This window comes from Oculina patagonica, chromosome 9, assembly GCF_052425735.1.
Source record: "Oculina patagonica isolate OP01 chromosome 9, crgOcupat, whole genome shotgun sequence".
NCBI classification, from domain to species: Eukaryota; Metazoa; Cnidaria; class Anthozoa; order Scleractinia; family Oculinidae; genus Oculina; species Oculina patagonica.
The window spans coordinates 14713853-14783826 of NC_135766.1; the positions used below are offsets into that span (position 1 = coordinate 14713853).

Below are 69974 nucleotides of genomic sequence, written 5' to 3' on the forward strand. Positions count from 1 at the left end.
TTTCTGAGTTAAAAGAAATCGTTATAGGTGAAAATTAATCAGAAGGGTTTTGTAGAGGGACTGTACAGTAAAATTCCGAAAAGAGGCTCTCCCCCCAAAAAAAAAATAAATAAATAAATAAATAAACTTAAATCTCAAACGCAAATCTCCTTTTAAAAGTAAGTCCTCCCGATATAACAATTACGATTTTGGAGCTTGTTATGTATTTTCTGCCGGTATAGAGTATGCTCGTTTGTTTACCGACTGTCTAACTTGATTTGGGTTTAGAGAGTTTGATCACGTGGTATTCTTGTACGCACCAAAAAAACTTCTGTCACAGTATCCTGTCCATCTAGAAACCCAATCCGAACACCACCCTGAAAAACATGTTTTTTTCTTGCACTTCTACAAATAGTTGCATAATCTTGGCTTGTTTTATCATCAGGCTGCGTTCGAATGTATGTACACACTACTAGATACGTCCCTCGACAGGCTGGACATCTTCGAGTTTCTTAGTCACGTGGAAGACGGGCTTAAGGATCATTACGACATCAAGGTTAGTACGATCACGATCACGTGATTGTTTGCAGTGCAAACCAGGATCGAGCAAACTGACTTCTTTATTGGAACCACGCTCTTCCGAGGAGAGTTGCTGCGCCAAAATTCTATAACCCCGTAAAACGACTGGAACGTTGGAAACGCTGTCAGGAGTTTTTTTTTTCTTTTTTCGAATCCCTTTCTCGTCATGTCCGAACTTTCAACAAGCCTTGGCAATAAAGGATTTATTATATGGCATGAACAACTTTTTCTTGTGGGACAAAGCGGGCAATCCCGAGCGGGAAAGATTAGGGAACAGGGATAGCGCAGTGGTGAGAGCACTAGCCTCTTACCAATGTGGCCCGGGTTCGATTCCCGGACCCGGCGTCATATGTCATTGTGGGTTGAGTTTCTTGTTGGTTTGTGTCCTTGCTCCGAGGGTTTTTCTCCGGGTTTTCCGGTTTTCCTACCTCCACAAAAATTAACACTTCTAAATTCCAATTCGATCAGAAATCGGAGGGCCACAGGTTTGTCAGTCGCAAGACTGTTATGTGCAACCCTCCGAAAAGAAAGTTGATTTATTTATTTGCCCGCTCGGGTAGCTAATCACCGCGCATGTTTTTGGTTCATCTTGCTCGCTTGCTAACGTTTTGTCTTGTTCTTTGTTCAGATGTTGACGTTCCTGATGCTTGTGAGGCTTTCGTCTTTGTGTCCTAATGCTATACTACAGCGTAAGTATTCACATTGTTTAGCTTTTTCTTTGTTAAAAATGCTCTCTTTTTTACGTTTTCCATGTTACCTCGGTTATGATTGTTTGATTAGGAAGATGTCTAGTCTTGCTGGGGCGACACGCTTTTGTTGACGTCACTTCCGTTTTCTTTTATTTTCCTCTTTTAGTGCTAGAAAAAACGGTTCTCTTTTTAAAAAAAAAATAAAATTGCCGATTGGGGATGGGATTTTCCCAGAAAATAAGGTCAGTCGGGGCTAAAACTATAGTGAATACTCAGGGAACTGGCCCAATTTATTATCTCCCTGGGTTGCTCACCTAGCTTTATCTGAAGGTGCAGTAGAATCCCGATTTCTCGAACATCCAGGGAAAACGAAAATTGCTTCGAGAAATCGGGGGTTACAATCATTACAGGGAAGTATTAGGGAAACGAAAACTGGTTCGAGAAATTGGAGAAACCGAGAAACCGAGGGTTCGAGAAATTGGGATTCTACTGTAGATGCCTCTAGGAGCTCACCTAATTTTCTAGACTCCATTATTACGATATGTGTATTAACAGTGATTTTTTTTTCTCAAGGCGTAGATATTCTTGTGGAACCGTTACGTGCTACGTTACAAACGAAGGTGAAGGCAAATTCCGTTAAACAAGAATTCGAAAAACAGGACGAGCTTAAAAGATCTGCGCTCAGAGCTGTGGCTGCATTGCTGTCAATTCCGGACAGCGGTAAGTGTTCAAAATAACAAAATTACTCGAAGCTGATTGGCCGAGAAGAGGTGTATTATTTTATTATGTTTTACAGACGTTGACTTATTGTAATTCCCGATTGAGGGTATTCAAACCTTTGGGGGCTTTAATTTAATAGTACATGGGGCTGGGGAGGCAAGATGTGGGGGTGGGGGGCGGCGACGCATGTTATTTTAGGAAGCTAATAGTTGGGGGGGGGGGGAGTTACAGCAAATTATGGGCAAAAATACATGATTAATAAAAAAGGGGGTGGGGGGAATTTCTGGGGATGTGACATTTTTGCCTACCAAGGAAGTCGGGGTTGGGTAATATTTGGAAGCCAGCCACTCCAAGTGATTTGGCTACCTGACCCCCCCCCCCTCCACCCCCATCCCCCCCCAACCATGACTAATAAATGAAACCCCCTTACGAATGCTTCCGAAGGAAGTCTAAAGATGAAATGAAAGCTTTCGAACGCGCCGACGAAGGTTTTCTAAGATGTGCAGGAACGCCTGAAATTACACCGATTTTTTTGGCCACAACCGAAGTCCTGTTATACTTGAAAATCCGACACAGTTACACAAGTTACACAACTGATTTCGACGCGAATGTCGAATACCACTTGTAGTACAAAGCCGTAGTTTTATTTAACACTCACAAGCAATCCTAAGTTAAACTATTTTATTGGATTTATTTCAGATAAAAGTCCATTACTCAGTGAATTCCTCGCGCAGATCAAGTCCAGTCCGGAGCTCTCCTCCATGTTTGATTCCATTCAGAGAGATGCAGGATCCGCCGAGTCAATGGACACAAGTTGAATATCTTCACGTAGTTAAACTATAACGAGAAAAAAACTAAACAAAAACGCTATTCTCCCACAGGGAGACAAAAAACAGTAACAAACGAAGTAACTTTTTCAAACGCCGAGTCGTAGTTTCTTTTCGCGCGAACTAAACGAAAAGAAGGCTTTTGAAGAACGTTGTAATTCGCATGATGGAACTTGAGCAATTTTAAAAGAGCTTTGTTACGTTATGTCATATCAAGTATTTTTTGCGATGCATAAAACCAACTCTAAATCAAGGATGACTTTTAAATATGAGTTTACAAAAAAACACAAGAGGCTAGAATAAACTAGTGTGGAACAAGGAAGGTTCATATAGGCGAAGCTTAAGACGGACTAACGAGCGACGCCTTTTTTGTCTTTCTTGTTTTGGAAGCTGTGCTAGCGCTGTAACGTATAGTTTCCTTAAATCCCCAGCTTTCTTGAGAGTTAACGATTTGATCGTTCACGAATAAACTCTGAGGTAAAGCGAAATTACCCCTAGCAGTTTACAGAAAATACAGGTAAAACTGTTGGGAGAATTTCCATGTAGATCGTGAGGCTTATCAGCTCCAGGTGTTTTCGTAAAGTTTGTTTTGCACCCGTGTTAAAAAAGTGCTTTGGTGGTCAACCTCGTAGGTTCCTTTTAACTTGATATTTTAGTAACGATGACTAGTAACTTATCACGAGTAACTGCCTCGTGGAAGAAGTGTGTTAATACGAGTGTCTCCCTTGATAAGATAATGGAGCACGCAAGGGGGGGGGGGGGGGTGCGCGCGAGGGGTGTGGCTGCGCACGAGGGGTGTGAAAAAGAAATACACCTTCTCTTGGCTTCTTTGAACTCTGAGTTTTCGCTGATACGGGTGCCGAGAGGATATCGAAAAATTTCTCAAGAACACTGTAGAGTTAAGACCTTCCGGAAAACGCCCAATAACTTTTTGAATTAAATAAAACGCATGTATAATTCGTAACATGTTTTCCTTCCAAATGGTAAATTGGGAGAGAATCGAACATTCCTTGTATTATTTGTCCGTAACGTTTCTCTTATTAAAGCTTTGCTTAGGCCTCTTGTTTGGCTTTATTAATGTAGTTAGCTGGTTTATTGGAATATTGGTAGGCGCACTTGCTCGTCTTTTTTTGCTGTCTCTTGTAAGATCACCCTGTACTGTATTTTACATTTCAAAAGCATTAAAACATCCTTAGAACTACTTTTTGGATCTTACAGAAATTTCCGCCTCCGTGTTTGTTCGCTACTGTTCACTAGAGAGTGTAAATTGTGTTGAATGTTTTGTTGTCGGACCTTCCTTTACTGGCCTAATCCCCCCCCCCCCCCCCCTACAAAAGATATTGCGACCATTAAAATTAACAACTAGACGATGAACTGAAGAATAAACTTAAGAAAAATGTTTTGAAGTAATGTATCAAACACCCGAGACAGTGTTTCATCGGGATATCCAAACACCCAGAAGAGGGTTGAAAATACGACGCATGCAGCGGAGTATTTTTGACGAAATTCGAAGTTTTTGGATAGCCGATGAAACGCTGTCTCGAGTGTTTGATATATCTTCTCAATTGAAACAAAAACTACGATGTAGATAGAGAAATAAAATCGTAAAAATCTATGCAAATTAAGACCGGGCATACAAACCTCCTTCACGGTTATAATTTTTAGTTTGAGAAGTTGTTTTATAAATTTCTACGTTTTGGCCAACCTACATAACTAACAGTTTGTCTGAGTCTTGGTGGGGGATGGGGGGGGGGGGGACATATTCTATATAAGACAGGTAAGAGAAGATCGGACCGCCTTTCTCTATTTCTATGTTTTAACCCGCTCTCTTCGGAATTCTCTGCTGGAATTGAGTGATGCATAAATAGCTGATCCTTTTCTTAAAAACAGTAACTTTATATTGCAGCAATTAACTATAAACAGTATTTTACATTTCATTGAATTAAACTTCAAAAATATCTATATACCCGTATTTTCTCAATTAAACACCTGGGGCATTAATTTTAAACTTAGCCTGGTGGACCCGGCATTTATTTGACTCCTGCAGATTATTTGAGCCCGGTGTTATTAAGCAAGGGGTTTTTAATAATTATTTTTGACAAACATGTATCCATCAAATATACCTACAGCTTATTATTACTCAAATAAATACCTGAGGGGTCTATTTTCAACTCCACCTTGGAGATCCGGAATTTATTCGGTACCCAGTGTTTGATTGAGAAAATACGGTTAAAGTGGTAAGTGTTTTATGAAGAAACACCAAGCTACCTTTAACTAGAAGCTTACATGTCTAACATAAATTGGGTATAGCTTTTCTGGAGTTTTCTTCGAAAAATAGATTAAATTATTGCGCTTTTCAAAAATGCAAGGACTGGACATTTAAAATTCAAGCAACGGTTTCGCTTTTTACTGCCGCCAATCTTCGTAGTGTACGTCTCAGAAAACGAAAAAGATGAGTTCAGAAGCGTTAATTGGTCGCCATCATAAAATATTGAATTAAATAATGATTGATGACAGCAAAAGTGAACTTCCTTTTTGTATCAGATCGTGGTTAAAAAAGATCGAAAAAATTGTTTGCAGGAAGGTGTTGTTAGAAAAAAATTGTTTGCAGAGGTGCATGGATAAAAGAAAAAGTTTGCAGAGAGAGATTTTCCACCCCCCCCCCCCCCCTCCAGAAAAATAATGGTCCGTCCCTTACGAGAGTGTCCGTTAAGAGAGCTTCGACTGTATTATCTACAGACTGGTGATAGTCTAATCGGTAATGTTAGAAAACGTTTACACTCTATTTTAAAACAATTCACGAAATTGTAAGGAGTAAGTCCATATTTGGTGTCTTTCAAGTTGTTCCAAGGTTTCTTGTGATCGAGACAGCAGCAAAATTGTAGAAATTTTCAAAAATAATACGACTTTTTTAATTTTCACAAACATGTTTCCACGGTACATCCGTCATCGTCAGTGTGACGGTTATGAAAGTTTACAGTGATTTAAAACGTGCCAGTTACAAATACGTTACATTGCGTTGAAAAGCAATACGCTAGATAAATTTCGAAGTTAACGGAATTAAAAAGAAGCGCGCGCGCGTGCAGCTATAGGGAAAGCGTCAAATTGATGTGTTTGACCTGTTGATTAAGGTCCGGCTTTTCCCACTTGATGTACATAGACTCCTTAAGCTTAACCTGGTACTTAGTAGGCGCAGAGTCTAAGATCTTGAAGCAGTCTAAGTTACAAGAGGTACGGCATGACTCTGAAGCCTGCAAATGCTTGTAAACGTGAGAGTTTCTGTCCGATGACCAGTGCTCGTACACGCGCGTGGTAATTGTGATAATTTAAGGTGGCTTAGTACAGTTTTGAGAGGGAAAATCAGTCCATCTTTTATCTCTCTTTTACAATCGCCAGAAATGTTTTATCCTTTTCGTATTACTGTTTGTTACATCCTATAACCATCATATGCGACATTTGGGAAGTAAAAATGCTAATAAACAGCTAAAATGAACGGCCGAGTGCTTCAGGGGGACTGGCACTAGTAGGTGAAATGGCGTTTTTCTCTAAATCTACCCGTATGACCCTACCTCAAAATTTTAGAAATTAGAAAATGGCTTTGATAAAACATTCATGCAAAATAATATAAAAATCTGTAAGACAGTTTTTTCGCAAAATAGGAAAATGTGATATTTTCCCGATTTTAAAAATAGCTCAAAATCTGTCTTACGGATTTTTTCAAAATTTTGGCTGTGGACGTCGTTCACCCCTTACATTTAATTGTGAAAGTTTCATAATAGGTTGTACGGTAGGTTTTCGAGAAAATTTGGATCAAAATCTGGCTTTCACGACCTCCAAAGCGAATCAAATTGCACGTGCGAGCGCGCGCTAATATGACGCCATGCGTCGCGAGTGATAATGAAAGACAGAATTAGAACTTCTTTGTCGGTTGTTTATTCACCTTTTTTGTCTTATTGTTTTGCGCCCCAGGTTTCAAGACCTATCTGAAAGTATTTTGAAGTTTTCTTTTGTAGACAAATTTGGTAAAGCGCAGTAAAACAAATGGAACTCTTTTTCATTTCTGTTTAGCGTTGCTAGCGCCATTTTAGCCCGCGCGAGCAATAATGACGTCAAGCAGAAAATCGTAGCGCGCGCTTGTGAGCTACGTAAAAACTGTATTCGGCCACCTTAATCTGACGCCAACTGGTTCCATGGCAACTGGGGATTCCCCTTCTCGTGTCCAATAGTAGTTCCAGTCCTTCCCGTCCACTTGGACATGATGAAGTAAACAAGATGGCGGCTGGAGGGGACGAAGATGTTGCGTATTCCTCTTTTACCGATTCATTATCCTCCAATTCGTCATCATTTTCAAGTTTATCTGTTTCCGAATCTACCAGCACCGAGCTTACAAGTAGCTCTGAAGGTAAGGGACTGATTTTATGGATTTAAGTCATAAAAGAATTTGTGCAAAATTCATTCCAAAATTCTTTCGACTTTCATTCACAGGTGATATACAAGCATTTGTAGACGAAGGAATATACGGCTGGATCTATTCTTTAATAGAAGAAGAGAAAGTTGCACGATTTGTCAATCGCTACGATGGTATTTACGAACTTGACTGGCAAGATGTAGTCTGCAAATATTGGTTTGAATGGCGCGCCGCGCGGAGAGATCCAAAAAGTAGTAAAAGCACGAAGTTCAATCAAAGGACTGCAAGCAACAATTTAAGAGCAGCTCTGTTAAATTCCTATAAGGATAAGGGTGCTCAAGAATATCCGGAGAGGAAGGTGATGGATAAGAGAAACAAGACCGTCAAACGCTGTTTCAGAATGCCGTCAACTATAATTGAAAAAGTATCAAAGGTACGGCTTGTATCTAATCATGTAAGTGTATATGTGTATGCTCTGGTACAATTTTACCCTTGGTGCACTTTGGTATATACCTTTCTTCTGGTGTATGGTAATATATAACAATTAATATATAACAGAAGTAAATACACAATTTTTCCATTGGTAAAAATGAACCACAACATGTACATAATGTTTAATAGTGTTTTGTATAGCACAAGATCAAGGGGAACAATGTGTCATGTACTTGAAGAATGTTGTTCCACTTTTTAATGGCTTTTGGTTCAAACGGTTTGTTCTTATAAACAGGAAGCATCCCAGCTTACCTAACTACTCTAATACCGAGTTACTGTATTCACGTGACAGTTTTTCTCATAAAATTATTCATTCCTTCAAAGAAAACTGGCAGTACTGCTGTTGCTCCAAAGACACCAAAGTCACTTTCTGATGAACACGTAAAAGATCAGCGAAATGAAGGTGACTGTTTTACAAATGATATATCTACTGACTTAGCCTATTAAGTTAAGCTTTTATATATTAAAGATGAATTCCAGTCCGTACTGCGCAATCTCGGCTGCAATGTTTATGTGAGCCCACACGAAGGAATGTTTAATGTGACATTGTTACACTGCAATCTTCCCTGGAAAGGCCTCGATCATTAAGTGGGTCCTTACACTTGAAAATTATGCTTATAATAAAAACATAGTGCTAAATTACCTTTATTAAATTGTCATTTTATCTTCCTATATTCATTGCTATAATTATATGCTCTTCTTCTATATATAGATACAATTTTAATTGATTAGTTTGTATAATTTCAACAGGAACTGTTTGCCCTTCAACATTGCCTCCTCTTGCCATGGACTTTAGTTCTCTTAACGTTGACATGGAGGTATGTATTGCGCTTTCTACTAAAGCTGTTGTTTTTAATTTTTGTTAGCTGGTGTATTTCAGGAAAACAGAATTTTTTTACCAAGAGTTTGAAGCTCAAAAGATATGCTGATTTAAATATTAGACACATAGTTTTTAAGGTTGTACTAGCTGGCTGGTAATTAAGAGGGAAGGAAGTCAACATAATGTTTTGTGTGCAGAAATGTGGGGTTTTTGTCAACGCCTTCTCATTTCTTTGAAAAACCATCCTGGAAACCACAATGATATGTAAAGTAACCAAATGGATTATAAATAAGTTAAATTATAACATTTGCCAAATTATTGAAATTTGTAGGAATCAGACAGCCTTGTTTACACGGTCCTTAACGAAGAACATCATTTAGACGATGTAACTTTGTCAAGTGATGATGATGTGATGCCCTCGTCCTCTGATTGGACGACAAGCCGATATGATGCAGGGTCATCAGGATATGAGAGTATGTTTTGGCACTTTTATATATACTTGCATGTGAACATGTCAAGCAGATTTAAATAAGATGCCAGAAGTCATTCTTTAGAACTGTAATCCTGAATGGGTTTATGAAATAATGTGTGGTTTCAGAAAATGTCTATACTCCCCCCCTCCCCCTCCCCCCACACACACACACACACACACACACACACACACACAAAACACACACACACACACACACAGAGGGAAGGGATGGAAATTTTTTGGGGGTGGGACTGGGGCCTCAAAGGCCAAAAACATTAAGGAAATGTATAAAGCTTAATTGGAAATTCCAGAGGGGGGGGGGGTCTTTGGAAAAATGCCTTCCTTGGGGTAGGTATGGATAATTTGTGGAACGTAGACATTATAAAATTTTTATAATATATTTGTGGAAATTAAATATTACTATCAAAGTTCAATATTTGGCTATAATATTTTAAGCATATTTTTGTGAATTGATTAAAAAATATATATTTCCAGGGTTTTCAATAAATTTGAAGTAGGCAGCTAGAAAATAAAAGTACCTGACTTTTCTACGCAAAGTAGCCTTCTCTTTTACAGCTAAATAAATGCTCAGTGTCTTTTTTTTAGGTATACTGACTGATCTGAGTTAACATGATAAAATGTCATGAAATTCAAGTTCAATTGTCATCCTTTTATTTTACTTCAGTCATTTTATAATAAACTTACTTAACTACTTAATTTTATTTAAACATGCACAGGTGCTGAAGAAAACTTGGTGAAAGAGATGGATCCTTGTGAAGGCCCCTATCAGGTTTGCTTAATTTGTGTTTTACTGTCAAAAATGTGGAGAGTAGTTACCCAGTCTCCCAAGCCAGAGGCTCATATTAAAAACGCTTGACTATACTAGCTAAAATTTAACATTAAAAAAAATAATTAAAAATTATCCCTAAATATTAAAAAAAAATTAAATATAAACTAGCCATATTCTTAAACATTCAACTAGTCCTATTATTAGTTATTACATGCCCATTAAAATAGTAATTGTTTTAATTATTATGGTACTATTTTCATGATATACTTAGATGAAACATTTCAACATAAAAATATTAATAATACATTAATAATCTCCTTGCTGATTCTGGTTCATTATCACAGTACGTCATCTTAAGGTGTGATGGACAAATACAGTTTTTGATCTTTTAACACATTTTTCTTGTTTTGATTTTAGGGAGGAAACATGTCATTTATTTTCTTAGAGCAGTCTCTTAATATTCGTTTTCCTGGTGCTGGAAACCGATGTAAAGTGGTGTTCTCTTCACCCAAGCACAGCCTCACACCTCGTGAAGTTACGGCAACTGTGAAAAACTGTTTAACAATTAAAGTTCGTATCCCTCATTGCCCAAGTGAGTTTTGTTAACTATCATGTATAATGTCAATTATATAGGCTGGCCAATTAATTTTGTTTTTCTACTGATGAGCATAATTCGTAGCTTTCAAGTCACAAACTTTAAGTGTTCAGGATTGAGACCCAAAACTTACAAACTTGTAATTTTTCAAAAGAATATTGGTCCCTTGAAGCCCATCGATAGTAACTCCCATAGATTATCTGGGGTCTCCCAGATACAGACAAAATATCTCAGCCTTCCATACAGGTCACCGAATCTTCTGGATATGAGGGCAAGTGCTTGAAATGCGTGTTTTGACACGTAAGGCAAATTCAGGGATCTTTTTAGGTTGGCATTTCTGCTTACCCACAAAAAAATCTATAGGCCATGCCATGCCTTTTAACTATTATATTAACTAAATTTCTGTTGAAATCAGGGCTTTCAGGGAAACAGCTGGCTTGTGGTAAGCTAACTGTTCAAGTTCTAGTAAAGACACTGGAAGGTTGTTACATTGGTGAAACAAGGTATACCTACAGTGCAAACCTGATGGCACAGTTTGAGCAGTGCGTCAAGGCCCTTGACGATGAAGAGATGGAGCTGGACTTCACTGCAGGCTCTGCAGATCAACAGCATGTTATGCTGAACTACAAAAGTAAGTGTACCTCAATTGTTTACTGAAACTTCAGTTTCCCTTGAAAAGGTAGTAATTTGGTGTGTTAATAAGGATCAGACCTAGGTGGGTAGGTTAAGTCTGCACTCAGTGTGATTGGCCACTTAAAGGCCCATTAGGCCAGAACTTATCCCAGTTTCCATGGCATTAACTAACTTAGAACTAGGAGTATTTCTATTCCTTCTTGAATGGGATGCTAGTCTGCGACATGTACCCCCAGCATTAAAACGCCGCCACCCAAATTTAAACCCCTGGTTGGAGAGAGGAGCTGAGAGAGTAAAAGTGTCTTACCCAAGAACCCAACCAGGGGGCGATCTCAAACTGCTCACTCCAGTGTCTAGCATGCAAAGCACTAGGCCTCCAGGTAGTCAGTTAAGTTGTGTCAGCTCGTAGTGGCTGCCTTCACCAGTTTACCCTCAACCAGACCTCTCAACCTCAAAGAACCGGAAATCTGGAGAACGAGGTCAAAAAACCGGGAGATTCGAGTAAAAACCGGGAGATTAATCAACTGACGGACAAAAATAACATTACTAAAACCAGATGCTAATATTAAGAGAAAGAGTTTTTTCCGTGTTTTAGCAACACAAAAATTAACGTTATTTTCACGGCTTGTGTCTTCTATATATGGTTATCGATTGTGTGTCTAGCGAACAAACTAATGAAATACCTTTGCCGGCTACGGATTTACACAGAATTGGTGCAAGACAATCGCCTAAGTAAGCAAAAAATGGCATTATACAAGAAATTGTATCCTTACAGCTTGTGACTCTGTTTATCGTGAGATTTTTCTGTCTTGTCGTGAGACCGTGAGATTGAACTAAAAATCGTTAGTCTCACGGCAAAATCGTGAGACTTGAGAGGTCTGCTCAACGGCCGGTAACAATAAATTAACTGCCTAGGCACCCTTGTAATCATACATAACCCAACATTGTGTGCAAATGGGTTACAGCTACATAATAGCTTTCTGAGTGTGATGCATGCCTATAATTCGAGCGAATGATTATTGATCTGGCAGGTGACCATAAGGTTCACTAGCAGGCTAGTGCAGTGTGTACTAGCTGGCATACAATAGCTTTATTCCTTAGTTATCCTTTGACAAATGCTATACTACTTGTTTTAATAATAATTAATACATAAGCGTACATATAACTAAAATCTTCACTTGCTGACATATCAACAACCTTCATTTTCAGATGCTAATGTGGCTGGTTCTCATCTGTTTAATTTTGCTTCTCTGCGAGTGCTGTCATTCGTGGCAGTAAAGGAAAAAGCTTACAACTTTCTGTTAGCATTCCTTAAGAGCTCAGTTGTGTTGGCAGCATTTCAGCACAGTAGACAAAAGCTAATGCCACTTCTGGAGTATGTCATCAGAAACAGTGTGAGACAAACTGATAGCCATCCATCAGTTCTTGGACTGTGTAAAAAGTAAGTGTGGTTAAACTTAAAAAGGCCAATGAAATCTTCACTCTATCAGTAAGATCTACAACAAAGACTAACCCACTATCACTAAACCTGTTATTCCCGGGGGGAAATTCCATATAATGGCCTATACGGGGAGGCTCTGCCCGAAAGGGGTACCTTTTTCAGGCTTTAGGTATATAAAAGTGTAGGGATTTCCCAAGTTTAGGTATATGAAAGGGTAGGGAAATCTGTCATTAAGATATTTAAAAAGGCCCTTAAAATAATATTTTGAACAGAGGCAACTTATGGCTGTATTGTCTTAATTTATTAAGCGCTACATAAAAAAATGTTGAGCAAACGTCCTGTTTTAAGTATATTTTGTGTCGTGTAGGTATATGAAAGGGGTACCTTTTGTCTAAAAAAGGTATACGAAAGGGGTGCTTTTTCTGTCAAAATGGTATATAAAAGGGTAAGGGGTTGGACCTTTGAGGCGGAGCCTCCCCGTATAAATCTTTTTGAGTCCCCCCCCCCCCCCGGGGTCGTTATTCTGAACTACTTTCTTTTATCATGCCCCTCTCCCATCCCCAAAAATCAACTGCGAAGGAAATTACCTTTCCCCTTGGCCCCTTCTGCTTTCTCTCTCTCTCTACTGCATAATATGTTGAGTAATTGTCTTTTTGCTAAACACAGGCTTTTACTGGAAAGTGTGGCCAACGATGAAGCTGTGGAGCACTGCAAGTCGTCACTGGCATCATTACATGTACAAGGTGTCTTATTTGTTACTTTCACTGTATTAAATTGATTTATTAGTGCTCAGGAGGATTTAATTTTGGCTAATCCCAAATGAGGTGCTTTATTGGAGACAGAGTGCTTCGCACGGTGCACGTATTTATTTTAACTATGATTTTTGTCTTTTCCTTCAAAATATCAAAGGGCCCATACTTCACTTGTACATGTTTAAAGTTTTTTTATGGACATAGACTAAAACAGATTTGGAGACTGTTATTAAGGACTCCTTAATAAACTTTTTGTATTGCGTTAAATGATGGCTATTTTAAATTCCCTAATTTATTACTTTTAATTAGTGTATCAGGAGGGGGGACTTCGATGTGAAAGGGGCGGGGATGCTTGTCGTCTCGCTTAGGGTGTAAATAAGGGATTTTGTTCTCGCATAGGGGGTCCGGGACAGATCAAAACATTTTTTACCCGGGAACGTCTCATTCAGGGTTGCAAGTGTTGGCTGTCTAGTGGGATCAGATATGAAAAATTGTTTCTTTTAGGGGTCAAACTGAAGCTAGAGTCCAGATTAGTCCCTTGGGGGGTATAGTTCAAATTTTCCGACGAGTATCCCCGGCGCTTACACATAGAATTCCCCCCCCCCCCTTGCCGTAGTAACTGCATTGTAATTTAATTTAAACGTAAGCACTAGTACTAGTGCATTTTCTGCCCGAGTGATTCGGAATGGAAATGGTTCCTTAGTTTGTCATGCGTTGTGTGTTGAACAAATACCTGTTATGTTTCTTTAGGAACTGCAGCAAATGCCATTACAGGAGAAGTCATGGGAATATCTGAACAAGGATATGATGGCGGATCAGAATTGGAGACTACCCAAGATCAGAAAGTGTCATTAACTGATTCTGACGAGTTAAAAGACAAGGAAGCAAAGATCGAGAGCGCAGTCAGTGTCCGTAGGTGTGAAGAGGACGAGAATAAGCTTGATGTGGACCACAGAAATGAGACGGAAGATAAAGCCACTTTAGCTCAGTTTACATGTAGTTTCACCCCAGAAGATAAGATGGCAAAGCAAGACAAGGAAGAGAGAAGCCAAGTCAAAGATGAGCTTTGTAAACCGAAGATTGTTGTTCTCCGTAAGCCATGTTCGCCAGTCCCAATCAGCAGAAGCCGATCTAGTTTCCCAGACCCAAGAACAGACGTCTTCGTTGAGCTGCAAGTTCGTAATAACCAACGACCCTCAGGGGATACTCACTGCCAAGATGAAGCCATTGAACATGTGACATTCAGCAAGCAACACGAGACGGAACACGTGCCAATCGGAAAACAAGTCACAGTAGAGCACGTGCCAGTCGCAAAACATCAGGTGACCGTGGACGTGAGGCACAGTGGAACCGAGCAGACTGCGAGAGATTGGGAATCAAAGTACGTTAAACGAGTAAGCGGCAAGCTTGGCTACTGGTTTCGATTCTACGAGCCAAACTGCGAGTTGTCGCTCATGTTTACGCTCTACGACAAGCCTCACGCGGCCAAGTCTGAAACAAAGTTGAAGGTGCCAGTCCTAGATCACGTCACAGTTGTTGTGGAGACCATCAACTGGAAGGGGCCCTTTTCAAAAGAGGCCAAAACAGACAAGGAGCCTGACAAGGTCGAACTTGCGCTTACTCGTCGAGTACCCTTGGTGTCCCTATCGCGCTCGCAAACTAAGCTGTGTGTGATCATGAACGGCCTGCATAAATTATGCGACAATGGCGAATGGGCAGAGTTTGAAGAAGCTTGCAAAAAGCTTCGCCAACGCTGCGGTGATGATCATGATGTTCAAGTTGCGATTTTACTTGAGAAAGCTATCGCATTCCTGTACCAACACGACCTAGAGAAAGCGGAGCTGACAGCGTTGGAAGCGCTTGACATCGTCTCTAAAGCTGACAATCACCAACTCCTTGCCGGACGAGCGTACTACTACCTTGCACACGTCTACCGCCGCGAGAAGAAACTTGGAGAAGCAGTGCGCTGTATCGACCTGTCCAAGCAGAATCTTCACCTGATGGACGTGTGTCTCGATCAAAGCTTCATGGCATACGAGGAAGGCAACGTGATGAAGGAGTTTATCTCTAGTGGGGCAGTCATAAGGAAGAAGCTGCTTCTCCGAGCAAAGCAGTGTTTCGAGCAGTGCCTTGACCTCTGCAGGCGGCTGGATGACAGCCACAGTCAAGTGATTCCTCACACGCACAGCTTCGCGCTGATCAAGATCGCAATGCTGCTGCTTGATTGCGGGAGCACCTTAGGGCGAGAGAGGTGCGTCAGTGGCACCCACGTCGCCGAGGCTAAGCGATTCCTTGATCTGTTGCAGAAGCACGGCCTGAATGAAATTACCCAGAGAAGAAAACTTCAGTTCCTGTTAGCGTGCTCTGATCTTCAATACCGACTGTCTAACTACAAGGCTGCAGTCCATGATGCACACCAGGCTTTGGATAAGGCCAAGGAGTTGGGCTTCCTGCTCGAGGTGATGCCCACCAGCGATCGCATCAATCACATCCGTCAATTGCTGGCAAGCGGAGGAATGGACGCCTATCCCGACCCTATATAATCCCCCAACAATTATCAACGTTGCCCACGCTAATTACTTCTTGGTCAGCGTTATTGCTAAGAACAGCACAAATGACCAATGTCATTAAACCAGTTGTAGCAAATCGATGACAGTGTGCCAGTGACATCTATGAGTAATCGATGGACAATCAGTTGAATAGTCATTGTTTGTTGCCGTTGATCAATGAGTAGCCAATGACTAATCGGACGGCCACAAAATTTTCAGTAATCAATTAGAGATAAATTAGTCGCTGATGCCATTGATAACTTATAGACATAATCAAGATATCGTTCGCTAGTTTTGTTAAGGTTAAACTTTGAACTCGATACAAGATATGTTTGTGGAGAGCACACGAATTGTACATAAATTGTTTGAGTTTAATTTACCCAATTCACATTTACATTTATATCCTGAAGAAAAAACGCCATAGACGAGAAGGTCGTCTCAAAAAATCTCTGTTTAAAGAAGTACGTGTATTTTCCCGACTTTTATACAGTGAGACAAACAAATTCTACACATGGACAGAAAGTTGTCAAACATTTCCCCCCTCAATTTTACTGTCCTTCAAAATAATGTGATATCGTACCGATGCCGTACAGGATTGCGGGTCTCTTTTGAACTGACGATCAGTAAATCTAATACCCCATTCACACCAACAAAACATGTTTAATTAAACTAGGTTTAACAAAATGAAAATCAACAACAGAAATTGAAAACTGAGAGAGTGAATTTTACACAGGGTACAAGCAGGCTTTTAGCCAGGATTTAAAAAGTGGGAGTCCAAAATTTTTATAAGGCCTGACTTTGTCCCCATAGGAGGGCCTGAGGAGCATGCAAAGCGTTTTTCTGTAGTTATCAGTGCAAAGGTATCTAAAGATTTCCAAATTTGCTTAAAATAACCTCTGTATACAGTTATTCGTATTTATTTTCTCTGAAAAGTGGCCGTCCATAGGACTCCTGGACTCCCACCTGAAAGTTAGAGTTTACTTGTACCCAAGTAAACTCTAACTTTCATTGAACTAAATTTTAAGTCTTGAAACATTAGTTTTACAACTTCAACGAATAAAACAGTTTTAAACCGTATTTAACTAAACAGCTTTTAAACATGTTTAGCTTTGGTTTGAATGGGGTATAACATCAATTAAATACAAAGTGGGATTAATTAATTGAGAATTGTTGAACTTGATAGTAAAGGAGGATTCTCGATGAATCCGTCAGGAAATTCTACACAGATACCAAACTGTTATTATAGAACAGAAAACTTTTACGAATTCAGGTTTTTGCTAAAGAAAGGTATCAATTTACTTGTAACGTTCTCACTGTAATTTATACTGTAGATCGTGTTTGTTTTTTTTTTTTTTTTTTTTTTTGATATATTGTACATAGATTTTACTATTTAAGCTTAAATTCCTATCAATTGTCTAAAATTAAAATAAAGGTATTGATCGTCCCGATCGCCTGGATTGAGCGAAGACTACGAATAGCCCTAGATCCAACACAATGGCAGCCTTCAATGAAAGAGCAAAACTCGTGGCCTCCTATCTTCTCTTTTATTGCAGTGTTAAGGCTGGTAAGGCGAAGAAGGGAAAAAGCAGCTAGATGGATATGAGAACCTGCCTTTAGACAAGATCCCACGTTTGTTTTGAAAATTTTCATGATGTCCAGTTCGAACGTACAATTTCTTTGTTAAAGGAAATCGTCCATGACGCAAAACAGGATAGCGCCTTATTCATAGGAGCGACTATTTTATTAAAATATTTAGTGTCGGCGGAGAAGGACAAATATATTAGTTAACCGGCCTAGCCCAAATTTACAGTAATTTTAAAAAAAACAACTCAGCGCTCTGCACTACTTTTAATATCTTGTGGAAACACGGTCGGTTTACTTTGTACAATGCCAAAAATACCTTATTGTCTCTAAAAACCGGCCATAATAGCCGGGGGCGATTCTAGCAATTTAAATATATTATTATTTCAAAAAGGGAGGGATTTTTCCTGAGAGTTCAAGAGATGGGTGTGTTTCAACTTTGGTTGCCAATAAGGTCAAAAAGTGCTATTTTTTTTTTTTTTTTTTCAGAAAAACAGCACTAACTATATTGAAAATCTATACAAAGTGTAATGTTAGTAATATTGGACTGCAGTTATTCATTCCTGTCGCCAACTCGTCTACGCCAACGCGATGACCAAAGTCAGCCCAATTTCTTGTAACAATCAGCGCCAAGTGCTGCCTTATTACACTCAGTCTTTAAGACGTTTGATTGTCTCAAAAATATTGTTAGGAAAATCAATTTCCGCATCACGAGAAAAATTCACACGAAAAAGCAGCATGCAACATGTAAGTGTAAGATCTCAGACGCGTATCGAGCATGAGATTTTTCGTAAGTAGTAAAATGATCCAATGATATTTTACATTTAGCCTGAATTTTAGGAAGGCGGCCTATTGGTATCTAACCTGGTTGGCTTATTGGTATCTAGGTTGTGGTTCCATTTTATACGTCTTTGGTTCAAGTTTCATTTTCCTTTATTTTAAACTGATTATCATACTTTTCCATACCCCAAAACAACGGAAAATAAAATTTCAACCAAGGATTCGATTCGTCATCCATGCCAATCAGAATGCGAAACGCGTTTAAAGTCACTATCCGGGGATTAAACTCAAATATGACATCGGATACTCCCCGGGTAAGGGGGGCGGGGACAGGGGAGTCTGAACGTCCGCGATCCTGCCTCCCTCGCATTTTACTCTCGCTTCCCGCCCCTTTCCGTAGTGGTTCCTCCCTCTTTGCACAATATAACAAAATATTGTGAACTTATACTCGTTTTCTCCCTGTCACCACTAACGATGTAATCCCGCTTCCCGCCTTCTTTTCTCCCGCCTCCCGCCTAGCCTATTCCAGGCTCTCAATAGTTGCAGGAGAGGCGAAAACGTGGGCGAGCGCGGAAAAACACGCGATTACTCTCTGAATTGTACGACACGAGGTCTAATTACTAATTAATCGTAGTAATAACAAAATTCTAGGTTAATTTGACAGTCTGAAAACTGCAAGAGAAACCATTTAAATGCACGTGATTGTTGCTCAAATGGGATACCTGTAATTAGACACCCACGTGATCGCGAGCCACTTACGCGACAAATAGGCACGCGCAGAACCAATCAAAATCGAGAATTTTGTTATAGATACGATTATTATAATCATTATCATCATCAACATCGTGCCAACAAATTCGCCTTTCGGATTGGTTTAGCTTGACAAAGTACAGTCGACTCCCGATAACTCGAACCTTCAAGGGAAATTGAAAATGGTTCGAGTTATCGGGAGTTCGAGTTATCGGAAGTTGATAACAAAAAAACGGAAATAAGGAAAAAAACGGTGTTTACTGATTTTCTATTCATACAGTGTTGACCGGTGTACATTTTAAACAAATTTAATTCGAGTATAGAAGAGCCAAAAGAAAAAGGAACAATATACTTCTAAATCACTGTATAAACCAGAACGTAACGTAACGTGAAACAAAGCAAACCAGCTGCGAACATCGTAGGTTTCAAAGGGAACAACGCTATAGGCTACTGCTGCAGAGTTTATGCCATTTATTTTTCCGTGAAGTGGTCTGTTAATTCGTCCTGGCGAAAATCCTTAAACGTTTTCTAAGGTTGGATCTGAAAGAATAGGTATCACCCTCCACAAACAAACTGAACGTCTGTAGCACCTCAAGTACGTTAATGGCGTGCCACAGTTTGTTGAGGGGCGTTTCGGAAACGGCTCTGACTCGTGTACGCTTTTATTTCAAAATAAATACAACGTTTTGGACTACAGTACACTGTTTGTTTTGACTTTTCACGTCTTGACAAACATGGTTCGAGTTTTCGAGGGTAAAATTATATAGAAAATGACCTGAAGGGAAATGAAAATTGGTTCGAGTTAGCGGGAGATTCGAGTTATCGAGGGTTCGAGTTACCGAGGGTAAAATTACAGTAAATGTATGACGGGAATCCAGGGGAAATCGATTTTGGTTCGAGTTAGCGCGAGGTTCGAGTTAGCGAGGGTTCGAGTTATCGGGAGTCGACTGTATATAAAATTCCCATAGTTAGAAGAAAACAGTGCAAAATATCCAACTATGGGGATATTTGTGACCTAACTGTACAAATGTAATTAGAACGTTCATCAAATTGTTTTTATTTTATTTTTGAGTTATCTTACATTAAAATAATTGGGTATCTACCATCTCCTATTTCCTGATAACACAACACTATTTACACATATACAAATTATTTATTAATATTTTAATTTAACATTAGCTTGACTCCTGATAATGAAAATAATTTATGATTTGCTTGAAAAAATTGAGAGCTGCATACCGTATTTACTCGAATAAGTGCCGCCCTCGAAAAGCGCCGCATTTGGGACAAAAAAGTTAATAAGCGCCGCAGTCCCGATGCGGCAGTTATTCGAGGAAGTTCGTTTAACTATAAACAGCACTACAAAGTAACTCTAAAACAAGCTTGGACATTTCTTTTCATCAAAAGTGATGTTTGTGTTCAAAGTGATTGTTTTACCGCTTGTCCATTAGTTTTTCTATCCAACATTCTTCCAATATGTAATACTAAAACTGTGGTGACGGCTGCAAACTGTACCAGGACAGCTGGCGCCACTTGTCTCTTCAGAAAGAGATGAATACTGACACTCGAAGACACATAAGCGCCGCGGCGCTTATACGAGTAAATACGATAGTTTATGTTACTGACTTAACTATAGAGTAGAATGAAAAATAAATTACAAATTCAACAAGTGCCTATGTACATATGCATTTTGTTCCTTATTTAAAGCCTCAAGTAAAATATGAAAGTAAGAGCATTGAAATGAATGCTAATTGAAAAGTACAGAATTGTTCTCACTTTAAAATCAGTGAATAAAACTCAAGTAAAAGCAATAACACAAGTAATGCTTTCCTGAGGTACTTTTTGTTGTTCTGTACAAGAAAGGTTTAATTTTTTAACTTTAAAAATAAAATACCTTGAGTGTGACAATTCAAGTGAAAGCTACTGAGTGGAATTTTTAATTGCTGCTGTTCATTTTTTCAAATAGAAAAATTGGTAGATTTACGCTCTGGCATTCTTAACATGAAAATAGTTATAAATGGAAAACTGTACATAGGGGCTTAAACAAAACAGAACTCGTCTTTTTCTTTTTCTTCTTCTTGTTTTCTTTTCTTTCTTTTTATTTATTTTGTTTGTTTTTCATCGTTTCCGACACAAGGTGAAAGGAAGTTTAGGATGCCTGTGGTGAGATTAGAAGCAATCTCGTCACGCAACAGCTCCCCTGTCACGCGCGAAAGGGTCTCGAATCCAAGGCTGTGTACAATGACAATCACTTAAACGTGATAAGATATTCTGGATAGCACTGCGAGTCATGAAACACCACAAATACGTTTGGATTTACCGTATTGTCTACGACTGAATCGAAAAGAACTTCTGGTTGTTGAGTGGATAGTGGTGGTGGTACAAGAAGTCCCTTGCGACCTAACGCGTAGAAACCGACTACAACTCTAGCCAGGTACATGTGCCTAAGTCCATTACTGTCCGGGGAGGTGTAGTTCATCGAGTAGGAGGCCCTGGAAGCAAAGTACACTCCATTTCCATACACCGCTCCTGAAACAAACAGAGAACAGCAATAATAAGAAAAAGATTTACAACAAGCGTTCTTCTGTTTTTTTTTTTTTTTTTTTTGTTTCAATTTATTAAAAAAAAAGAGACAGGATCACTTTAAAAATGCATGGCGAAAGGTTGTTTTTTAATCTATTCCCAGCGATCACTGCAGTTTTTAATTTTGGTTTTATAATAACATAGGCGGCATAGCAGGGGGACGGGCACGTTTTGGGGCCGAAAATATCGCAAGCGCAGCGTTAAGTTGGTTGGTCAAGATATTCCGTCTCGTGAGTGAGTTCAAACATCTTTGAAGCTTTCTAAGAAGTCTTTGGGAAACTTCGTTTATCTTCGGAATAGTTCGAAAAATGATCGGAAACTTTCGTATAGCCTTCTAACAATAATCGGAGAATCTTCAGAGATCTTGGGTCAAGAAACTGTTCAGAAAACAAAACGTTGCTAAAACCGGAAAAAAAGTTGCACTAAATATGAAAACCTGCCAAGTAGTTTTAGGACAGTCTTAGTCCTCCACGTTCCAAAACGCTCCGTCGCTTCTGAATAAGCTGGGATCGTAGGATTCTAGTACGAGTGTTCGCACTAGAAAATAGAATATTGCTGATTCTTAATGGCACAGTCGGTGTCATTTTACGAAAATAATTGGAATCAGTTGTCGTTTTTACCACAAGTTCTTGAAAAACGCGAAACCTCGAAGCCAACTAAGATGTTATTTCATGGCTTTCCTCAAACAACAACCGCGTGCATAATGATGTTCACACCGAGTAAAACAAAAAAAGAAGAAGAAAAAAATATATGAAGTGTAAGTTTAGTTGTTTGGCAACGTCTGTCAGAGAAACTGCGGGCTCAGCTAGAGAATTGCATTCTTATCAAATTTTCTAACTGACCTAAGATTTTAAGAGTGGGTTTCTAGTACGAGTGTTCGCACTAGAAAATAGAATATTGCTGATTCTTAATGGTACAGTCAGTGTCATTTTAGGAAAATAATTGGAATCAGTTGTCGTTTTTACCACAAGTTCTTGAAAAACGCGAAAACTCGAAGCCAACTAAGATGTTATTTCATGGCTTTCCTCAAACAACAACCGCGTGCATAATGATGTTCACACCGAGTAAAACAAAAAAAGAAGAAGAAGAAAAAAAATACATGAAGTGTAAGTTTAGTTGTTTGGCAACGTCTGTCAGAGAAACTGCGGGTTCAGCTAGAGAATTGCATTCTTATCAAATTTTCTAACTGACCTAAGATTTTAAGAGTGGGTTTCTTTCCTTCTGACATGGTGAAGTCCTTGGTATCGATATTTTACCTATTTGAATTTTTAATAAAAGGTTTAAGAACGGTTATAGTGTTTATTTTGACTCTACGGCAACATTAACCAACTTCATTATTTACTGCACACTTGATGATTTCGACATTGCAGATCCTAGCTGTATGCAGGACGCGTGTCACATATCAACCTGTAGTAAATGGCCCAGCTCACCACGAGTCTCTCGTAGCTTATTTGGTTAGAGCGCCCAGCCAGTATCTGGGAGGCAATAGGTTCGATTCCCGTCGGGGACTCAGATTTTTTCCTTGCCCCTTGCCAGTGTCATTGTTTAACAATTTGTGTTCATTATTTATCACTAACCTTTATTATTTACTTACCGTGTGTCTTTCCACAAAAAGTCCTGTTAAATCCCTGTCTGTTTATGGAGCTCACGTTTGATCCCTTGGTGCCGTGAAAGAGCTGCAACTCGTTTCTGTTGATCCGACCTGATCTGCTGTTGGTTTGTTCAACCTCTTGTTTATAGGTTGTGTACTGCTTGTAAAGGCAAAGGTTTTGAACTCGCTCGATACTGATTATGTTGCCATAGCCACCAGTCCTATAGAACATGTCGGCGACGCTTTGGTATTCTGTTTCATAGAACATAGTCACCGGAACCATGGCAACAGGGACGGGAATTCCATCTGGAAAGCATGGTTGAGGTGACCAGGAATCGGGCGTAAATACCCCTGGGGAAAAGATAAGGAAACTTTAGGTCTCTCACAATGAACTTAATTTTCATTCATTCGTTCATTCGTTCTTTCGTTCGTCCGTACGTTTCCAGTCCGTTGACTCGTTCGTTCGTTCGTTCTCTCGTTCGTTCGTTCTTTCGTTTGTTCGTTCGTTCGTCCATTCATTGGCGTTCGCTCGTTCGTTCGTTCTTTCGTCCGTCCGTCCGTCCGTCCATGCGTCCGTTCGCTCGTCCTTTTGCCGTCCGTTGACTCGTTCGTTCGTTCGTGCTTGCATGTGCGTACCCACGAAACCAGTAAGGGAGGGTATGCGCTCTCCTTATTCCGGCATTAACTCATTTCTTTTGCTCGGCGTTTATCTCGCAATACTAAAGACTCGTCAGTGTAAAGTTTGCTCGACTCTCAGACACCTCTCACGGGGCTGAAGAAAGCGAGAAGTGGAAGAAAGATTTGATCTTCGAATTACACACTATAAGTGCCTCCCGTACCAAGGCTGTTATTAGGTTTTCCAGCCGAGCTCAAAAGATCAAGGGCGGCTTTCTTCGCTTTTCCCATGTGCCCTTGTGACTCCAGAGATACCTGCGTAGAAAAAGTTGCACCTGGGTACGAGGCAGCTATCAGGAGGAAGAAAAGAATATATACAGCTGTTAACTTACCAGTATCTGCCATTATTTTTCGGATCAACCGAAGCGGCGGGTACTTGCTTCCACAAGACACGACCGTCATCGTATTAAAATCCACCGTATAGTCGTGGTCGTTGACAAAGAGAGTCACTCCGCCGTGTTTCTGAGAGCATGCCTCCTCGATCATTGAGCTGACTTTCTCGCTGAGAGCAATTTCCCTGTCTAGAATGATGTAATGCCATCGCACATACTGCGCCACCAATTTGCGCTTTTCAATCTCGTTTTCATTTTCCGCGAGTCTGCTGATTTCCTGCCAAATGCACTCTACTACTAAGGCGACGTCTTCCGAATTGCCACCCACAATGATAGTGCCATTGTGAGCTCCCTTCTTGAGATCTGTATCGTGCTTAGATGCCACATCAAGCAGCCACGCCCAAGAGCTTTGGATCAGACGGGACACCAGCTTATGCGTAACTCTTTGGACTGTACAATGTCTCGAGTAAACGCCACGCAAACCGTTCACAACATTGGTGACACTTTTCTTGTCTTTACCGTATACACGAAACTCTGCCGTCGAGGTGGGTGGATTCAAGGTGCTTCTTTCGTTGAGCGCGTTATCCCGGGGGACTACCCCAGGGATACAGTCTTTGTCTTGCACTAGTGTAGAGAGCGGAGAATATTCCTCAAGGGTCTTAATAGGGGCGAAATCGTTCTTCACATCTTGGGCAAATGTCGCCATCAAACTCTCACCGTACAGCACAATCTTGATCTCGCGTATGTTCCGAGGTGGACGCTCCAGAAAACTCAAAATCCCCCCGGAGAGGACCCGGGCCGAGTTTGTCAGTGACAGTCCCATGCCTCCCGCGCCTATAGTTGGCAAAGCTATGGAGCCCAATCCCCTCTCGTCTGCTAACTGAAGACCAGCTTTTACTCCCAGCTGAAGGTCGAGGATCTGAGGCGGGCCTGGGTAAGCGATGACGTGTACAAGATTCTTACACGGGAGATTCCCTGCTGACGTCATTACAGCGTTGCCAGGAAGCTGTGCACCATTTTCAGTGATGATAAGCTTGCATTCTTTCTGCAAGGAAGGGCCGGCCGTCAGGGCGATATGTTTATTTAACTGACCTCCCTTCTTCAATTCCAGGTTATCTTTATTCATTATCAGCACTGCGTCTACCTCTTCCTTGGTCAAGTCGCCAACACACACACGGATCTGTGTGTTTTGGATCCACGTACACTCACTCGACTCCAGCTCTACTGGTTCAACTGTTGGCAGGTCTTTGTTCTGTAACATGCTCTTCCAAGACAGCTCGTCTGAGATAATTGCTGATTCAACCGGCGATAGCTGCGTTGATGCACTGTGCCTGTCCACTTGTTCAGTTGATGAAAGTTCTGTTAACGTGCCCTCCAAAATTATGTCCTTCAAGTCGACAAGAGAAGATTCTTGGTTTACAATCCCGGAAGAATTCACCTTTAAAACAAATACCACAAGGCTTCGATCAGCGCCTTTCTATAAGAGGTCCCCTGTCTCCCCCACAAATAACGTTTTTGTTTTAGATTTGCTAAATCATAATGATTATGACAATGCTAATGGAAATGTCGATGGCAATTGTAAGCGCCCTGGATCTAACAAACAAGTGTCATTTTTCAGTTGTGTTCTACTGCCATTTTCAGCGTTAATATAGTAGATAAATTTGGTTTTTTTGTTTTTTTTTTTTTTTTTTTTCGTCGCCCCTCCCCCATCTTCCCCCCCCCCCTCTTAATAGAGTGTCAAATGTAGCTTAAGTTTGTGAATTCAGAACGATTTCTTTTCAGTAGTTTATGTTAATCCGTAAAGAAGACTGAACGTTAACCACAATCTGCTGACTTTGGATAAGTTCAGATATGCAAATATACACTGTGTTGTTTTTAGGAATTAATATCCATACCCACTGAATTTTTTAAAAGGAGAGTAAACTTAACTGTTATTAGTTTTGAGCATTTTTTTTCCAAGACATACAGGCAGGATTTGAAAAATTCTGCTCGAGAGCTCAGTTCAATTTGGGATCAAAATCTTGTGCAGGCGTAACTCCCCTTATGTCATTATTGAAAAATTCATCTTCAGAAAAATGTTAGTTTGGGAACGAAAAAAGGCCAGCTATGATTTTCGAAAAGGCAACAGCGGCTAGGAAATTGGGGTATAAATATTTTGTTTCCTAAATTTTTCTTAAGTTTAAATGTTCAGCTATAGCGTGTCCGAACAGACAAAGTTTTCTTAACGTTTTAAAAGGGCTCTAAAACGCAAAATCAATGACTCTTATAACGTAAAAACAGTGTTCCGACACCTATCGTAAAATTTTCTCGTTCGTCGTTTCCCACGCATTTTACTTCATTCAGTCAAACATTGCAATTTTACCCCCGCGACTCTACTGCACAAAAGAGATACATTAAAAACCCTGGTATAAGAACCTAGATTTTTCCAACTTAGCCTAAATAGGTTCTTACAGAAATTGTATTTAGTGGGATTTTAGGCTACTTAGGTTATTATTTACATAGGTTCTCAATTTGATAGGGGCGCTTGCGATCAGCACAGATAACTACAACAGGGCATATGTGATATGGAATATATTGCTATATTAAATAATTATCTAGAACACAGTTGAGATGATAACCATACAGTAAGTTTATCTTTCCAAAGTACTAGCATGCATGTGTAGACTATTAATTTTTTTTCTGTATTTTCATCTGTGCCTTTATTTTTGTAAAATAAGAACCTATTGAAAATTTTAGGCCAAATAGGTTCGTACGAAAAGGGGGTTTAAAATGAAAATTTAAGCTTAACAAGTTCTTAAATTTTAGGTTCTTTTACGCAGGTTTTACTATGCCTTGTGGCTTTTACCTTTTCGAAGTTATTTTAATTCGATATGATAACAGATCACTTCTAATCAGCCACTAAGTTATGCTAACTCCAGTCACCTACTAACCTTTTGCTTCATGTCGTCCAAGATTTCGTCAAGATCAGTTAGAGCGCTAGTGACACTGGACTGCGCTTTATTGTCGGACACAACCTGTTCCTTTTCGCAGACCATCTCGATCGAGCACGAGTGTTTGCGTTCGAGAGCAGCTAACACGTGTTTCCCAATGCCATCGGTGAAGAATTTGCGCAGGCCTGGCTGTTTTAGACGCACGGTCGCCACGCTAACATGGCCAGCGACCTCTGCGATGAACGTTTTAAGGTTGATGGGTTTTTCGTTCGTCCAACAGATTGTGGTAGGGAAAGAGTCACTATCTGCAAGCCGTTTCAGCTTTCTTTTCAACTTTTTCAGCCCCTTTTTGAAACGTGGAAATTCGCGCGGCCCGTATTCTGCAAGGTATCCCAGAAGCGCACTTCCCTTGTCGTGAAATTGCCAGAACATGTCGGACGCTACGTTCCATTGCACACTGTATACCTCCTCGGGTTGTTCTTCAGAGAGCGATGGTTCCATGTTGACTTCCAAACACTCCATGCTGGGTTCTGCACTTCCATTCCATGCAAGCGATGCCCATTCTAAACGGACAAAAGAGCATTAATAACTATTTTTAGCGCAATGTTTACGCGCACATATAGTGACGAGCATAACTTGCTTAGTTAAAGTTGTGTCAAAACAAAAGAAACACATTTGTGGTTGGTCAGCAATTAATCGCTATTGTATATCATGTCAATTTGTGCACAAACAAGTTCAATTGTGTGGTCAGCCGCTAAGCATAACATCATTTTTGAAGACAAAAATAGCCAAAAATGCCAAGTGTACAGATGTAATACTCAACCTTATTAATAAATGCCTGCCACTAAATCGCCCGCCATCTCCCTCCCAGATTGTAGAATGGAAAAGAATTTATTGCAAATCAATTACCGTAAAAATCCAAAACTTCGAAGCTCTGGGCTTTTATTTGTCAACATTTCTTTCAGGGATGGGATGGGGGGCTTATATTCAGACGGAAACTAAAGTTTTAAAAATGCTTGGGCTTGTATTTGCACGAGATAATCTGACCGATGTTTCTGGTGTATACAAAAAACCACATGGTAAAATTCTCTAAAAACAACGATATAAAATTCAGAGCAAGTCCTACAGTCGCTTTTGAGCATTCTCTAACAACGTAAAATACAGCATAAGCTTTACAATAGGGGCTTAAAGTCTTTTAGAGCTATAACTTAACTCATGGTCTTCTATCCGGGAGCGCTCACCCTTGCGAGCAGAGCCTCTTTTAACTTCCCTGGGGTTGAGATCTGGGAAGTATATTTAACTGCATTTTTTTGTTGGAGGGAGGGGGCTTATTTTCGGGGGGGGGGGGGTATAAATTTTACGGTGTATAAATACACGTAGTAATAATGATTTGTTATTTTTCGGACTCGCTTGACAAAGCAGGCTGGCAGTAGCTAGGTTAAGTAATAAACCTCGAAGGTCAAGTTGTGCCGGCTAAAAATAGTGACCTTATTAAGGCAAAAGCCGCCGCCAGACGTGCTAAATAAATTCCGGACAATTATTCTGCCTGCCGGCAGGACTCGTAATTAAAAATATTGACCAAACGTAAGGTCAAGACGACAGCATATTTGCCGTGCATATCTTTGTGCGTATTTATGGACCTATATGAAAAAAAGAACGAGGCCAATATCCCGCCATCTTGAAGAGCTTACACAATTTTCAGAAGTTTGAACAAGAATCTGACGTACAGTCACTTTTTAACGCACTTCCTTATTCTAATTTGTAGAAATTAAGCTTTATAAAGGACTGTTTAGAAGCAAAATACTTCGAAAGCTATAAGCATAAATTCGAGATTAAAGCGGCTCACAAAACAAATTAAAGAAAGAACAGCCGGTCAAACTCGCCATCTAATCTCCGTCGTTTGAGTGTTGAGCCCGTATATACATAAAATAAAACTATACCAGTTATGGGGCTTTAACTAATATTTCATAAATGAAAGAAAATATTTATAATACTAATCTGCACTTACGTCCGTCGAAAAATTAACACGAAGTAGCTTAAAAATATTTCTTACTGAGGCGCTTTCTTTCATCTTGACCTTCTATACAAAATGTGAGCGAAGCTGTTAAGTGGCAAGAGCTTCTTTAGCGCTGGTTAGAGTCAGAAACTGCTGTGCAAAATAATGGTCATTTCTCACTCAATTGGACTTCAAGGGAAAATTACAATTTAACTCACCAATGTCCATCATAAAAAACGGTTAAAGGAAAACAGGCCAGTTCTTCAACTTTCGCACGAGTGTTAAATTCAAACAAGTAGCTCAAAGGATCAAGTTTTGACATGTGCCCAGTCGGGTAGCCAATCGCCACACAGGATTTTTTGAAAAAAGCTGGCTTTGTTGGCTCGTCACGCAATCCTCCCGTTAGTCGGGTTAGCGTGACCAGCCAAAAGAATGTTTGCGCAGGAGGCTGCTTAGTGGATTCTCCTGGAGAGATCAACCAGATAATCAAATATCACAACAGGGCCGTACCTAGGATTTTTTGTCTGCGGAGGCAATCTTTAAACCTTTAGTTTGCTTAGTTTTCTTTTAGTTTTCCTGGCGGCTTAGAACTGTAGAATAATTCATAAGAAACACGGATACCGTATTTTCTCGATATAAACGCCGGGCCCCGAATAAACGCCGGGTCTCATCGGTAGAGTGGTAAGTAAGCCTTTCAGGCATTTATTCGAGGTGTAATATGCTTTAGGTATGATGGCAAAAGGCATTCATGTCACAAATAAGGATTAAAAACCCTTGTTTAATAAATATTTTGCTCGAATAAACTGCCCCATTCAAATAAACGCCGGATCTACGGAGCCAAGTTTGGAATAAACGCTGGGGGCGTTTAATTGAGAAAATACGGAAGTCCAAAAAGGGGGATGGATGGGCAAAATTCGAGAAGATTAAAACGGATTGCGTTCGGGTCATCTTGAAAAACGTCGGCCCGACATTTTCTAACCTTATCTCAATTTGCATGAAAAGTGTCATTAACAATGCTCAAAAATCATCCTTGTTTGTTGTGTGGCCGTGATTTGCCAATAAAGGACTTTTGACGAAAATAAATAGAATTAACTAAAATACCGTGACCTGGCCCCTTTAAAACCAACATTTCCAAATTCCAATTCGATCTGGAATTAGTGGGATCAAGAAGAGCCACCTTAGTGGAAGATCCCACTGTAAATCCCCATTTCCATTTTTTTATTTTATAACTGCATAGCTGGAGGAAATAATGACTGATGCTATAAACCACCGTATTTGCATAATACGCCGCGGTTTCTTCCGCATATCGCTCACGTTGTGTCTGGGCAGCCTCGTCCCCAGGCCATACCGCGCTATGCGAGTGAGCGGAGGAGGACTGAAACCGAGCGCGATAGCGCGAGGCCTGGCACAAAATGGCAAAAAAGTCCCAGTTTAGCGAGAAAAAGTCCCAGATATAGTTCGACGAAAATATACGTTTTTCTGCGAGGAAAAGAAAATATTTCTGTTCATGAGAAAACTGCATCCCTTTTGAACATTTGTGGACTATTTTAGATGGCGGAGACGAACTGTAATGCCGTTTTTTCCTGCCTTGCAGAATGGTATTGGTCGTATTAGAGTTAAGAAAATTTTCTTTATTTATATTTTTTCGTTCACTACTCGTAGTGATACATGGGTCTACATGTATCTAGAAGTTCTTTGTGGTAAGCAAATTACGTTCGCCAGGTATAGTAACTGTGGTATTTTATTTAAACCTAAAAGGCGTCGATCTCAATGTTTATAGACCTAGGGTCGGGATTTTCGACCTTTTATTTACAAATTTATGTGCGAAAACAAAGAAACAATTCCGCTTACTTGAGAGAAGAGGGCTGATCCCCCGATGCATGTAAGCTTGTCATTGATTACCTGTAAATTTTTATTTCGCTTTTTAGAGAAAAAAAAATCTAACTCTCGTAAACCAAAACTTTATTTGATCTTGTTGTAGCCTGTATACTCTGGCTCATTTCATTAGCAGGAGATGTTAATCCAAATCCTGGGCCATGTTCAGGTAATATAATTATAACAAGTATGCTTCAATCATTTTCGTCAATTCAATGAGCTTATTAAATAAAAATTACAGCTGGTCATGCTTATTGCAGATTCGAGTGTGAATTGATAACATTTCCATTGTGTAGCACCACTAAATAGCCAACAGTTCTTGTCAGCCCAAAAGGTGTGGAAATTTATTTCAATTTCCCTCAGTTGCAGAGTTAGCATTTCAGCTGAAGTTTATATATTTTGCTGCCAATTTTCGTGTGCACTGCTTTCCCCTTTAGACAAGGTACATACTGCATCATTGTAGACACAGCTTGTTTAACAAAGTATGATTCTTCTGCTATTCTCTCTGACATTTACTTGCAAAGAAACACATAAACACAATATATATACTAACTGAGCTAAGCAAATACATATGGAAGCTCAAAGAGGAGGACAAGGATTTTAATGTTACCTGGAAAGTTCTCTCTAAGGCCAAACCGTACACAAACACTTTAAAAGTTGTGACCTGTGTACTACTGAGAAATTTTTCTAATTTGTTGGCCACATATGGCAACTCTTAATAAGCGGAACGAGCTTATTTCTACGTGTAGGCACAGGCGAAAATTTATTTTAAATTTAATTTTAAGGTTTAATTTAGAATTTCATACACTAATTTTAGCGTGAGCAATTAGTGATGCTTTTCAAGCTCTGATATGACAACTGAGCATGCGCACGTGCCTACAGTGTAAAATTTAAATTGTAACGGTTAACAGTGCGATCAAAACAATGATGTAGACTATAACAAACTAGTGTACATGCTGTTTAACTGAAGAGTGGGTCACCTTTATGGTGGCCTACAAAAAATTTATTGAATGGTAGTAATGAATTTGAGTTGTTCATTAGAAAAAAGATTATACTGTTTTATATGTTTATTTACAAATAAATTAAAATATCAAAATATATAATGTTTAAATATTGTTTGAACCGCTCCAGAAAAGCTGGTTACTGGGACTTTTGGACCAGCTTCTTTTTAATTTGTGAGCCCCATTCTGCATTCTGATAGCCCAAAAATATTTTATTTTTCCTCACATGGGTACATTGACTATTTATCCCATTCCTTAAACTACCACCTTTTTAACTCCTACTTGCAGAGATATTAAACTGAGCTTGACTGACACACACACACATAAACACAGTACAGTATACAAAAGTATTTACATGTATTCAACTCTTGCAATATATACTAAAACTAGTAGGAATTGGAATTTAGGGGAGTCATTTGGTAGGGTGGGGTGATTTGGGAAGGAGGCAGGGAAAGCTGGAGGCAGTGGAAAGTGTTATATTATGTTTTCATATTCTCTTGATATTTGAGGTCTGTCCATAGAAAATGTATGACATTGCCAGCTGATGAAACCTGATCTGCTTGTACCAACCCATCTTTCTAAAGCATAAGAGAAGAATAAAGCCTTTTGATTGATTGTGCCAAGCTAAGTGGCTAAAGGTCTTTAATGAATCCAAATAGAATCATTGTATATCTAGAAGATACTCTGGATAATGTTTTATAGTAACAATAGTAACAATATAAATATAACATTAACTAACAGTAACATACGACTTTTAAACTGAAATGTAGCCATTCTAAACATTTTGATACCAGTCCATTAGGAACAGTTTTTTGTTTCCTTACAATCATAATCTTGTCAATGCTTAGTGGCCGAAGGGAATTTGATATGTTATTGAGTCTCACAAGTCTGAAGTTCACAAGAGAGAAGTTGAATCTGTTAAGCAGCTGAGTTGACACATCACAACTCGGTATCGTCACCTAGGCGAATTGCAGCGTTTGTTTCCCAGAAAACAAACCACTACACAGCTTTCTAATTTTCTGATAAGTAGCTTTAGTCATATATTTTGCTACTGATACTTCTAATAAATAGTTACAACTTCACTTACCTTGGAGAAAACTGCGAAAAATATTCGAAAAAAGCGAAGGTAAAGGAACAAAGAAAGCACACACGAAAGCACAGTTGAAAGTACTGATGGATTATCAGCTTTGAGCCTTTTATCTTTTCACCGCTGTTGTTGTTGTGTCAGCGAGAAGCAAAAATACTCATCATACGACTTTCCACGAACGGCCACTATTCTATCTCCGTTCACCAACAGAGAAATCGATCGATAGAGACAGCTCCCATCGCCAGTTACAGTTAGTGGAACATATTCTTCAAGCTCTTTAGATGGTACAATTTGTTGCGCATAAAAATCGACATTTAATGTTTCTACCTTAAATAAAAAATCTCCAATTACTTCACGAGTTTGCTGGCAGACATGGATGAAGGAATCCCAGCCAAATTCTGACGCGTTTTTAAGTTCTTCAAGAAGTTGACTGAAGTTCAATCGTTGGACAGCCTCCGCCATATTGGATTTGCCGTTTATTGCCAGGCGTCCTAGGCGAACTTTCCCGACAAGCTTGACGGGTGACGTCACATCCAAATTCGCCGGGGACGACTGGGGACGAGGCTGGTGTCTGGGTAATTTCATCTCCAGTTGATGGCTTGCTTTATTCTCATTACCCGTGCGCTTCACGATATGTTAATACTGAAGGGAGAAACTCGACCTTAATCAATTTTAAAAGAGCCAGACAATCAGGATTAGTTTCAATCACGAAATTCGCCATTGTTATTTGGACTCGAAACGAATGAAATTTCAATGTTGTTTGTCTGTTGAACAAGTGTATCTACTTTTTGGTGTTCCTAAAACCATAAATGACCGCAAATTCTCCTGGTGAAACACACTTCAAAATGTCATAGAGAGCCGGACAAAAAGCAACACGCAGTATACGCGCAATCATTGAAGCCTACTGGTTTATGTAAACAAATAAAGCATACTGTTAACTTACTCATTCTCGCTTTCTTGTTTCAAAGATTTGTCGTCTCTTCAACGAATGATCGTCGATTTTCCTTCGGCAAGCACACGAAAGAGTGCATTTCTCCAAGTACATCCCTTAAAAGACAAAAACAGCGCTGAATTAGAAACATTCACCGGTTGAACACATCATTTATCACGCCGCCTCCGATTATCACATCACGCAAGAATCTTCACAGCCCGGCTGCGAACGCCGACCTTGTCTGTGTATCGGGAACTTTCTGTGACCTCACTATGCGAAACAGTAAATTATTTTTATACCTAAGAATACATTTCTCCATGTACATTCCTTGGATGAGAAACATATAATTGAAATTTAAAGAAACATTCAACTGTATGTACTCATAGCCCAGGTACGATCTTTGTTTGAAAGCACGCCAACTCTAAATTATCACATCACGCAATAATCTCGTACGAATGGAAATTTAAAATAGCTACGCCGACCTCTGTTTGCTGATGAAAATCTCTGTGACCTCATGTAATAAAATACGAACCAGTAAAATATTTTTATACGGAAAAATCTTGCAAAGTTAACTTTTGAAAAGAAACTTTTGAGAAATCATAGATTGTCATTGTAAGGGGTTTTGTCTTACGCAACGAATGATGACAGCTATAAACGCCAACGCAAAAAGGTCAACAACTGATTTACATGAAGTAAAAAAAAGAATATTGAAAGGAATATTAATACAATCCATTGAATCAATTTTAGTGTAAACCAATCAGGCCGTTCTCAATAAGAACTAGTAGAAACAAACCTTAGTTCAGTCCTTAATGTTGTTATGGGTGTCAAAAAACACGACCGTAGTAATGAGTTTGTGACACAGAAATTTGTTGTGAAATAGACATCACCCCCACATTGCAACGTGTTGCGTGACTATAGCTGTAACCGAACTATCATTGCATTGTTACCAAACAACGAAGGCTCGAAACCTTTCTAAAATTCCAAAGAAAAGGCCTTTAACCTACCTTATCAGCTGTTTGTTGTTAAATAGACACTAAATTCAAGGCCAACGCAACGTCTCAGTTATCTTTTAAATTAACATTTAATAATTCCCACTCGATTCACCACGATGACTCAGTATTAAAACTTTCAATGTGTGTTGTTGCGCAAAGGCTCATTCCCAAAAAATGCCACATCATGCGGAAGAAGAGTATAGTGCATTTTATGAAAATTAAAATGATGATTTACCTGACTTAAACAGAAAAATATGTGCAGATGGTTGTAAGATGACTTCCTTCATTGCTTTAATATCAGAAATTCACGTCACGCGCCAACGGTCACGTGACCAAGCTTTAGTAATATTCTGTTAGAACGATTTCTTGGAAAGCCATGAAAAGAGACGAAATTTTAAATTGCGTGAACACGTACAAGGAAGCTGGCATCAGATTTGCGTCGATTTTATACGTGACAGGAAAAATATAACATTTCCTCTTTTCCCTTTCTTTTTTATCTTTGGAACGTGACTGTTTTTAAAATCGCACGATTTTAATTGCTTGTCATTTTCCTAAAAAGAAATATTATTTACAATGATACCAAAAAAATTTGCCCCTTCCTTTGACGTCATGAGGAAAAAAGCAGAGAGCGAGAATGAAAACATCAGCGTTTGGCACAAATGCCCTGCGTTTAAGGTCGTCGGGGACTTGTTTCAAGGGACAAACGAGAAATCCTGAAAACCAATTTGCTGATTATAAAAGTTCCTTATATCAAACGTAAAAAATCCATTTTGCTTATGGAGTCAATTGGTAGCATTTATGAGACATTTCCTTCGTGATCAGTATCTTATGCGCCCGACTTTGAGTAATTAACTTTTAGAAAAAATATAATGACAACTCTCGCCTTGCGGACACCTCGCTATAACGGGCACCCCGTTATTACATATTACGGACAGGAGTTGAAGTCCCGGCGAATAAGAATTAGTCAAAATAACTTTCATTACTACGAACTTCCTGTAGTACGGACACCAAATGGTGGTCCCGAAGGTTTCCGTTGACTATGTATGTGACTCACTTCCCAGAGAATAAGTAAACAGACTGACACTGCATACGATAATTTATACGCGCAGACTTTCCGGTCCAGTGGGCAAACCGTTGGCAAACCGCAACTCGATCGAAGAATTTTATGGTTTCCGGTTGGATGTAGTTCTGTGAGCACGGTCATTACATCAGACCATAAAAGTAAACAATGATGAACAAAGCTTGAAGTTCAATACTGTAAACTTGCTTCATACCCGTGAATTTCGGCATGATAAAAGAACACCGCAACGGAAATCAAGGAAATGTAAGCCCTGAAGTGGATAGGTGAAAAATAGTTTTCATACCATTAAAACTTAAAAGAGCACGATTTGTTCTTACCAGTTAGTATAACCTTGATCAAAATTGAATTTCTCATCACTATTGTTACTATGTGAACACATGTGTGAGCCAAGCATGAAAATGATCATGAAAATTATAATTTGATGATCAAAGTATTTTACTGAAATGGCAACCAATGGCGTTTTAATTTTTAAGAAAAGTGAATTTCAACTACAACTGCAAGAAACTGGTAGACGTTAAAAAAATTTTTTGTCGATATTGGAGGCTGAAAGTGTTAATGAGAATTTCGTATTCTATATAAATGTAGAATATTTCAAGAAGAACGCACAGAAGTTTCAGTCGGATTTCCAAATCGCTTTCGTTGATGAAAGTAGACTAAACCTAAAAGCGGAAAATTTCAGATAAATGGATGAGGCGCTCTGTTGTCATAAAAATGTCAAGACTATGGAGAGGTCATTAGACGGATTGTAAAATACGTAATTAATTTTAGTTCAAGTGTGTCTGCACGCATAAAAGAGGAACGGACTTAAAAAAATTCTTGTATTTCAAAATTTCTCATCGAGAAATGAACTTTGTTAATCTTAAAGGTGGATATGATTTTGTTCTATGTACACTTCAAGAAACCGTATTTTAGAAGCGCTGACAAAGCAGATTTTGTCACGATGATTATGAATATGTATCGTGTTACAATAACAAAGAATTTCTGAGAAAGGATCCTTGATGAACTTTTCCCTAATTCTGCTGCCCTCATTGCGAAATTAACTTACGATTCTTGCGAGGATTCGTATTTTAATCATAAGAGTCGAGGCCAGAAAGTCGCTTCTAAAGAATTTTCAGACGAGTACTTGTATTAAAATACTGATGTTAATTCACTATCGAATTTGTTCGATTCGTGTGCTGACGGTTATGAATTTACAATATGCAAATGTAAACTCGCCTGTTCAGATTGCTATAACGCAAATTCGCTTACCTTGCGTGTGTTGTTGAGCGGTTAAGGTAACGTAAGTCTTCGGTGTGTTTCTTCAACTCGGCAGAGTCGATCCTGTACCAAAATCTTGCTTATCGATTTCTAGTTTCAAGTCTTTCAACAAACGTTGAGCCAACAACTAACGTTGAGCGTTCAACCGGCAGCCACAAATAACACAAATGTCAACAAAAGAACTGCACCGTCACGTGACTATTGACACGGCGAATGATTAACTTTATTATTCGTTTGTGGCAAGTTCCATCCCGCCCACTTTCAAGAACAAAAAACTTGTGAAAAAAGAATAATAATAATAATTGATGTTTGAATAAATTTCAAGATGTTTTTGTACGACAAATACTTTCCATCGATCAGTGACATCAGCAATACGCACGGCAACAATTCGAGAAATGTCACGGTCTATTAAAATAAACAAATCCTCCTCGTTTTTCCTATTTAGGTAAAATAAAAAGTTGTGTTTGACGTCTGAAACGAAAGGACGATGCTCTTCAGCGAAACAAGGTTTCCTTGGTGATGGGCCCGATTTTACCATTGCTTTGCGTATAACACTATTGTTTTGTGCTGCAATGATGTTATGTGACTTTTAATACGTCAGTGTGTGAGAGAGTGCGTTCGGAAAGTTGCAAATGGGCTGCACGCTCGCTCGTGCCACGCGATCCGTACGTGAGCGTGCCCTGTGAATGGTTTACATCACGAGACATGTAGCATGTAAAGCATGCCGGGTCGAGGCTGCGTGCCATATAAATATAAACCGCTTTTTAGTTACATCTTGCCAAGGGGGCAGTAAAATCATATCGTTATATCAAGGGATCGTTATATCGGGATTCCGTCCCATACATTTTACTATTGTCGGGACATAACATATTCATCGTTATATCGGGAATATCGTTATATCGAAGATCGTTATATCGGGGTTCCACTGTATTAGATGGGTTTTTGTCACAATCAGTGTTCTCTATAAATTTTGACCTGGGCTCTGTATTCCCGAAAAAGCACCGTTTAATACATGATCGTGCCTAACTCCTCATGTTTCAGCGCCGTTTACTACGACTTTCGAAATGAGTTGCTCAATCGTTGATTATAAAAATAATCATACAAAAGATGATTAGGGTCAGTTCAATTGGCGACAATTTTTACTTGTAATGCCCAAATTAAGATAAATGCCGTGAGTGTCAGTGAAGAATATATTTCTGTCACGCTACCCTCTATGCAAGCTCTTATCCTCTTCACTTTTATACAACCTCTTTAAATTGCGATCATTTCATAACTAAAATAATCTGCTTTTTATCAGGTTTTTATCTTTTTGTCAGGTTTGTGGTTAACCTCAAACCGAGCTTCTAAACGAATTCTGCGATGCGTGACCACTTCAGAATGAAACGTCGCTGTCACGAATTCTGGTCCACCGCGCGCAACAGTCACGAACAAAGAGGAACAACTGATTTAGCGCATGTCTTAATATATATATCCTCGTTCAAAAATACCTCCCATGTTCAGTATTTATATAAGATCACAACCTGCAATTATGTAACCGTAGAATGCGTGAATTACCCGTAAAATTGCGAGCGACAACTTTTTTTTCCGTCCGCCGGTGTGTTAGCTTGTGTTCGACCCGCTTGCTGTGAAACGAATGCATGCCCGAGCATATCTTGGGTTTAGCTTTCTCGAGAAAAACTCCATACAAATCAGAAGGGAAAATCCTGGTCACATAAGCTAAATAAAGTCCCTGGGGTTACCCCCTTTAGTGGACTATACGGGAGGCTCCGCCGGAAGAGATGACTTTTTCTGGCTGGAAGTATATAAACGGGACGTGATTTCACGAGTCAAAGTATAAAGAAAGATAGGGGGAAATATCAGTTTAGGTATTTAACGGGCCTTTCAAAAATTCGGAACAGACTCACTAACGACTGATTCATCTATGTATTTTCAGGGGTTACTTAAATGAAAAGGTTAAGGGATGCATTATTTTCTACTTTAGGCATGTGAAAGGGTTCTATTTTCTATAAAAAGAGATGTTTCATAAAAAGGGTAAGTGTTTGGGCATCAAGGCGGAGCCCCGCTCCCCCGTATAAAACTTTTTTGGGTACTTATACTTGTACGCAAAAGAAGTGCGGGCAAACCACAAGCACTATAAGCCAGGCCGCGCACTTCTAAAATTCCTTGGATGTGTAAGGGCTATAGAAAGCATAAGGATAAATATTCTAGAAATGATGTTTGCATGCACTCAAGAAAATTGGCTCAAATCAGCTTAAACTATAGCTTAACCTGTGCAAATCCCGCAGGCCACAGACTTCGATCCAAGAACAAGTCGAAATATCATTTGTAATGAATATCATTTACATTAAACGCTGCATGGTTTTGATAATGTGACGTGATACGTGAATTTCCTGCTTTTATTCTGAGCAACTGTTAGTTTGATGATAAACTGATAATGTTCAGATTCGACGCTAACAGCAAATCGATATCTATGTCACTTCTTTTTCTTTAACGGAAAGTTGTGGAATTTTTACGTACACATGTCATGCATTATTTAGGATTCAAACAGAAGACCAAACAAAGAAAGCAACGCGGATTTTTTTTTATATATAAAATATGAGCTAGAGAGCGTGGGTCTTTACTTAATTTCGTTTCACCACCGGACTACGGTTAAAAAAATATAATACCCACATTCGGGATTTGTTTCAGATTTGCCTTTGCCACATCGGATCTCAAAATTCGGTGCAAACTCCGTTGTGATCAAGACTATTAATTGCAACATATATAGAAATATGCTAAGCCTATATAGTTCAACCAGTTTCACTGCATGCAGCACGTCTAAACGCTTGGCTATTTAAACGACTTCAACGACATTATTTTGCTTCAAGTACTGAACTGCGGTTACTTTTAAGATTGGTCTACAATATTAAACTTACCCGTAGAAATCGTGATTAGCTTTGTAGATCACCGACAACAGCAAGATTTCATAGTCAGCCAGGCTCTATGAGTCGAATAAATGACACATCCAGTGCAGGAAGAACGATGGAGGTTCCAGCTTGTCGCCACGGTTTTAATATAGTACACTTTCGAAACAAACTGTCTGGAATGCGCTGAATTGTTTGTGACCGAATGACCAGTCTTCCGCAAACAATTGTGTCAAGATTGACAGGAGGGCAAAATGTGACGCATCATTAACTACGGACGTGACAAAATATAATTTTCCTGTTTGGAAAGAACTCCAAATTAAAGGAAAAAGAAATATGATATCGTACTGTACCCTATATCATAAAGAGTAAGACTTCCCGAAAAGAAGATTATATAACATCCTTCACAGAAACTGCTCAGGAGTATGTGTTCTGCTTTTCCCTGTCTTCCGTATGTCTTCTTGCATACTAATTTGGATTTCCTGCATACTAATAACTGTCTTCCTGCATACTAATTTGGACTTCCTGCATACTAATAACTGTCTTCCTGCATACTAATAACTGTCTTCCTGCATACTATTTAATAATAACTGTCTTCCTGCGTACTATTTAATAATAACTGTCTTCCTGCATACTATTTAATAATAACAGTCTTCCTGCATACTAATAACTGTCTTCCTGCATAATAATAACTGCCTCCTTGCATACTAATATTTCTTCCTGCATACCAGGAGCCATAATCGGTAGCCTGCGAGCAGGCTCACCTTGGGGCACGCGCGAATATACCTTGGGGCACGTGCGAGTGGTGAGCGTAGCGATAAGGCTCTCGTGCGTGCCCCAAGGTGAGCCTGCTCGCAGGCTACATAATCGGGGACGGAGACCGTAAGCGCGTGTCATTTCAGTATTGGGGGGAGGGGGGTGTCCCCAAGATAAGGGACAATTTTGCTATTTGCAGTCCCGACGAGAGAAAATCTAGCGGCACAAACCCATCTCATTGGAGGAGGTAGCGTTGCGTAACCAGCAACGAAGAAGTTGGGAACGAAAAATTGCGCAACGAGCTGCGTGACCAGCCAAAAGAAGATTTGTGTTGTAGTCTGCGGTCAGCGTAATTGATTAGCAGTACCGTATTTACTCGAATAAGCGCCTCCCCGAATAAGCACCGCGCTCTATATGCGCCGCATATGGGTCAAAAAATTTAATAAGCGCCGCAGCTCCGATGCGGCGCTAATTCGAGGAATTCAGTTTAACTAAAAAAGCACTACAAAGCAACTCTAAAACAAACTTGGACATTTCTTTCCATCAAAAGCAGTTTAAAATGATTGTTTTACCGCTCGTCCATTAGTTTTTCTGTCCAGCATTCTTACAATATATACGTAGTTCTGTAAATGTTGTGAAGGTCGCGAACTTTGCCAGGACAGCTAGCGCCTCTTTCCTCTTCAGCAAAAGACAACTCCTGGCAATCAAAATACGCTATTTTCAATTACTGTAAGAGATAAGATTCTTTGTGGCGTCCAAATTTTAAATAAGCGCCGCCCTCGAATAAGCGCCGCACTTGAGGCGCGAAAAATTTAATAAGCGCGTAAAAACGGAATAATGGCCCGGGGGGGGGGGGGCTACTAAAAAAAGTTTTGTACAGGGATGCTGCTCCCCGAGGTCCAACCCCTTACCCTTTTATATACCATTTTCATAGAAAAGACACCCCTTTCGCATACCTTTTCTGAAAAAGGTATCCCTTTCATACTGTATACCGAAGAGATATGACATTAGCCTAAAACAGGAAGTCTTGATGACATTTTTATGTAGCGTTTAATAAATTGAAATCATGATACAGCCAAAAGGTGCGTCTGTTCGAAATATTTTAATTGAAGGCCCTTTTTAATACCTAAATGACCGATATCCCTACCTTTTCATATACCTAAACTTGTGAAATCCCTACTCATTTATATACCCGATGCATGAAAAAAGTACCCCTGTCGGGCGGAGCCTCCCCGTATAGGCCTTTATAGGGAGTTCCCCCCCAGGAGGTATAATGGCTCTGCACTTGCACATGTGTCGTAGGTTTTTGTAATTACTTAGAATACTGAAGAAAGAGACTGACTGAAAGCACCAAAGATTCTTGGCTGATTCTCAGACGGTCCAGGTTGCTCGCACACTTGATCGCGAGCATGCACTCTGGAGCAAGGGAGTGTGTGATCGCGAGCGACCTGGACCGTCTGCGAATCAGGCTAGACATTCTCCGGCTGCTTCGGAAATGGACGCCGGGACGTGACCACGGGAAAAATGCTCTATCGCTGCATGTTATGCCAAAGGGTGGTGTGTGGGGTTTAGACCATCTTTTGCGAAAAATAAAACAGCCATTTTATGATTTACGAGGAAAAAAACTTTCACGGATCAGAAGAAAAAAACGTTTACCACCCTCAATCACGTTTCACGGGGAAAAAACCGTCATGAAAAAAGTCCTTTCACGGACCAATCCTATACCACCCTCGTTCCTGCTATTTAAAGAGGACATGAAAGAGTCGAGTAGCAGTTCACGCAAGTTCACATATAAATGGCTCGCTGAGCCATCCCTTTTCCTGTGAGACTTTGAGCTACCTTGCGAGGACTGCTAGCCGAACCCGGGGGTGACTCCTATATGAAACGGACGGGGATGCTCGTCGGAAATTTTGAAAAGAACCCCTAAAAGAGACTAATCGGGGAGTGGCTCAAGCTTTTCTAGACCCCTCGGAAATTTTTTTCGGAAATCTAGACCCCTCGGAAATTTTGAAAAGAACCCCTAAAAGAGACCAATCGGGGTGTGGCTCAAGCTTTTCTAGACCCCTAAAAGATACCAAAAAACTAAGAATAGAATTTATATTTGTTTATTTCTTCTGGTGTAACCCTTAACGAGACCATTATGGCTAAAAATATTGGCGTTTTGTCCGAAACACCCTAAGCGAGACCAAAAATCCGAAATTTACACCCCTAAGCGAGACGACGAGGATCCCCCCCCCCCGGGGGTAGCCGACTCGGATTAATAGCACAAAAACCGCAAAACCCCCCAAAAACGATGAAATAGCCCAAAAGGACAACAGAAATCAGCAAAGGTGAGCACATTTTCTTTATTTTATTGAAAAGAAGGTAAAATTTTATTTCGTCGAGCGCTTTTATTTCACGTTATTTTAGACTCCAAAAGTCTTACAGAGCGCTCAAATCTCCAACGGCCTAAATTGTAACACAACACTGTGCACTTCAAGTAGTCACGTCCCACTCGATATGCTTTTATAAATTACTCATACGCTTACATAAATCATTCATACGCTCACATAAATCATTCATACGCTTACATAAATCATTCATACGCTTACATAAATCGTTCATACGCTTACATAAATCATTTATTCGATCCGTGATTTAAAATAAGTGAGTAAAATAAACTAAAATAAACTATGTAGCTCTCAAAATTTCTCGAACAAATCATAAATTATTACAATATTAGGAGTCAAGGTAATATTAAATTAAATTATTAATAAATAATTTAAGTATGTATATAAACATTTTAGTATGTTGTGCTAACAAGAAATAGGAGTTGGTAGATATCTAATTATTTTAAAATGTAAGATACTGGTAAGTCAAAATTAAAATAAAAACAATTTTATGAATGTTTCATCTACATTTGTACAGTTATTGGGCTTTCATTTATTAGTGCATGGAGTGGGGTGGTTGGCAAGATTGTGTGGGGTTACATTATTTTTGGAAGCTAAATAGAGGGGGGGGGGTACCAGTTAATTATGGGCAGTCTTAGGGTTAGGGTTAGGAAGAACTACAGGGGGATGTGACATTTTTTAATACCAAGAAAGTGGGAAGGGGTGGGTAATATTCGTAGTCCACTCTAAGTGATTTTGCCAACCCCCCTCCATGCAGTAAAAAATGAAAGCCCCCTTAGGTCACAAATCCCCCCCAGAATGCAGGAATTGCACATCAAACAACATTGAAGGGTTTTAACTTGCCAGGGAGGTACATCAACTGCTGCAGCTCCAGCCATGATTGTCCAAAGGGCAGATAACGCTATCCACTGGACAAATCACTATCAAGTGGATAGCATTGTAAGTTTTGCTAGCACTTATCCACTGGATAGTGGTATTTCTGGTGGATAGCAAATTATAGCATTATGTGCTATTTGATCAACTGGGCCCTGTTTGAACGTTTACTGGCTCAACTTCCCTCCTCAAGTATCTGCTTACAAACAATAAACACAAATGTTGCAATCTTCAAAACTGACTGAAATAGAAAAAAAAATTTAACAGCCCCTTTCCACAGCAGCCAGTGTTTGAGGTGCAAATAAGCCATGCAGGTATTCAGCCGGAGGGCAAACTTTCATCCCTCAGTCCACCCTGCGAGCAGGCTGAAGTTTGAAAATACACATGAGTGGCAAAGCCGCAAGAAGGAGCCTGGGTGTAAAGCCAGTGAGGAGACATCTCAGGCGTAACCACGAAGTGACTTGCATTGTCTTGTGCATTACTGGCTCGCTTCAGTCACTGACTGGTTCTCACAGCTTCACCCCTAACACATGTATTATATATACTATTCCCAAATGTCAGCCCACCCACAGCCCACCCCTGGCCTTAGTATAATTACATGTAATGTCATAGGCACATCAAGCAAGCAAAAGAATACAATTTTGTAGCACACTGCATGGCTAATGCTAGGTTATCATCATTAGTTTTGACTTGGTGCTCTATAGAACCCATATCTTGACTTGTTAACTGCATAAGTCATAACTATACACTATTATCGGTATTAACAAATCTTAATGTACAAATTATTTCAAACTTCATGTACATACAATGGTAATTTCAATTTCAAAATTAACCATTTTGTGAATTTTAGGTTGTTTTCCCTCTAGAAATTATTTGGTTTCCATAACAGCTGTAGTAAGTCCTGCCCCCTCCCCTTGGGGGGGGGGGCTTATTTCTTTAACTTTAAGCACTTTTGGGGGGTGGGACTTCTCTCAAACCATATTTAGTTAGGGTAATCACAGTCCACTTAGGGTAATTTCTTTTATATCTTGTAGATGTAAAAGAAATAAAGTGAGTTTTTCAATGTTTTAGTGATGTTTGGTAACACCTTTCACAGAATGGCAACAATAAGTAGTAAATGTGCTAACTTAGAAAGGGGAAAACTGCCTTGTTTCCTTGTTTATTAATCAACATGATTTACTGGCACTTTCTTTGGAGGGAGGGAGACTTGATAGAGCTTTTACAGTATTTTAAATTGCATGTACATTAAAAGGAAAACAATAATTTGTAGTTCTACTTAATAAATGTAATTATTATTCATTCAAAATATTTATTCATTTCTGATTGGTTTTTGGTAAGCAAGCCTTACTTTTGCCAGACTGGTCACCGTAATCACTGTCTGTTGTTTTGATGTCCTGCAAACATCAAAGGAACAAACAAAATGCAAATAGCTGTTGTGTTTTGTGCACGGTCAACGCCAAAACATGCCAACTAAACAAAGGTCTTTGTCAAGCTATTCACTATGCCCTTAGCAACCATTCGATAGCTACTGCGCACACTCCGTAGCCCCAGCACCGCTACGCCACATTTTTGAGTTGTGTTACAAAGAAAGTTTCTCCCCCCCCCCCCTGTTCAAAATGAGTCTTGGTGCACACCTTTCATATGGAAATAATTTTACTTGAATGGTTTTTGTCTTGCAAATCAAACTCTTTTCAATGTGGAAGATTGTGCACCAGGACTCGTTCTGAAACAGATGTTATGGACAACTCAGAAATGGCTTATTGGACATCTCGCCATACAATTTATAAGGAGTATTGCTTATGGGCAGATCATGGGAATAAACACCCTGATCAAAGCTGTACTCTTAGAATAATTCCTGGGTGCCCAAAGGCTCTTATGTAAGAAATCTTGGGTGCCAAACTCTAAAAAGCTTTTATGACAGCAAAGTTATACAAGTTGCCCAAAGACAAAAGTAGGCTGCCTGTGGCACCCGGGCTCTGCTGCACAACAAATTTAGAGTACAGCTCTGCTGATTACCCAAATGTGCCAGCTAAAATCCTACGAAATTCTTTCAACATTAGTACTATGAGAAATATGGTGACATGGAAGGCAGATTTCCACCACTGCATAAATTAACACAGATTTAATCAAGTTAATTTACATGTACCTTATTACATGAAATTTTTCGTGACACGTTAATTTTGTGATTATGAGGTGTGCATATTTCGCACTTATCGTTAGCGTCACTTTAATTTCGCAAGTTTTTAGAATCATGAAATTGCGAAATCAGGCCCGGCCAGGGGTTTTGGGTATACGGTATCTTGGGTGTTTTTAACCAAAGTATTCGGTATCTTTTTGATGAAATACGGGTATTAAGTATTTTGTTTTCCTGAATTTTTGGAATTCTGTATATAAGCGTAATGTACTCGAGTGCATGCTGCGAGTGGGAGATGGGGAAGGGAACAACAATCCTTAAAAAAGTTGTTTGCAAGAGCAAAAAGGCTCAAATAAATTGTTGCAGACATGAGAAGGAGAACACTAATAGTTTGATGACAATAGATAGTCAGCCATTTATACATCATGATATAAATCAAAATTTTCTGAGGGAGAATGCTCCCAGACCCCCCTAGGCTGTAGTCACATCAACTTATTCCCAATCGGAAGCTGCTTAGTTATAAAAAATGTCATTGAAAACCCTGAATTACTTGTTTGTGTAACTGTAAGACACCCTGAACAAAACAGGTGAGCACAGGTCACACGAAACACGTATACAAAAATGTTCACAAAGTTGTTCACGCAGGTGCTGCTCACTGCAAACATTTAAAAAAAGAGGAAAAGGACATGTTTTGTTTTAAATTCTATTATGAAATAACCTGCAACCAAGGCCACTATCTGGACATACAAAAACAATTGTCTGCAGCAAGTCACAGCCCGAAAAGAATTGTTTACACAGACAACAACATATTAAAAATTGTTTGTCTAGAAAGAAAAAAATTGGATCCCTCCCCTCCAAACAAGTAAATGTCCGTCCCCTAGTTACGCCACCCTTTGTTATCAGATTTTAGGTATTTGGTATCGACGTTTCTGCAGTTTTCAGGTATTTTGGTATCCCATGGGAAAAAAATGGGGTATATTGGTATCCCACTACCCTCCCTGGCTGGGCCTGCGAAATTAACGTGTCACAAAAATTTCATGTAATGAGGTACCTGGCTACATGGGTAAAAATTAATAGAGAAAATGTATTGATGGCTTGCCTCTGTGATAAAAGTTAACTTAAATATGGTTTAACTGTTATTCTTCTACATATTTTCTCTATTTTTTTTACACACCTTATGTTATATTAAATTCACACCCATTCACTTTGGCAGTCTTTGCATTACACCTTACATTTTGATACAGGAAGTTTTGATATATACAATGTAACTTACTCCATCTCACAGCCTGAAGAGTAAGGAGAGTTTTTCTGAGATGGTGAAGTACTCGATGATAAAGACTCCATATGTTCGTCAGCGTGCAACATTTCCAAAGTCATAGTTTCCCTTGATGTAATCAGTTTCGTAATATCGTCCTGCCTGTCCTTGATTGCATTTATTTCCAAACTGAAGCCATGAGCTTTGGCAAGGTCTAAAGCCTTGCTTGCATGAGTTATGGCTCCTTCTAAATCGTTCTGTCTATAATTAAGGTCTGATTTGGCCACAAAGAACTGTATTCTTTGTCCTTCGCTCATTTCCTCCTCGTACTTTTCTTCGACCACTCTGAGGCAGTTCTTGGCCTCTTCAATACATCTTGAGCTTGTGATTTGGGCCCGAGCTGCTCTTGTGCGGCAATTGAGGTCCATCAAAGCAAGTTTAAGAAGACCAAAATGGTGTTTCTTAATGTAAACGCTGCCATCTTTGTCGAGCTCAACGCAGAGGTCTATGCACTGTTTCATGCAGTTCTTTGCTCGTTCCACAAGCTCCTCGCGTGCTGACCGATCAAGCGGAATGGAAGAAATGTACTTGGTCAAATTACTTGCCATTTCATAATAAATAAGTGCCTTGACAAAACGAGAATTTCCTTTCCGAGAGTTCTGCTCGGCAAAAGTAATACTGTTCTTGGCCTTACCGTGCTTGTTCTGGCGCCGATAGAACCCAGTCAAATGCAGGTGGGCCATTGTCACGAGAAAGTGGTTCATTTCCACTTTCGCTTTCTCCTGGGAAATTCCCTTTAGGGTTTGCAAAGCTTCTAGAACCATCGCTTCGGCTTTCTCCAAATCATTCTGATAACTAACCACTACGCTCTTTTCGATCTGTATTAAAAGTTTCAACTCTAGGTCGCCCTTGTTTGCGCGAAGTATGCTATCTGCGAGGCTGTTGAATTCCTTCCAGTTCCCGCTGTCTCGCAGAGGATGAAGGCTCTTGAGAACAGAGTAGAGCTTGCTTGTGTTTACAAGATCGGAATCGCTTGAAACGGTTGAAAAGATTTCTGGCCCATTATACCTGACAATCTGTTCGTCACTCTCGCTTGAACCTCTTTTCGGGCACAACTTAGGTCTGTGTTTTCGTTGCCGAAAACGGAGCTTGCTTTGCTTTCTTTTTGTTCCGCGCCATTCACCGCCATCTCCATGGATTGCTGTCATTCGAAATCCTCCCGATCGAGAACTCGTTGACTCCTCAGGATAGTTAAGGCAACTATTGTAATTATTTACGGTGTTCCCGTCACCAACAACCGGGGGACTATTATAAAAGTTGCAATTGGTAAAGTTTACTTGATATTTCCCTTCTTTTCGTTCGCCTAGCTCAGACTCCGCCATGTTAAAGAAACGCGCGGGAAGAATCGCGGGAAGATTCAGGTTGACTGACTCGTCCCCAGTCGTCTTTTGAGTCCGTCTTGAGTCGACTGCTGAACACGGAGGGAATCATGGGAAGGAAGAGAAGAAGCGAAGGAGACGACTGGCAGATCGTGAGTCGAAAAGTGTGTTGAAAAGTCGAAAAGTGTGCACTGGCCGTTTTTCGGATATATTTTTGGCTAGATACATTTAGGGTCCCTAATTGTCGTACCAGGCGAAATTTCAGAGGTATTTGGCGGCTAGAATGCTACTTTTAACGGCGTTTCTTTATCGCACTGAGATCGCGTCAAGCGTCCGTCACAACAAAGGCCAAGGAGTTTTCAGGACGGTAGAAGGCGGCTTCTATTGATTTACGAGAAGAAATATATTGTATGGCTCAAACATCACTCAGTTTTGTTCAACAGTTGTAGCTTTTTGTGCTTATCGGCTTGTACGCGTTTGCCGCTGTCGCTGATTTGAACCGCTCTAATTGTCGCTATGTTGACATCTACTGGATGGTATACCAGCAGAAACATTGGAAACATTCGAATATTCGAAGAGAGGAAAAATCACAAGTATCATTTTGTAATCATTGCAAGGTATGGATCCCTATAATTCTGGATTACAATGTGTTATCGTTTGTGAGTCAATAAAATTCTCTCTGCATGAGTTTAAAAAATTACAACATAACTGAACATAATCATGTTGCGAATGCCGTCACCATTTATTCGGTAGTAACGAAAACGAAGACCCCGAAAACGAAGACCTAAGACCTAAGACCCATACGAAAACTAAGACCCATACGAAAACTAAGACCCGTACGAAAACTAAGACCCGTACGAAAACTAAGACCCATACGAAAACTAAGACCCATACGAAAACTAAGACCCGTACGAAAACTAAGACCCATACGAAAACTAAGACCCGTACGAAAACTAAGACCCATACGAAAACTAAGACCCATACGAAAACTAAGACCCGTACGAAAACTAAGACCCATACGAAAACTAAGACCCATACGAAAACTAAGACCCGTACGAAAACTAAGACCCATACGAAAACTAAGACCCGTACGAAAACTAAGACCCATACGAAAACTAAGACCCGTACGAAAACTAAGACCTAAGACCCATACGAAAACTAAGACCCGTACGAAAACTAAGACCCATACGAAAACTAAGACCCGTACGAAAACTAAAACCCATACGAAAACGAAGACCCGTACGAAAACGAAGACCCGTATATACGAAAACGAATACCCGGCAAAAACCAGCGTTACCCAGAGTTGCGTGACCTTAATAATAGTGACAATAATATTGAAGCAGACTGAGCGTACTGAGAACGTACTACTGAAATCGAAAATAATTAGCGCTTTACATTTACATGGAGTTTTCGGTGAGAATTTTTCGACAAATGGAACGTTACAGTTACTTCAACACGTAAACGGAATGAAAAGATGCTGTTCCTTTTGAAAATTCCATTCTGATAGCACTGCGGGAGCCCAGGTCACACATGACTTGCCAAGGTTTTTAATCTTTTGGCCTGGGTCGGGGAAATGAGACAAGTACAAATATGGTCAAATATCGTGTGACATTTGTACTCGTTTTGCGCGATGTTTGTACTCTACGAATTAGTGTTGGATTGGAATAATATTGAAGCAGACGAGTACTGAGAACGTATCGATCAAGTTTCATTGAAATCCTACATTTTGAAGTGAGTACGCCTCGCTACGCGCTACATGAGTAAAATTAAAACATCTTGGCAAGTACGCCTGTCGGCCCCGGCAAATGAATGAAAGGTCACTATTGATATGACTACACATAAGAAGCACCAACAAAAACTTTATTTACTAAGCAAAAAACAGATGACAGGCCTACACAGACTCCTATTTCGTGACATAAATTTGTACAAAGTAAGCCGTTCGGTAAAATTGGATTTGGTCGTCCAATTTATTTTGACGCCTCAAAGATGTTTAGAAAGGGCACTATGCTCTGTCAGTTGTATTATAAGGAGGCGATTTTAGCTAGGTTAAGAGTCGAAAGACTGCCGCTCAGCAGATGTGAAGAGGTGATAGATCGGCACAGTTTCCCGTTAGTACATTTTGACACCTGTATTAATTTTTTTCTCTCCGCACCCTTCTACGCGGATGTAAAGCGAGAAATAATAATCGGGTAGCGAAGTTTATTTAAGCCGCAAGTATTGTGCGCGAGAAGATTTCGATACGGTGCATTACTGCTGGGGGACTTTGGCTGTCTCTTCTGTGACGCAGAAGCAACCGTTTTCGATCAGGTTTTAGTTTTCGATCAAGTCTAGACTTTTGATCAGTAGTACGTTCTTAGTACGCTCAGTCTGCTTCAATATTATTCTGTCATTATTATTAATGTCACGCAACTCTGGGTAACGCTGGTTTTGGCCGGGTATTCGTTTTCGTATATACGGGTCTTCGTTTTCGTACGGGTCTTCGTTTTCGTATGGGTCTTAGTTTTCGTCTGGGTCTTAGTTTTCGTCTGGGTCTTAGTTTTCGTACGGGTCTTAGTTTTCGTCTGGGTCTTAGTTTTCGTACGGGTCTTAGTTTTCGTACGGGTCTTAGTTTTCGTATGGGTCTTAGTTTTCGTACGGGTCTTAGTTTTCGTACGGGTCTTAGTTTTCGTATGGGTCTTAGTTTTCGTACGGGTCTTAGTTTTCGTATGGGTCTTAGTTTTCGTATGGGTCTTAGTTTTCGTACGGGTCTTAGTTTTCGTATGGGTCTTAGGTCTTAGTTTTCGTATGGGTCTTAGTTTTCGTATGGGTCTTAGGTCTTAGTTTTCGTATGGGTCTTAGTTTTCGTACGGGTCTTAGGTCTTAGTTTTCGTATGGGTCTTAGTTTTCGTCTGGGTCTTAGTTTTCGTACGGGTCTTAGGTCTTAGTTTTCGTACGGGTCTTAGTTTTCGTCTGGGTCTTAGTTTTCGTATGGGTCTTAGTTTTCGTACGGGTCTTAGTTTTCGTATGGGTCTTAGGTCTTAGTTTTCGTATGGGTCTTAGTTTTCGTATGGGTCTTAGGTCTTAGTTTTCGTATGGGTCTTAGTTTTCGTATGGGTCTTAGGTCTTAGGTCTTCGTTTTCGGGGTCTTCGTTTTCGTTACTACCCCATTTATTCCCGTGTTTTATTCCATGAAAAAACCGAGTAGCTTGTTTTCAGAGTAAATTAATAATAAAGCTTTAAACGATATGTTGCAACATGATTGTAGGGATATGAAAAGAGCCAGAAGTGCGTTTTTGATCAGTCCGAGCTTTTTAAATGAATAATCTGACGGCGGCACTTGAATTGTTTAGCCGTGACCCCTTAACCAACAGGAAACCGTCAGACATTAATATTTTTCAGTTTGAGTTTGACTTTCTCACCATAAAAAGAAATGTAGACAAGTCTGTTGACGCTTACCGATATTGGACTGAAAGCGTTTTAGTTAAATTGAGGTTTCTACATTTCCCCGGCGGGAAAGATTAATTACACTGTAGTGATCTGTAGTTGGGCAATCGTACGGGTCGAGCTGTGTGATGGGCGAATACTAGCCGTGTGATATGGATAAAAAAATCTCCGATTGTTAGATATATCGTGGAAGAGCAGTTTGTGGCGTTTTAAAGCGCCCGAAAGCGTTCTAATTAATAGTGCCTATTTCAGTATCTCAACGCCGCCATTAATCCGTCCGCCATCTTGGAAACAGGATCTGCCAGTCGTCTCTCGCCTTTCCTCCTTCCCATCATCCTTCGCGTCTTGCAATTTTCGCATAAGAGACGACTGGGGACGAGTCAGTCAGGTTGATACAACAATGACGTCACTGGTTAATGATTGGATGCAGCGGCTGCAGCGCGTAATTTTGAGCCTGCATGGTCTGCGGCTACTCCAAAAGCGGTCAAACGCAAAAATGACGTCACCACTGGTTTTCGCCGACTCGAACTTTTCTACGAATTTGACTCGAAAGTGGGCAAACTTTAATTTTGTAAGAAATTGTTAAAGAAATAGTACGGTGAAAGAACATTTCAAGCTGGGACACTCAGTGGAGATGAACAAATTTTGTATCCATAAGCGGCGTATAAACCTTAACTTTCCAGGGACGGCGTTAACTTTTGGGTTTAAAGCGAAAGATTTTGAAAAATTTAAGACTTTAGTGAAGAATATTATTCTACATGACACGAGCGTGGGACAAAGAAAAAAATCTGAGTCCCCGACGGGAATCGAACCCATGGCCTCCCAGATACCGGTTGGGGGCTCTAACCAACTGAGCTACGTGAGACTCGCTGTGAGCTAGGCCATTTACTAGGTTGATATGTGACACGCGTCCTGCATATTGCTAGGATCAGCAATGTCGAAATCATCAAATTTGTAGTAAATAATAAAGATGGTAGATTTTAAGCTCGGTGATAAATAGTGAAGAATATTATTCTACATGACACGAGCGTGGAACAAAGAAAAAAAAACGAGTCCCCGACGGGAATCGAACCCATGGCCTCCCAGATACCGGTACCGAGCTTAAAATCTACCATCTTTATTATTTACTACAAATTTGATGATTTCGACATTGCTGATCCTAGCAGTATGCAGGACGCGTGTCACATATCAACCTAGTAAATGGCCTAGCTCACAGCGAGTCTCACGTAGCTCAGTTGGTTAGAGCCCCCAACCGGTATCTGGGAGGCCATGGGTTCGATTCCCGTCGGGGACTCGTTTTTTTTTCTTTGTCCCACGCTCGTGTCATGTAGAATAATATTCTTCACTATTTATCACCGAGCTTAAAATCTACCATCTTTATTATTTACTACAAATTTGATGATTTCGACATTGCTGATCCTAGCAGTATGCAGGACGCGTGTCACATATCAACCTAGTAAATGGCTCAGCTCACAGCGAGTCTCACGTAGCTCAGTTGATTAGAGCACCCAACCGGTATCTGGGAGGCCATAGGTTCGATTCCCGTCGGGGACTCAGATTTTTTTTTCTTTGTCCCACGCTCGTGTCATGTATAATAATATTCTTCACTATTTATCACCGAGCTTAAAATCTACCATCTTTATTATTTACTATTTAAGACTTTGTATGGAAAATTTTGGCGGGAATTACACAGGAACTGCGCACGCGCGGTGCGTTTGACCGCTGTGTGGCGGCTACTTGTGATGGAAGCGGACATCATGGAAGCGTGGAGCGACCGTGGACGGCTCGGACGACCGTGGACGTGGACCGGAACAGGGAGAATTCGAGCGTAATGGTCAACTACCACAGACAAATCGTAGTGCAGTGGATTGAAAATGAGCAGTACGTATTTATTCAATGCTTTCTTTTCTTAAAAAGATGTTATTTGCAATTAAGCCCTGTGGTAAGCTTTCTCCCCAAGGGATTTCTCGTTCTATTTAATAAACTCTTAGGCAAGGCAAAACTATCCAAGGAAGGTGTTTTTTGACGGTAAGCAGCGGTAAGAGGACGTGGAAGACACAAAAGGTTGGTATGACGGAACGTGTTTGTTATTTCTTACCAGTTCAAAGACCCTCCAACGGCCCGCCAAATATTCTGGACTGACACTGCCGTGACAGCAATATGTAACGCAATATCTGCAGATACTATCTCTGTAAACTGATATTTTCCTTACTAGGACCACCTCCGGAAATAACATGGAGTCCCCTTCAGATGCTAAAATAACAGTACTTTTTCAATTTCTGCAGCTTTCTTCGGCTTTTTTAAAACACAGTACCCCCACCTTCCGAGAAGAAGTACCTCCAACACAAAGATCCTAATCTACTTCCTGAGGATTGTCCCCGAGAATTATCACCATGCATGAGATACCCACTGTATTTAAACATGAGGTATGCTTTATAGCTAACAGAGCTACTCTCAACACTTAAAATTCTGAAGATAAATTTACTATTGGGTTTAATTCATGTGATACAGAATGTATTTGTTACATGAAGAAACAAACAAATGTCCCTTGGAACTACAATTTTCGTGAGACTGAAGAAGTACAAAGTAATAAATTGCTGAAATCCACAGCTACTGGGTCATCTATTCGAAAGTACAAAACTATTTGTAGTACAGTATTTACAAAATAGTAAATATTTTAAATCTACCACGAATATTTTAAATAACCAGAAATAAGCCAGAATCGGTATCATGTACTTAAGCAAATTTTTGCCCGAAGACAAGAGGTTTCACAGTTTAACAAGAAGTTTTCGTGTTTGATGCTGTACAAATGGAATTTTGCTAAAAATGACAATAGAGGAAGATTTATTAAGCGATAAACTTGGAGAGATTATTTAATGATGCCATGACAGTCAGTATTCTTGCCTATAAAATGTTCAAGATTAAATGTTGATTTTAACATAAGCTAACATAGAAACACTCGAGTAAAGACTATAGGCTAAAACATCTGGCAACAATGTACGTGTTCAGTGGAAAGGTACCTTTAAGGTTTCGCAGATTATGTAGCTCTTTGCGTGCCAGTAAAGTTGTACTTCTGATCGGAATCGGATGTAGTAGAAGAGCTGTAACTACTCGAAAGATTCTTTAGCCTTGGAAGCTTGTCTTGTCTTACTGTCGAAGAACAGTGGCGAAAGATCTGATCCAAATGATTCTGAGCTGGAGCGGTTTCTAACTCAAAACCTCTCTTCACAGCGATGTCAAGAGCCTGACATGCAAAGTCCTTAGCTAAGGCGTAACTCTTCTTTAAGAAGCAAAGTTCTGAACGTGTCATCAAATACTTCACTCTTGCAGCTACGGGATACTCTCCTAAATGGTTGTGACTGCGCTGATATTCTTCAAGGTGTTTCTCCGCCTGCCTTGCACACTGCTTCTTCACCTTTTTACACTGGCCTGGTTGGGAACAGCCTGCCGTATTAGGAAGCGAAAGACGCGCTAAGTAGACCAAAGCAAAAGTTTGTTTCGCTGTATACATTTGGGTTTCATCAGCAAGTGCTCGACACCGGTCGATGCACTGACCAAGAAATTTGCACGCCTCTTTGTTGCAGCTCTTCGGTTCGCTTTTCACTGTTGCAAACTCCATAAACCAGCGCGCTTGTTCGTAATCAAAAAAGGCGAGAGCAAACTTTGGCATGGTCAAATTGACGCTTTTCAACCGCTCACTACACTCTTTTGCGTCTTCCAGGTATTTAAACGCCTTCCCCAGCTTCTTTCTGGGCAGCCGCCGAAAAATGCTTGCCAAAGCAACATTTCCCAGTGCTCTCAACACATCCTGTAACGCCCCACTGATCAGATTCTCTTTGTCATTGTTTACAATGTTTAAAGACTCTGTGGCTTTCCTCTTTGCTGCTGTTAAACATTGTTGATATGAAAGTTTTACACTCTCTTCCAACAGGAGAAAACTTTTAATGGCTGGGTGAATGTCGTATTTCGAATGGAGTCGATTCAAAGCCGTTTCAAATTCTTGCCATTTTCCACTGTCGCGCAAAGGATACAGTTCATCAACTATTTCACGCATTCTGTTAAACACTTTTTTAATCTCTGGGTCAACTCCGGGCGACGGCAGCATAAGTGGCTCAGATCGTAGAGGAAATAATCGCCTACGAACACTTTGGTCAAAGATCGAAGCTTCGTATGGGCATTCCTGCAGTACATAGATTACGTTCCCGTCTCCAATAGCCGTAATAAAAGAATCGTACAAGGTGATGTTTTGTGCATTAGTTCGCGAGCTAATTTGGGCTTCTTCTTCCACTTCTTCCGACACCACAACGGCAACACCGTTTGCAATTTGAATCTTCTTCACGCGCTGGTCTGATAGTGGAACGATGATCGTGCTGTTGTCGCCGATTACCACATTACCGCCATTGTAAACTTGGACGTCATATGTACATTTCACGGCGTTCGACGGCTTAGGCTCGCTTCTCATGACATCGTCTTCTCGATTCTCGTCGAGATGGAAATCGCTGCCATCAGGGCAATCTTGAATTTGGATGTCGTCCGGATAATCGTCCTTTCCTGAATCGTCGTCCTCCTCTCCCGACGTGTTTTCAATGGGGTAGGTAATTTGCAAGCGAAATATGGTCGTCCATCTTTCAATGCGTCCTGACAATGAACTGAAAACTCTACCCATGGTTTCTGTAGATTGAAGATGATTTTGGATCGATGGACAGGAAGAAGTCTGGCAATTCCAAGCGCTGAGTGAGACCTAATTAGAACATGAAAATGGAACTGATCCCGGCTGAGCAACTGTTTTGAAATACGTGAATATATCGTGAATATCAGCCCAGAAGGTCGGCTTTCACTTCGCTTTATATTAAAGTGACAGATGATTTGCGGTCCATCGGGTGCTGATTGGCTATCACAGATTGCATGATTGACAGTGATATTAGTTCTCGGAAACCACAACGTGACTGTCCACTGTCTCGATGTGATCTGATCTAGATACAGGTTCTCGATACAGGTACTTTTAATAATTTATTCATGTCCTAAGTTCATGGAAATAAACTTTTGAAGGCGAGAACATGATATGTGCTTTTTCGTATACTGTGTTGCGAACTGATTTTTGCAGATATTCCAAACTCATATATTCAAAGACTCCCGCGACAAAGAATAGATACGCAGTCATTCAGGAAGGCATTGTACATTGTAGCTGTGACTGAACCCTTGCCAAATATTTATGTGCATTAAGGTGAGCGTTTGTTCATGTTTGTTTTGGTAGACGTGAATGTCGATCCAATATAGAGGAATTCGACGTAAACTGACAGGTGATTTGTCGTCTATCGATTGCTGACACAGGAATTCAAGCTAATGAATCATATGTGATGATTCTTGTGATGATTCACCATTCGTGTGGGATCATAACAAATCATATTATGATGTTATTTTGGCTGACAAAATCATCTCTCAATCACATTCATGGTGCAGTGTGTTCACATTAAATCATCTATGGAATGATAACCCTGATGTCATTTGAGGACATAACATCATTTCTGGAATCATAGTTATGATGTGAAGTATGAATTGGCATCATGTTTATAATCATAACATGATGTCATTTGAGGACATAACATCATTTCTGGAATCATAGTTATGATGTGAAGTATGAATTGGCATCATGTTTATAATCATAACATGATGTCATTTGAGGACATAACATCATTTCTGGAATCATAGTTATGATGTGAAGTATGAATTGGCATCATGTTTATAATCATAACATGATGTCATTTGAGGACATAACATCATTTCTGGAATCATAACTTATAGTTCTTTTAATTGTAAGGTTACAATTAATCAATACCTTTTTGCTAGCTTATATAGGCTGTGCAGTTGCTATGCTTCAATGGTGTGGAATCAGTCACCTTTTTTAAACATATGCATGAGGTTAAGATGGGTGAAAAAAAACAAGATTCCCTTTATAATGCCCTGCCATTTAAAAATTGGAGAAGGAATTTTCAAGAAGCCATCCTTCTATTTTTGAAATCAAGAAATGTTGTGAGGCATAAATTAAAAAGGGAATTTTAATACCACATGTTGCACATCGCCAATACAACTTGCTCCTGTAAATATTACTGTACGTAATTTACATTCAGAGTGAAAACCATCGAAACATACATGTGTAGTTTCTACACAGTTACATACCATTTGGTTCTGTCAATATGCATAATTACAAAATTCCCAATTAATTTCTTTTTCTGGTTTTCAATTAAAGCTCTAATAGCAAGAAATGTAAATTAAGTCCCTTATTATTACAAGTTCTATCAAATGGAACTTAAATTTAAAAAGGACGGTTTATAACAGCGAATGCATCATTTTTGCTAGCTTTTTAAGGCCTTGTTGTCTGAAAGCCAGTTTAAATTAATTTATGTTTTCTACACTGGTACTTTCTATTTTACTTTCTTAACTAGCAGGGTAATTTACAATTTATAAGTATAGACTGAGGTCACATTTATTGCACAATAATGTTTTAACTTGTTTCCAATACCTGAAAGAAGTTTTGAGACAATCTGCTTGCCCAATAACGGTATGATTATCAGATGATATAGCTAACCACAATATAAGCAGCCTATTACTAACATTGTTACATGTCAACTGTCATTCGCATTGATTTAGTTGATTGTTCTTTTTTCAAGAATTCGGTTGATATATTTCATTTGGTTTACAACAGGAAGTATTATAGAAAAGTTTCGACAAAGAACAATCCAAATCTGTGATACTTCCCCTTTATGAATGCTTTGACCTTGAAAATTTATGCAATTTCTTTTTCTTGCACAAATTTTCTTTCCCCCCTCAATTTTACCCACTCAAAAAAATATAACATTCCACGTACAAGTGCCAAGAACTTTAGACAGTACATCCCTACATGCAGGTATATTTCCAAGATTGAATGATATATAAAGAAGCATAAAGAAATGTCACCAAAACTCAAAACATGGAAATGTCAAATAAAACCAAGTCAAACATCAACAACCTTGCATTCAAAACTACACATAAGTGCATTTTCTCTGACACTTTTTCCAGCTACTTTTTATATCTTGAATTCTTTAACCAGTTAATCTGTTATTAACATAACAATTTTGCCACCTTCAAAATTAGAGTTACGTACGTACTCACTACAAAATTAAAGAAACTGATGCAAGTCTCTTTTAAGACTTTAGTCAAGGGGCTCAAATGTATGACAGTGCTTAATCAGCAAGATGCAATAAACAACATGTTTTCATGGCGTCCTGTTGCTTAACTTGCTGAAAATTGAAGAGAACATATACAAGTCAGTGTGACAATACATGAGTTCTCAGTTATCACCTTTATTAAAGCTTGCAGAAATAAGTTTCTCCCTCCCCTTTATTTATTCCCTTGTGAACAAAAGAGCATTATTTTTATCAATCATTCCCCCCAACTGGCTTTTGGATCCAGGGACCTGATTTCCCTCTTAACTGCATGGTCCCTGCTACATGATAGCAAAAGGATTTTTACATGTGAAGGATTAATTCTTGCTTCAACTGAGCATAAACACAACAAAACACTTGGAATAGCTAAGTGAACGCACAGAGTTTGTATCTTACATTCCTCCCAAGGGGAACAAAACTATGTGACCACCTTTCATTTGAACACATTCATTTCTATACAATTGTTTTTCTTAGAGCAATTTATTATAATTCTTAGAGCATATCAGCCTTTCCTCACATTCTGATAACTGATAATCGCAGATTACACGGGCCTTAGGTATATGTGGGTCCAAGATATATGTACCTCAAGATGACAGACCAATATTATTTCTCCCACCTGACTGACAAATACATTTTTCTATTATTGGAACTCATTAATTAAAATTAAATCCAAATTCAGTTTCTTTTACTGTTGATCCCATTAAAAAGAAATCCAATTAAATTGCAGGAAAAAATAAGCCTGAAAGAAAAGAGCATTATTGTTCATATCTGAGTAAATCTCACACACTTCAGCTACAATGGAAAATCATCAAAAGTTTTTTTCGCATTATTCAGTTCAAATAAAATAAAATTAAATTAAAATAAATTACTGTATTGAAGTGTCAATGTACCTAGTACTGGATTGCTCATTGATGACACTGTAAAATGCAGGTCAATAAACAGATTCTACAACATGATCATGGAAAGAAGTCTCTCTCTCCCTTTATTTATTCTTCAGTTAAAATAAAATAAAATGAAATTAAAATAAATCACTGTATTCAATTGTCAATGTTCCTAGCACTGGATTGCTCATTGGTGACACTGTAAAATACAGGTCCATAAACAGATTCTACAAACAGAGGCTTTTGACAAACAATTAAGAATAAAAATCAGAGATCGAATAACGTCTTGACAAATGGTTCATCATTTTCAAATTCTAAAAGTCAGATTCTTACTAGTTTTACTATATTGAGAAATTATGCGTGTGAAAGTCTCCTTGCATATGATTAAAGACTCTACAATGTGGAATGTTGAGAGATAATTATGTACTAAATAGTTTTGCTTTAATTGAGTCAGAATGGCTTCAGTTTAGGTTTCATTTCTTTGATGAAGAGCAACACTTCTTTATTCCACATTGTAGAGCCTTTATTCATATGCAACCAGACTTCCTCATGCATTCTAATATACAAGTAAAAAATCATATAAATCTGACTTTCAGAATTTGAAAATGATAAGCGATTCATCGAAAGGTCATTCAAAATTTTTATCACTGATTTTTATTCTTAATAAACAAATACTGAAGAAAAGAACAGAAGTTGTTTTAAAAAACTGAAATACAGTAGAACCCTGGTAACTCAAACTCAGATAACTCGAACAACCCTGCTAACTTGAACTAACTTACATTTCCCTTGGACCCCCTTTCAAGTCATTTTTACTCAGTTACCTCGAAAACCCCGCTAACTAAAACTGTGTTTCGTGTCCCTTCAGAGTTGGAGTTACCGGGGCTCAACTGTATCTGTAAAAAAAAATGAAATATCATCAGAAAAGGAGTAGATAGATATCTCACATCTTCGACTTGATAACAGCTAGATGCATGTAACACTCAGTTGTATATTACCCTAATTTTCGCCCTTGAAATTAATATATGCTCCCTTGATCACTGTAAAAAGGGGAATGTGTCAGGGCAATCACTGTTTGCAAGAAACTTGATAAAATGACAGGTCAAACCACAGTTCGTGACATCACTCTATTTACTTAAGTTTGCTACTAGGTTGTAGTTCCTCTTGACTTCTGTCAAGACCACCCTGCGAATCATGCGCCTGGCATTTACGATATTATCACCTTTGTAAAAAAGGCCACTGAGGGCATGAAGACCGGACGACTGGTCCACAGAATGCTTCGGATTTGCAAAACGATACCAGTCAAGGAACACCAAGCTGTGCGTCTTTCGTTTGGGAATTCCAGTTGAACTGTCAGTTAAGTGAACACTAGCCTTGAAAAAAAAGGTGACTTTTCCAAAGTACGGTGCAGGTGTTTCAGCTCCTTGAAGATCACGATCCACACAGTAGCAAAGAACATTACTACCTCGATCCGTTCTATTAAATTGTGATGAAAATAGAGTGCCATTGACATTGCATCTGGCATAGATGTCGATGCGTGGCTCCACCAGCAGAAATGCATCCTTGTACAGTTGTTCAAAGTACATCTTGAGGTCTTTTAGAAAGGATACTTGAATTCGTTGGTTGATTTTCTGTGGTGGAAGCAAGACAACAGGCCAGGTGGAAAAGGGAAATTCTTCCAACTCAACCAAATGGAAAGGGTCACCTGGTGGAAGCATGGTGGAGTAACAACTTACCTGTCCAGTGAAGAAATCCTCAGCTGCCCTTCCAAGATATGCTGTTTCCTGTAGAGAATCTGGGACAGAAGGGGTTTCCAGTAAAGGTGTAATGGCTGATGGAATTTGTTCACGGAGTGAAGTAGGGAGGACAGGCATAGGCAAGTGGTCAGCACAGTGTTGTAGAAAAAAGTGGTTGAAGATCTGTTCCTCTACTGACTTACCACTAGTCAAGGTGTCACTGAGTTCCCCAATTCGTCTTTCATACGGAAAGCACCACCAAGCAGATGGAGGACCCCAGTTCAAAATCTGGTCAGGCAGGTGAAGAATCATATGGTAGTTTACGCTTACAGAATACTCACCAAAGATTTTTGCATAAAGATGATGGTGAACTTGTAGCAGTTTCTTCAAATGCTCAATATCACTGTGATTTAGAGGATCACGAAGAACAATTTCACAAGCTTCTGCTAGAGTACGAACCATTTTGTACGCATCTTTACTTACCTCTCCCCATAGACAGACTCTTGCAAAAGAAATGATGAAATTTTTCCATTGTTGTGCAGTTATACCTCTTCCAGATGATTTATTTAGCATCGTGTGTGGAAGGCGGCCGACATCATAAGGCAGTCGCATAGAACTCATTCTTCTCTGGAAAGTATCCCTGCCATTAGAAGTAATGAATTTCTCATCCTGGACTATAATTGCATTGCCTATGTCTTCGACAAGACCAAGAAAGACATTATGCATTGGATCAACAAGGAAGTTGTCAACAGTGTTAAAATAAGGGAGGCGAGATAATTCACTGTATCTAACACCACTCACCTTTGCTATGGCATCCGAAGCATGTTTGCTTGATGCTGTTTGATACTTGTCCATTGCAGCTCTAACTTCTTTATCAGTTCTAGCTCTTGGCATGCTTTCCGTGACAAAGGACATCCTTCCGGAGGCACCAGCTGTTCCAGGCTCTCGTTTAGCTTTCTCGTGGCACTTGTCACATGGTTTATTGGCTTTATGACTCAGAAATTGTGAGAGCTTCCTTGATGCAGGAATGTCACCAAGAACAGGTAAAAGAACGGCACGGCTTATGAAGGTCTTCCCAGGCATGACAACATCTGTTACTTTTACCCCAGTATATAATAAAAGAAGATCATCTACAACTGGCTTAAGGAAGCTATTGATATGACGCTGAGCCTCCTCTGGGCCAGGAATAATACCAATCAACATGGCCCATTTTTTCTGATGGCGAACACATCTTGGCAAATTAAGAACTGTCATACAGAGAACCCCACTGGAGTGAATTGCACGTGAAAAAGGATTAAAGAAATCAAGATACAGTAGCAATGCTAAATTATGCTTATGCTGCAAAAGAGGTTGGTTATGGTCCTTTGGATCCTTGAGAAAAATTCTTAAAACCCTCCCATCCCACATGTCCCGTAATTGTCCATCACCAGAAGGATCTGGACGTTGTTGTATAAGCTTGACAAACTCTCTGTTTTTGAAAAATAAATTAATCCACTTGGATGGCGCTAAAAAAGGAAACTTCTTAAAAGGTACCCACTTCTTCTTTCCAAAAGACAGATTTTCACAATAAGCCAGTTCAGCCCTACAGAGTTTACCAAAGAGCTTGTTCTTACAAATTGCGGGCTTTGTGTCTCCATTGGCACACTTCCTAACAATTTCTGATTGTTTGTATAAGGCATTACATTTCACATTTGGACAGACTGCCATAACTTCACATTCATTAAATACCTTTAAATTTGAAATCAACATTAGATCCTTTAAAGTTTTGGGGAAAAGTAAGTGAAGAGGATGCTTAATCAAGGCAAGAATGAAATTAATAAGAGTGATTATCAAAGAGAAAAGAGCATTAGAACAATTGTAGTTTAGTTTTAACTTAATAAGAAGGTGGCATATCCACTGAACAATTGTGATGTTCTCCTGATGTTGATCTTCAGATTTCTCTGTGACTTCTGTTACAGCATGATGGAAGTCTTGATGCATGAAAGCTTCATGCCTAGTTTCCTCTTCTTCCTGATTCTCTGAGCAATCTGTCATGCAAAATTTAGAAATGACAATAAATTTATCGTTGCGCATAAGACTGACTCTGCAAATATAAAAAAACTGAGAGTGATACAGGGTTGGAAATAACGGCCAGTGATCGGTAATTACCAATCAAATTTAACAGCCAGAAATTAGATAACATTATTTTTAATAAATTGAGAAATATATATATATATATCAGCCCGCTTTGCCCGGCTGAAATTTCACATACCATTCTGTTTTTCTTTATCTATAACCCTGCTAATATTAGCATTTTGTGCATTAATTTTTACCCTTTGGTGCCATTCTGTATTTTTCAGCTATTTTGTATGTTAGTATATCAGAATGATGATTTCATACAGAACTTAACAATTCAATAGCTAATTATATAGCTGACAGTAAATCCTATATTGTCAGTGCAGCTATTTTACCTTAATTTCTGAGAACTGTCCAATTTGGGATATAATTATATAGCTGTCAGTAATTAATCCTTTATTGTCAGCGCAGCTATTTTTCCTTAATTTCTGAGAACTGCCCAATTTGGGATTAAATTTGGATAGTTTCAATTAGGACTTTCAGGTAAAATGCACAAACTGTCCAATTTAAGAAAAGTTGGACAGTTTTGTCTCAGCGAATCAAATCGAAGAAAAAACAACAAAACATGCTTGTCTAATTTGGAAATAATTAGATTCAAAAAATTCATCTAACGGCCTCTTAGAATTTTGGCTGCCCTCTGAATTTTTTTTGATCATCAAATCATTTCCAAATTGGACATCATGCCTGTAGTCCAATTACGTACACAAATGTACCATAAGGGTAAAATTGAACTGAACTCAATTGAGTGTTGTAAAACCAAAGACAAAGTAATAATTTAATATTTATTTACTCTGGCCAATCACGAAGCCAATAGACAATCCAGTGAGCCAACCAAAACTCAAAATGCATAAAAATGTAAATAAATAGCCATTAAAAGTAATTTTTAATTCACTAGTTGTTATGCTAATTCTTACCAATAGGCAATTCATCATCTGTAGTGCAAATTTCACTAGTGCTGTCATCATCAGAGATTTCAACTTTATCTATAAATCAAAATGAGTTGGGTATAAAAACTAAATCAATGGAAGTTGCATACCACTAGAGGACACTACCATCTTCACATCAACTATCCAATTGTAGCATTATGTAGTATGTAGGATGTTTGTCACAAGAACCTTGTTTAAAGGCCAAACTACCTTAAATCTCCTATAGCTCAGTGGTAGAGCATCCGAAGTACTAATCGGAAGGTCATAGGTTTGACTCCTGTTGGGAGCACTCTGATTCTCTTTTACGAGTATGCCTGGTTCGCTGACTGCAGAACATTATCTTTCACAATTGAAGACATTTCAATAACTTGTATTCAAGTGCAAAATTAATACTGTGGAATAACCCTTCAATAAATACCTTCCTGCCAACTGTAAAACAACGTTAATAATACAGTCAGTTTTATCAATACCTTTCAGAACAACTTTTCCTGTAAATTGAAATTCGTCCCAACTATCATCATTGCCACTTTCTTCAGACAAATAGACTTCATGATCTAGAAAAGTATACACTCAGTTCAATGTCTCCAAAAAATATTTAGTAAATATATTGCATAGATAAATTATAGCTATCAAATTTCTGTTAAAATTTTTCACCAAAGTACACGTATATTTTATGCCCAACTTGAGAATGTAGGTTGAATCACAATAAAAAACATTTACTTGTCCTCAAAAAATACTGTAAAATAAATAAAATACATTTTTCAACAATGCTCCCAACAACAACCTCTTCATCTGACAATGAGAAACCATACCCAAGAATTAAATCTACAGTAACACATGCAGTAACCTTCCTATACAGTAATTCTTCAAGAACTCAAATGTCATTCAACTTTATTCACCCAACAGTAGTATTGACATGTATCAGTCATTAAACATGGGGTGACTGTATTCCAGAAATTAAATCTTATTAAAATTTTGTCACCCCAAAGAAGTACATGTATGTGCACATCAGTCATGCAAGCATGGGGTATCTGTGATTCAACTTGTGAGTGTTCACATTAAAAATACATCTCCACAAGAATTTAAAATTCAAAATACCTTTTGCAACAATGTTCCCATCAACCTCCTCAACTACGGATGAGACTTCTCCTTCTGAAAAAGTGAACAGTAATGTTTTTCTAATTAGTCAATATTCCAGAAAATTATTAAATCTTGTTCAGATTTTGTCAACCCACAGAAGTATGTACCCATCAGTCATACAAGCATGGGATGTCTGTGATTCAACTTGTCAATGTTTGCATTAAAAATACATCTCCACAAGAATTTAAAATTCAAAATACCTTTTGCAACAATGTTCCCAGCAACCTCCTCAACTACGGATGAGACTTCTCCTTCTGGAAAGGTTAACCACAATGTTTTTCTAATTAGTAAATATTCCAGAAATTTAATCTTATTCAGATGTTGTCAACCCACAGAAGTACATGCCCATCAGTCATACAAGCATGGGGTGTCTGTGATTCAACTTGTGAGTGTTCACATTTAAAATACATCTCCACAAGAATTTCAAAATCAAAATACCTTTTGCAGCAATGTTCCCAGCAACCTCCTCAACTATGGATGAGACTTCTCCTTCTGAAAAAGTTAACAGTAATGTTTTTCTAATTAGTAAATATTCCAGAAAATTATTAAATCTTGTTCAGATTTTGTCAATTACCCCACCAAAGTATGTGCCCATCAGTCATACAAGCATGGGGTGTCTGTGATTCAACTTGTGAGTGTTCACATTTAAAATACATCTCCACAAGAAATTAAAATTCAAAATACCTTTTGCAACAATGTTCCCAGCAACCTCCTCAACTATGGATGAGACTTCTCCTTCTGGAAAAGTGAACAGTAATGTTTTTCTAATTAGTAAATATTCCAGAGTTGAGAAAATTATTAAATCTTGTTCAGATTTTGTCAACCCACAGAAGTATGTACCCATCAGTCATACAAGCATGGGATGTCTGTGATTCAACTTGTCAATGTTTGCATTAAAAATACATCTCCACAAGAATTTAAAATTCAAAATACCTTTTGCAACAATGTTCCCAGCAACCTCCTCAACTACGGATGAGACTTCTCCTTCTGGAAAGGTTAACCACAATGTTTTTCTAATTAGTAAATATTCCAGAAATTTAATCTTATTCAGATGTTGTCAACCCACAGAAGTACATGCCCATCAGTCATACAAGCATGGGCTGTCTGTGATTCAACTTGTGAGTGTTCACATTTAAAATACATCTCCACATTCAAGAATTTCAAAATCAAAATACCTTTTGCAACAACGTTCCCAGCAACCTCCTCAACTATGGATGAGACTTCTCCTTCTGAAAAAGTTAACAGTAATGTTTTTTTAATTAGTAAATATTCCAGAAAATTATTAAATCTTGTTCAGATTTTGTCAACCCACCAAAGTATGTGCCCATCAGTCACACAAGCATGGGGTGTCTACTTGCGAGTGTTCACATTTAAAATACATCTCCACAAGAAATTAAAAATCAAAATACCTTTTGCAACAACGTTCCCAGCAACCTCCTCAACAAGGGATGAAACTTCTCCTTCTGGAAAGGTTAACAGTAATGTTTTTCTAATTAGTAAAGGGGTGTCAAATGGTAAATGCGAGACTTTGCGAGACTGATATCTTTGCTGCGAGCCCGAGACCTTTTGCGAACTTTTAAGTCTTGCAAAAGAAATCGAGACTCCGAGAAGGGGTCAACGAAAAATTCGAGACGACGAGACCCTTGAAATTTGGCTAAAATTTTGCGAGACGCATTTTTGGAAGGACCGTTCACCACCCCTTAGTAAATATTCCAGAAACTAAATCTTATTCAGATTTTGTCAACCCACAGAAGTATGTACCCATCAGTCATACAAGCATGGGATGTCTGTGATTCAACTTGTCAATGTTTGCATTAAAAATACATCTCCACAAGAATTTAAAAATCAAAATACCTTTTGCAACAATGTTCCCAGGAACCTCCTCAACTATGGATGAGACTTCTTGTTCTGGAAAAGTTATCAGTTGTGTTTCTTATTATTTTCAAATCCCACTGTAGCATTGGTGCATCAGTCATATGGGGTAAGCATGGGGTGAATGTGATTCAACTTGTGAGTTAATTTGCATTAAAAAAAGAAACATGTACATGATATGTTCTCAAGAAATGATAGTTCAAAATACCCTCTGCAACAATGTTTCCAGCAACATCCACATCTGTGGATGAGAGGTCATGTTCTGGAGAAGTTTACAAATGTATTGCTTTTAATATATTCCAAAAATGAAATCTAATTCAGTTTTTGTCAACCAACTGTATTATTTCTCCATCAGTAATATAAGCATGAGGGACTGTGAGTCAACTTGTGAGTTTTGCAATAAAATGTGGGGTTACTGTGAGTGGACTTGTTATTGTTCTTACTAATTTATCATCCTCAAAATAGGTTTTGCAACAAGATTAAATAATTGTATTCAATATTTAATATTTATAATTTTGCATGTACTAAAACCTGAAACATGACAAAACCTAGCTTGCTAACCAGCAAATAAAAGCTACCCCAACAAATAGGAGTGGAACTAACCTCAAGCAAACTTTAATAAAAGCTATCTGCATGCAAGTCAGAGTAAAAAACTATACTGTCTACGGGACAACCCAATTGTTTTATTTGAAAGGGGGAGTGGACAGTTACCACAAAAAATCCTACACAGAAAAAATAAAAATAAAAAAAGGCTCAAGGGTAGCCATGAGTAAAAACGTCAAGTAGCAAGGAGAAAAAATCATTTACAACCTGGAGGTAAAAAAAAAAAACATCTTGACCTGAAAGATTGCCAAAAAATAACTGTCCATCCCCAGCTGAGTGAAAAGTATTACATGCCAGTTACTTTAAGGAAGGCAGATAGTCAAGCCAAATGACAAATAAAAACATTAAAACTCACCGGGCAGGTATAGAGTGCGGTGCCGTTTAACAGTGTTCCACGAGCGTATCTTCCCATCACAGTCAGAACAGAAGCATTTCCTTTTCGACATTAAGCCGTTCGGAATAAATTTAACCGAACTCTAGTTCTAAAACAAAGCCATTTAACTTGCAAAAAAAACCCATTCAAATGAGGAAAACCATATTAAATTCACTTGAATGAAACAAACAAGCTACACAAAGTGAAACAGTTTTGCCCCCGCGCGTCGCAGTTTTCGCAACATGACGCGTACTTTTTTCCTTTAGCCAATGATAGATGGACACCATATCGAGGAAGCCAATCAGAGATGACTAGTTCGTGAAGAGGCGCGAAAATCGCGCCAGCATGACGAGATCATTGTATCCAAATCTGCGAAAAAAAATTTTTTGTTCGTAATTTTGCGGTTTTCCGGGGTTTTCCCGTATTTTTTCTGAAAATGCCTACGCCAGAAGAACTCGTACAGGAAATAATCAACGACCCTCGAGCGAGGACGTTGTTAGAGGATTTAATTTCCAACACAATGGCGCCGAAGGTAAGTGCTACACTTCGCAACATTTCAAGTGTTACGGGAATAAAACATGTCATGAAACTTAAATGGTTTTTGTCCTAAAATTAGTATAATTCTCCTTTCTATTTTTAGGAAGTAGCTCCGTCTGAGGCTATACCTTTGGTAAGAAGTTCATGTTGCAATAAAAACTGTTAATGTAAAAAACAAAAGTTAGGTTACGAACGCTAATAAACCTATAATTAAGCTAGCCGAGCTAAACAGTCAGAACAGTGCAGAAAATGATAACACTGAGCAAAAGTCAGTTGCGGTGAAAAAAGGAT

General features: G+C 39.2%; 7 protein-coding genes and 1 long non-coding RNA gene across 63 annotated transcripts in view; 4 read left to right on the forward strand and 4 right to left on the reverse strand.

Moving 5' to 3' along the window:
* The window catches only part of LOC144666218 (cullin-associated NEDD8-dissociated protein 1-like), a 37311-nt gene extending 33296 nt beyond the window's left edge, over positions 1 to 4015 (forward strand). The window contains exons 38-41 of the mRNA XM_078527614.1: positions 425 to 535; positions 1187 to 1247; positions 1821 to 1967; positions 2667 to 4015. Coding sequence (XP_078383740.1) covers positions 425 to 535; positions 1187 to 1247; positions 1821 to 1967; positions 2667 to 2785 — 438 coding nt within the window. The 3' untranslated portion in view covers positions 2786 to 4015. The remainder of the gene's footprint in view (positions 1 to 424; positions 536 to 1186; positions 1248 to 1820; positions 1968 to 2666) is intronic.
* A 3041-nt stretch (positions 4016 to 7056) lies between these two features.
* LOC144665509 (uncharacterized) lies at positions 7057 to 16025 on the forward strand. 2 transcript variants are annotated; one of them, XM_078526737.1, is made up of 11 exons: positions 7057 to 7196; positions 7280 to 7635; positions 8019 to 8097; positions 8445 to 8512; positions 8846 to 8987; positions 9724 to 9776; positions 10194 to 10368; positions 10787 to 11002; positions 12214 to 12445; positions 13112 to 13188; positions 13948 to 16025. In XM_078526737.1, exons 1-11 carry the CDS (start codon positions 7067 to 7069, stop codon positions 15738 to 15740), a joined length of 3321 nt encoding a protein of 1106 aa, XP_078382863.1. In that variant the 5' UTR covers positions 7057 to 7066; the 3' UTR covers positions 15741 to 16025. The 2 variants fall into 2 exon arrangements, with proteins under 2 accessions (XP_078382863.1, XP_078382864.1); XM_078526738.1 differs by having other exon boundaries at positions 13112 to 13180; positions 13946 to 16025.
* A 4913-nt stretch (positions 16026 to 20938) lies between these two features.
* Positions 20939 to 40675, reverse strand: LOC144666230 (protein mono-ADP-ribosyltransferase PARP14-like). Of its 6 annotated transcripts, none has more exons than XM_078527628.1 (6): positions 40104 to 40675; positions 33871 to 33974; positions 26969 to 27531; positions 24039 to 25476; positions 23035 to 23382; positions 20939 to 21386 (listed from the first exon to the last, which is right to left on the reverse strand). In XM_078527628.1, exons 2-6 carry the CDS (start codon positions 33872 to 33874, stop codon positions 21106 to 21108), a joined length of 2634 nt encoding a protein of 877 aa, XP_078383754.1. In that variant the 5' UTR covers positions 33875 to 33974; positions 40104 to 40675; the 3' UTR covers positions 20939 to 21105. The 6 variants fall into 6 exon arrangements, with proteins under 6 accessions (XP_078383754.1, XP_078383753.1, XP_078383755.1 ...); XM_078527627.1 differs by lacking the exon at positions 40104 to 40675 and adding an exon at positions 37180 to 37587; XM_078527629.1 differs by lacking the exon at positions 40104 to 40675 and adding an exon at positions 35086 to 36329.
* Positions 40676 to 43514: 2839 nt separating this feature from the next.
* On the reverse strand, positions 43515 to 48896 carry LOC144665565 (uncharacterized). Its single transcript, XM_078526817.1, has one exon. It carries the CDS (start codon positions 48879 to 48881, stop codon positions 47514 to 47516), a length of 1368 nt encoding a protein of 455 aa, XP_078382943.1. The 5' UTR covers positions 48882 to 48896; the 3' UTR covers positions 43515 to 47513.
* A 5238-nt stretch (positions 48897 to 54134) lies between these two features.
* Positions 54135 to 54626, forward strand: LOC144666794 (uncharacterized). The gene is made up of 3 exons (XR_013573229.1): positions 54135 to 54182; positions 54293 to 54365; positions 54587 to 54626. It is a non-coding gene; the product is annotated as an uncharacterized LOC144666794 (long non-coding RNA).
* Positions 54627 to 55338: 712 nt separating this feature from the next.
* On the reverse strand, positions 55339 to 57242 carry LOC144664966 (uncharacterized). Its single transcript, XM_078526160.1, has one exon. The coding sequence runs from the start codon at positions 56965 to 56967 to the stop codon at positions 55339 to 55341; it is 1629 nt and encodes a 542-aa protein (XP_078382286.1). The 5' UTR covers positions 56968 to 57242.
* A 1008-nt stretch (positions 57243 to 58250) lies between these two features.
* On the reverse strand, positions 58251 to 69277 carry LOC144665947 (uncharacterized). Of its 50 annotated transcripts, none has more exons than XM_078527237.1 (13): positions 69129 to 69277; positions 68379 to 68432; positions 68153 to 68206; positions 67708 to 67761; positions 67499 to 67527; positions 67232 to 67256; positions 66983 to 67036; positions 66737 to 66790; positions 66499 to 66552; positions 66257 to 66310; positions 65629 to 65712; positions 65147 to 65215; positions 58251 to 64144 (listed from the first exon to the last, which is right to left on the reverse strand). In XM_078527237.1, exons 1-13 carry the CDS (start codon positions 69217 to 69219, stop codon positions 61509 to 61511), a joined length of 3312 nt encoding a protein of 1103 aa, XP_078383363.1. In that variant the 5' UTR covers positions 69220 to 69277; the 3' UTR covers positions 58251 to 61508. The 50 variants fall into 50 exon arrangements, with proteins under 50 accessions (XP_078383363.1, XP_078383366.1, XP_078383355.1 ...); XM_078527240.1 differs by having other exon boundaries at positions 66499 to 66523; positions 66762 to 66790; positions 67232 to 67285; positions 67474 to 67527; XM_078527229.1 differs by having other exon boundaries at positions 67232 to 67285; positions 67474 to 67527.
* Positions 69278 to 69549: 272 nt separating this feature from the next.
* Positions 69550 to 69974, forward strand: part of LOC144665951 (uncharacterized) — a 2045-nt gene continuing 1620 nt past the window's right edge. Inside the window, exons 1-2 of the mRNA XM_078527282.1 lie at positions 69550 to 69678; positions 69787 to 69816. Of these exons, the coding sequence (XP_078383408.1) occupies positions 69583 to 69678; positions 69787 to 69816 (126 nt within the window). The 5' untranslated portion in view covers positions 69550 to 69582. The remainder of the gene's footprint in view (positions 69679 to 69786; positions 69817 to 69974) is intronic.

Bases quoted from the DNA above. Each gene is read 5' to 3' on its own strand.
- LOC144665565 (XM_078526817.1), bottom strand. From the start codon at position 48,881: ATGGCGGAGTCTGAGCTAGGCGAACGAAAAGAAGGGAAATATCAAGTA.
- LOC144666230 (XM_078527625.1), bottom strand. The intron at 25,477-26,968 runs GTTAGTAGGTGA...TTTGTTTTAAAG, and splicing joins TGGACGACATGAAGCAAAAG to GTGAATTCTTCCGGGATTGT. The intron at 23,383-24,038 runs GTAAGTTAACAG...TCTTTTCCCCAG, and splicing joins AAAAATAATGGCAGATACTG to GGGTATTTACGCCCGATTCC.
- LOC144664966 (XM_078526160.1), bottom strand. From the start codon at position 56,967: ATGGGTAGAGTTTTCAGTTCATTGTCAGGACGCATTGAAAGATGGACG.
- LOC144665509 (XM_078526737.1), top strand. From the start codon at position 7,067: ATGGCGGCTGGAGGGGACGAAGATGTTGCGTATTCCTCTTTTACCGAT. The intron at 10,369-10,786 runs GTGAGTTTTGTT...TGTTGAAATCAG, and splicing joins TCGTATCCCTCATTGCCCAA to GGCTTTCAGGGAAACAGCTG. The intron at 13,189-13,947 runs GTGTCTTATTTG...ATGTTTCTTTAG, and splicing joins GGCATCATTACATGTACAAG to GAACTGCAGCAAATGCCATT.
- LOC144665947 (XM_078527229.1), bottom strand. From the start codon at position 69,219: ATGTCGAAAAGGAAATGCTTCTGTTCTGACTGTGATGGGAAGATACGC. The intron at 67,286-67,473 runs GTATTTTGATTT...TAACCTTTCCAG, and splicing joins TGGGAACGTTGTTGCAAAAG to AAGGAGAAGTCTCATCCGTA. The intron at 66,791-66,982 runs GTATTTTGAATT...TAACTTTTTCAG, and splicing joins TGGGAACATTGTTGCAAAAG to AAGGAGAAGTCTCATCCATA.